Source organism: Psittacula echo, assembly GCF_963264785.1.
Source record: "Psittacula echo genome assembly, chromosome: 3".
In the NCBI taxonomy this organism is placed as follows: Eukaryota; Metazoa; Chordata; class Aves; order Psittaciformes; family Psittacidae; genus Psittacula; species Psittacula echo.
In genome coordinates this window covers 70285728-70346675 of record NC_137736.1, presented here as the reverse complement: position 1 = coordinate 70346675, position 60948 = coordinate 70285728, and the positions used below count along the sequence as shown (strand labels likewise).

At 38.8% G+C, this 60948-nt stretch overlaps 3 protein-coding genes across 5 annotated transcripts; all 3 read left to right on the top strand.

Moving 5' to 3' along the window:
• Window positions 1-310: 310 nt before the first annotated feature.
• Window positions 311-14313, top strand: BIVM (basic, immunoglobulin-like variable motif containing; the record flags this gene model as incomplete). The annotated part of the gene is made up of 10 exons (XM_080612223.1): window positions 311-420; window positions 1270-1875; window positions 3776-3902; window positions 4767-4862; window positions 4969-5073; window positions 6859-6953; window positions 7796-7928; window positions 10920-11003; window positions 13061-13157; window positions 14023-14313. Exons 2-10 carry the CDS (start codon window positions 1386-1388, stop codon window positions 14311-14313), a joined length of 1518 nt encoding a protein of 505 aa, XP_080468349.1. The 5' UTR covers window positions 311-420; window positions 1270-1385.
• A 2077-nt stretch (window positions 14314-16390) lies between these two features.
• On the top strand, window positions 16391-31675 carry LOC308218305 (DNA excision repair protein ERCC-5-like). Of its 3 annotated transcripts, XM_080612220.1 has the most exons (16): window positions 16391-16500; window positions 16835-16950; window positions 17585-17760; window positions 18744-18859; window positions 18953-19045; window positions 19830-19890; window positions 20930-21073; window positions 21424-21631; window positions 21920-22864; window positions 23270-23499; window positions 23881-24000; window positions 25476-25689; window positions 27381-27525; window positions 28412-28612; window positions 29423-29507; window positions 30829-31675. In XM_080612220.1, exons 2-16 carry the CDS (start codon window positions 16863-16865, stop codon window positions 31363-31365), a joined length of 3363 nt encoding a protein of 1120 aa, XP_080468346.1. In that variant the 5' UTR covers window positions 16391-16500; window positions 16835-16862; the 3' UTR covers window positions 31366-31675. The 3 variants fall into 3 exon arrangements, with proteins under 3 accessions (XP_080468346.1, XP_080468348.1, XP_080468347.1); XM_080612222.1 differs by lacking the exon at window positions 16835-16950 and having other exon boundaries at window positions 16402-16500; window positions 18744-18872; XM_080612221.1 differs by having other exon boundaries at window positions 16470-16500; window positions 16835-17760; window positions 18744-18872.
• Window positions 31676-35216: 3541 nt separating this feature from the next.
• On the top strand, window positions 35217-50013 carry LOC308218890 (protein-lysine methyltransferase METTL21E-like; the record flags this gene model as incomplete). Its single annotated transcript, XM_080613393.1, has 4 exons — window positions 35217-35280; window positions 45346-45503; window positions 47888-48005; window positions 48911-50013. The coding sequence occupies 4 exons, from the start codon at window positions 35217-35219 to the stop codon at window positions 49333-49335; spliced, it is 765 nt and encodes a 254-aa protein (XP_080469519.1). The 3' UTR covers window positions 49336-50013.
• Window positions 50014-60948: the final 10935 nt, after the last annotated feature.

The window sequence follows — 60948 nt, the reverse complement described above, 5'->3', positions numbered from 1 at the left end:
GGGGCCGTGCCGCCAGCAGCCTTCCTTCCCCTCCTCTGCCTCGCCACCGGCGCTGAGGAGCGCAGCGGGCCCATCAGCCCTCCTTGCTGGCCCTGCTGCCGCCGATCAGCGGCCTGTTCCCTCGGCCCACGGCTATTCTCTCTGTACCTGACTGGCGGGGGGGCGGGGCCGTAGAGCCGCGCTCAGGCCCCGATTGGCGGCGCCCCAGCCTCGCCGTCCCTCCCCGGTGTTGAGGCCGAGCATACTCCTCCTACCCTGTCCCGTGGGGAGCTGTGTGGGCCTTCCCGGTGCGTGACCCCGCGGGGCTGGTGTGAGTGGGAGCTCCACAGGCGGATCGGGTTTGGACGTAGACCGGCTGCCCTCACCGCTGCTGTGGTGCTGAGTGGTGCTGTGTTCTCGCGTTACCTTGCAGGCTTTCAGGTAGAGCAGGGCTTCTGGAGTCCCACTGGTGGGGCCGGGTCGTGCGCTGCTCTGTCAGCTCAGGGAGCAGAAGTCAGTGCTGCCGGAGTGGGCTCTCGAGTGGGACTCCCCTTTTCTCCGTGCTGGGTTTCCCATCTGCGGCGTGTCTTTGCGCCGCGGGCGTGCGAAGTGCTGCGATGACAGATAACACACGCTGTCAGTTTGCTTTTCTAAAAAAGGTTTCTAAAAGCAAGCCAGGCTCCTAAATTTGGTTTTGGGAATTCTTAGCTGCTGTAAATACACCCGCTTTTCCTACATCTTGAAGAATAGGGGGCGCATAAAAATACAAAGCCTTGACAGCCACGTGAGGAAAGCAGTGAAAAAGAGGGTCGTTTTGTCAATTTGCAGTCAAGAGAGATAATAATTACTGTAATTTTCTGTAAGCTCGAACTTCAGTAGGGGCAAAAGTATGTGGAATTCTTCTTAAGTGACCTTAAGTTGTTTTTGTGATTTGCTAATTTGTATAAATGATTTCATACTCTACCTATGTGTTCTGACTGTAAGGAATTGAAGTGGTCCACCACAACTGCAGAAATGTAGGAAGATTTATTTTATTTTGTTTTATTTAATCATTAATGTGTTCACTTACATGTGTAATTACTCATGATAACTTCATCCTAGTATCATTAGGGCGTATGCTGGGCAACTCAGAAATAAATGCTGTTTGTAGAATCTGGAGATGCTTTGGAAGAGATGTGATGTATGTTGTGACATATCTTGAAGGGTATTTCAGCTTTTATTGGACATGATTATTCAACTATGAGCTTTGTGTTGTGTTGTTGATTGTACTAACTTCTCATTTTCTTTCAGGTACATTGTCAATACCTTGCAGAGGCAATGGAGGTAATGATGCAAACTCTGTTGTAATTAAAGCATAAAGAAAAAAAAGCATTCTTAGCTCTACAGTACTCTGTCACTATCAGTCAATGCCTAACATTTCAGAAGATGAAAAGGAGAATGGTTCTGGAAATAATGGAAACACTGAAAACAAACCTGGGAAAGAATCCCCAGAAGCTTCTGTTCATGATCCCGTTAAGCCGTACTGCATGACAGATGCCTCCACTGCGTCCTTGGTGTCGAGGGGAAATGGGCATTATCCATGGGGATGTCCTGTGACTCATACACGAGAGAAATTTTATACCATCTGCTCAGACTATGCTTTTTTAAACAAAGTGACATCTATTTGTAAGAGCCCAAGTGCTTCAGTTAGTGCCTGCCTGTCAGGCAGTGCTGCCTTAAACATTGGAAATAACACCTCTAGCTTACTCGGAATTCAAACTGGTGCTTCAGATATAATCTACAGTGAAGATGCTAACTTGGAAGGCTTGTCTGGTGACCTTGGAAAGCTTCCCCTGGCATGGGAAATCGACAAATCAGAGTTCAATGGCGTCACCACCAATCTGAAGAACAAAGCAGGTAAGGTGGTGAAGATTCAATGGTATGCTAGGAGACACTTTGTGTTTACAACTTACTTGTGGAGGGGCCTGGTCAGCACACCTATCTCTTGAATAAGTCCTATAGAAGAACCTGTACATCATTTCAAACAACTCGCTCTCAACCAGTCTGCTTGCTGGGAAAGGAACAAGTGAAATGGGAGGAGTGAAAGTCAGGTGTAGCTGCTGTTGGAAATGGCTCTGAAACAGGGCTGGCGGCTGCTTAACTGTGTGGGGGGCTTTTGGGTATTATTTGGGATGGCCTCTGTTTTTTTTTATATTTGTTTGTGTGCTCACCTGCCCCCCACACCCTTGGGTTTTTGGAGTGTTTTTCAGTAGCACCTAGTGCATTGTGCAGTGATTACTTCTACCTGATAAGTACAAGTTTGTCACTTGCAAAATGTTTCAAGTTACTTCAGAGGTCTATTTTGAAATGAAAGACCTGGTTTATTATGACAAGGGGTAAATGAAGTTATTGTAGTTACCTAGGACAGCAGTTTATTTCTGTTAGAGAATTGTATTTATTTGCTATTTATATACATTGTTAGGGAGCCCATTTCTTTGCTGCCTCCTATATTCTTTCTCTGCTTGTTCACAGATTGCGCCTGTGAATCAAGCACTTGCATACACACTTGGTTTTCTTTGTCTTGTAATCCCTCCACCTACTTATAGGGCTATAGATTTTTTTCTTAGTGGCTTGGCTAGCTACTCAAATTGCTGCTTTCTCTACCGTAGTATGAAATTGGTTTAGCAAAACTTAAAAACATCTTTGGCAAGTTGCCTTTAATTTTTCATGTGTACATGTAGTGTCCTTTAGTAATAATAAGAAACAAATGGTAGTATCTTACTGTCATTACAGGATGGTCATTTCTGTTAGAATATATGTGGTATATTTCATTTGGACGTGATGGCTTCAGAATGGGACAGCAATACTACTGCTCTAGCATGTGGCCATATTTTTGATTTCCACTGCCTTAGTGGCTTACAAAAAGGAAAAGACCTTGGGGGTATATTATTCTTACTGGATTTGCATATAATTTTTCATCAGAAAGTGTAGCTGGTTACAGAGTTTGGCTGTGGAAAACATGTGTTTCATTAAATTTTTCTGTGCATTTAATGTTAGGAGATGGGAAGTCCATTGTTGTCTAATGTGGAGGTATGGTTAGCAAGCAAAGGTCATGTTCCCATGTCTGAGCTTAATTAAGCACAGATTCTGTGAAAGTGAGAAAAAACACCAGTTGTGTACAGTTGCCAGCAGTGGAAAAACCCTGGAAGTTAACCAATAGAGATAGAAGACCAGCTGGCCAACCTTGTAGCTAAAAATTGTCTGTGAACTAGGAGCAGAGACCTTGAGAGGAGGATGTGTATATGAGCAGGGAAAATCACTGAAATGCACTGGAATATACCCAATGCTGTGTATATCAACCAATCACTACGGGAAGCTGTGTGTACATGGCAGTTTGACACTATATATACCCATTATTTGAGCACAATAAACGGATCACTTTTATCAATCATATTGATTGTGCATGTGTTCCCTCCGTGCGTGACGACAGTCTAAGTATGTGTTTCTGGGATGGCTGATTTATCACATTAGAATAATCAGATTGACTGCTCTCTGAACAGTCAGGCAGGTCATCATTAATGCTATGCGTGATCTGAACACGATGATGTTTACAGAGCTGATGGCAGCTTTACAAACCTGTTGACAATCTTGATTATGTATTTGAGCTTTTTCCTTCAATTAATGTTTAGACCCAGTTTGCACTTACTAACACAACCAGCATCTCTATTTGAGGTGTATGCTATTACTAAAAACATTTAACAAGAAAGACAGGAAAGGCAAAATAGGCATTCATTTATTTCTGAAATCTGTTTTGCAGGCAACATGAAGAAGCAGGTGACAAAGAAAAAATCTGTAGACAAAAAAAGCAGACACCACAGGGAGTGTCCTCAACGTTCTGCCCTTGAAGATGTGAAGGAGAGGAAAGTGTTGGACCTCCGGAGATGGTAATGTTTATTAATTGTGTTTAAGATTATCCCCATACCGTTTGTTAGTAAACACTGCTGCTGGTTATCCGATTTCAAACTTAATAATGTCTTCATACTACTTTTTAAGAAGTGGGGATATGTTTAGCATACATACCCAAAATCTGTTACTTTCTACAGGAGGAATAAGAGCTTCCCTCCCATCTGTTGAAATTCATAAAATTTTTCTTTGTAAACATTTTTTTTTCTTTCAATAGGGAAAAAAATATGTGGGGATTTGTTGCTGAAAAAACCCAAACCCAATTTCATTAACATGATCAGGCAAAAATTAAACATAGCACTGATATGTTTTACTCCTGATTTTTCTTTTCACTAGGAAATACTTGGCCAGAATCTGTCAGTTCTGTACAACCTGTATCATATGAATATAGTTTAGTAAGTTCATTTGGTTTTTTAATCCATCTGGTTTTTACTGTATGTCTATGGCATCAGTTAGACATCTGTATGCCTATGTTAGATATCTGTATGTTTGTGACATCAGAGTTAGCCTATGGAATCTGCAACTTGGAATGGCATTTGTTAGTAAATTGGTAGAAGTGCAGTTTAGTACAAGTTCATGCATTAGAAGAGACTGGATCAAACCGTATATTACATCAGTATAGAACCATTTTTTTCCTAGTGATTTGTGTGAAATAGGGTAGTAGTATCTCACAGAGAAATTGGTTAACATTTTTTTTTTCCAAGATTTAATTAATTAATTAATTTTAATACAGGTGACATAAAAACATTTAAGGTAACATGGCACACAGAAAAGTAGTTCAGGTTGCTCCTGAACTACTAAATCAAGAACACTTACTAAGGTGTTTGGGTTTTTGTTTGGTTTAGGTATTGTGTTAGCCGACCTCAATACAAGACTTCCTGTGGAATTTCGTCTTTAGTGTCTTGCTGGAATTTCTTATATAGTACACTGGGAGCTGGAAGGTAAGTCACACATAGACTGCTTTGACCCTAGAGACTCTAAAATACATTGCTGATTGCTTAATTAAACAGGTTTTTTTCTTTTTTCTCTTCCTCCGCCACCTACCAGTTTGCCACCTATTACTCAAGAAGAAGCTTTGCATATACTGGGCTTTCAGCCTCCATTTGAAGAGATTCGGTTTGGTCCCTTCACTGGAAATACAACTTTAATGAGGTCTGTTTGGTTTTTTTGATGTTAACATATGCAAAATAACATGAAACTTAGAGATAGAACCTTTAAAAACATGGTAGTAGTTCAGTTATTAAAAAAAAAAAAAAGAAGAAATATGGCTGACAAGTTAACTTGTGACACAAGTTAGTCTTACATTTAGGATAATGAAGCATACCTGGGTACTCTGAAAGAAACTTTGCTAAGAGTTTTTTGCACTAGCCATTTTGCATAGCGCAATGTTGCTGCACAGATCAGGTGGGCATGAAATTCTATTTGATGTTTGGTTCAGTTTATTTAATGGTTGTAGAATGCTCTAATGAATCTGCTGTCCTAGTTAGAAAACTTTTTTCTTTACCTTCATTTTCCTGTTTTTGAAAATGCATGTTAAAGCCACTGGAACAGCCTGAAAAGGCAATTGATATAGACTAGTAGCTTTATGTAAAACATAATTTAAGAACTGAAAATGAAATAGTGTGTGCTGCATCTTTGCTGCAGTGGAGCTGTTCAGGAGATTATATAAAATAAAAAAGAAAAGGTGGGGTTGGAGTCACAGAACACTTGAATTTCAAATTCTGTTTCACTTCTGTCATTTCCTGATCTTGATGAGTTGGGTCTAAAATCTTTGTCCTTTTTATTCTGTTTTATTAAGATCACTAGGAGTTTTAGGATTAAACAGGAGCATATCGTACCTGAGTGTTTAACATCTTGACAGGGCTTTAATCTGTTATCTTCTGTGAGCTTTAAAAGAAATTTGCTGTATTCTTGCTTGTTTCATGAGTTGGATTTGATCTAGCTAGTATTTTCTGAAGCCAGTGTATAGGATTTGGCACAAAATGTGGGTGCTGGATTTGAGAATGTGGCAGCAGTCTGTTCTTTAATGGTAACATATGGGTTAGATCAGTGGAAAGCGTCATGAAAACTTCTGTTAAGAGACTTGCATCCGGATTTTTCTCTAGGAGTATGTCAGCGTACAGCAACCCTTATAGACCAAGCTGATAAATCTTTATGTAAACAGTGTGTACAAATGTTAAACTTGTAATTTGTCTTACTTTTCCCCCTTGAGTGCTCTGTGTGCTGCAGAAATGTTACCTTATTAGGTTTTTTTTCTTTCTGGTTAAATAATTTTTTAAGTACTCGGCAGGTTGGTAAAAAGGGGGGCTGGGAGCCAACCTCATAACCTGACATAGCTTTATGCCTGAGGTATTATCTTCAGAGATGTGAATTTGAATCTTCTAATGTGGAAAAGTTGCAGACCTGTCTTCACTTACTGCTGCTGTGAGGAGTTACAGTATGAGACTTGTGTAACACTTTGGCATTGTGAAGCTTATGTGACAGAAGCCTAGTATGGTCTCACTTGAAGGGTTGTGCCTTCTAGTGTCTTGCAAGATTCCCTTTGTGTAGCTTACAAATCATGGTTGAACACTGACATCTCAGAACTTGAGTATCTTTCTAAAGGCTGAGTAATTGAAAGTTAGAGGTGACTGGACTAAACACAAATAGAACCAACATTTCGCATCCAGCCCTTTTGTTATTATGGATTCACATTGGGTCTGAAAAAGCAAAATGAAGGGAAAGGCTTTGAGTATGTATTATCTCTCTAGGATATGTTAAGTTTTATTTCTATTAGGGTACCCTGGCTATCTACAGTTTATATACTAGTGTGGTAGGTACTTAGTAGCACTCTGAGACTTTTTTTCTAAACTGTCCAGCAGGAGAAAAGTGGGAGGAAAGAAAATTGCATTTAATTACTCTTTTGAGTTACTACAATCTTTAAGCTTATTGTTTCAGATGGTTTAGGCAAATAAACGATCACTTCCACATCAAGGGATGCTCGTATGTTCTGTATAAACCTCACGGGAAGAACAAGACAGCTGGAGAAACTGGTACGTAGCTAATTCTAAAGCATTCATCTTATAGGGTGTAAACTGAAAAATCCTGCAATGTGTAGCATTTGGCAGGACAAAACCAGTAAGTAGTACTTCCAGATTGAGATAAGCTATCAAATAGCTCCAAGTTGCCTGATTTTTCTGGTTTTACTTTTTCTCTTATTTTGCTTAAACTTTCATTTATAGTTTTATTTTGATAAAATATATTCTGTACTATATATTCTGCTGTCACAGAACTGGAATTTTAAGGTATCCAGGAGGGCACTGCACATCCAGTTCTTGGTATCCTATGTGAGAATTCTGTCTTGTTTCAGTGCCTTTTCTAGTCTTTTCCTGAAACTGAGCACTGGAGTCATATTACAAAATATTGTATGCCCAAATGTAGAATATGTTCCTGAGACTAGGAAGCTCCGAGAAGGTCACAATACTAAAATGTTTAAAAGCTTTTAGGGGTTTCAGTAGTATCACTGATGTGTGCTATATCTAACTTGGGCAGTGGGACTGCATTGTGTTGCAGTGTGTATTTTGTTTCTTTCTTTGCACAACAAGTAATTTTTAATGTAACATTGATCTAAATATAATGCATACTTTATATTCCGTTTCCCTAGTACAGATTACATGGCAGATAGTATTTAATTGCCTGCCTGCTACAAAAAAACCCAAAACAAACAAGAAGTTTGAAGTCAAAACTGTATTTTGTCCATGCCTGTCAGGTCATGTCCTCTAGCTTAAAAAGCAGTGTAACTGTTCTATATTATCAAATAGGTCTTTTTTTTTTTGCTGAATATGTTGTGCTGGATCCAAAGCTTCCTGCCCTGTAATCTGATCTTCCTTTGTAGCTGCAGGGGCCCTTGCAAAGCTAACGCGTGGACTGAAAGATGAATCAATGGCCTACATCTACCATTGCCAAAACCATTATTTTTGCCCAATTGGATTTGAAGCAACCCCAGTAAAAGCCAGCAAAGCCTATAGGTAAGATACGGTGTTTATGTTCGTTTTAATGCAGGAAACATACAGAAAATTGCACTAGAAGTTGATACTGTTTTTATCCCTAGATAACATTTCAGTGTATGTTGTAAAAGCATTTATGTCTGAACTAGCAAAACACTGCAGTGTGATTTGAAAGGATTGACTTAAAATGAAACACAACTAAGCAGACTAAATTGAGAGAACTCAAACAGAAAACTATGACTGGTACTAAGAAATTATTTAGGTACATTTTAGCCGGGTATAGAGAGGGCAGTTATTTACCTGAAGGACAAGTGGAGGTAACTAGTCTGAGGAATGAAATCATATGAGCTGAAAAAAGACAGATGTTTTCTAAAGGGAAACAAAAGAAATAAGTGTGTGTTGTGTATGTGTGTGGTAGGATTTTTCTACAGTGATAGTAATCCACTATGAAGCAGGTGTGATAAAATCTGCACTTACAGAAGCGGTGTGTATGGTGAGAACAGGGGATGTGTAGGTACTGCAGGATGGTGGTTACATACTTTTTTTGCAGTGTTGACTAATAATGATGATAAACTGCAACTACTGGAGTGTAAGGCTTAGAAAAATAAAGACACTTGAATAATTGTTACCAAGAATTGGCAGGGGGTAGGGAGAGGAGCTAGAAGAGGTCTCTGGACTATCACAGTATGTTTGGCTTTTTTAAACAACGCTTGGAATGCTGAAGCACTTCTCAAAGACCATGTGAAACTTAAAATGCCAGTTGGTTTAGAATAAAAATACAATTACCTGAATAATTCCAGGTTTGTCAAGGTAACATTACTCAGGATAAAATAATGGAATAGTTTATACAGATTTTGATTAAATAATAGGTTTTAAAAGAGCATTGATGTTCCTGCTGAGTTTAGGGAAAGTCTTCCATTAAACCCACAAATTTTAAATTTGAAAGATTTCGTAATCTTGAGGCAATTTGTCTTTGCTTTTATAAGGCGTTTAACTTGCTGCTGTTTGATATGCTGAGTAGTTTGTTTTACCTCAAAATCAAACTGTTTTTCCTCTCTCAGAGTAGTGACAAACACAGTATGTAGTGGAGGTTTCTGCTGGACTTTATCAAGGTTCAACTGTTGGTTGTTATTTATCAGTAGTTTCATTGAGCATAAGAAGGCAATCCCTGGCAAAATTAGTAGATACCAATAGTGGGGAATGCTAAACAATGACAAGAATAGGTCACCGATGTAAGGTGAGCCTCAGTCTTGCAGTCTGCTTACCAAGCAGTCTACCTTTGGCTATATTGAAGGTGTAGATTCGCATCACAGAGTGGAGAATGCTAGATCTACATTTAGAATTCAAAATGGTATTTTTTTGGGAGGTAATAAAGCATAATCACCTGAATCTAATTTGTTCCCAGTGTGAGTGTGACCATAAGGTTAATGAAAACTTTTAGTATATGAACAAAAGAATACAGAAGCTTATTCCACTGACATGCCACGTGAGTGAGAAGAGTGTGGAAAATATGTCCGAAATAGAAGTCCCACTGCATTAGTTTGCTTAAGTTTACTGAAAGTTTAATGTCTTGCTTGCTTGATCAGTTACGAAGAATCTGCACTGAAAGAGGAAAATAAAAAAAAGTATTTACTGGATAAAAAATGTGGTTTGAGAAATAGTATGGTGCAGTGTGTGGAAACGTAGTATGCCTTATATCTAGTTTGAACTTACATTGTTTAGCAGTGAGCAAGAACAAAAATTTTTATACTTTACCCATGGTTGAAAGGGATTCTTAGTTACTAGTGATGTTATTTTAAAGCAAATATTAGACTTTAATCCTAACAACAGATCTCTTCTAACAACGTAACATGAAGTAATGATTTCAGGGGGCTTTTATAGTCTCATTTTTGCCTGGAGCTCTGACCAGAAGAACATCCTGTTCTTTTTGTATCTTCTAATATCTTATTGGGAAAAAATATGTTTGAGAAGCACTATCAGTAGATTCTGCAGCAGTTCTTGTTTATCTGATTTTGCATTCTAGTTATAAAGGAAACCTTTTATTTAAAAATCAAGCTAAGTAATGTTAAAATCCCAAAAGAAATAGGCTGAGCTTAGGAGTCAGTTCTTAGGTCACCCACAGACTTTCTATATGATCTTAGGTTGCTGGATTTGGACTCGGGAGACCTAGGTTCAGTTCCCAGTTCAACCACAGACTTCCATTGTGACTTTAGGTAAGTCAGTTAATCTGTCCTGCGTCTTGGTTTCCCATCTGTACAATGATGGCATACATTTTTATTTTGCAGAGAGTTTTATAAGTAACAAATTAGTAGAAGAGTAAGGCTATGTGCTGTCTAATACCCTAGGCAGAAAAATCTCAGCTTTTGTCACAATTGAAGCTGAAGTAGTTTTTCATGGGATAGTTAGACACAGGAAGTCACAGAGCAGTCCTCTGTATCTCATCAGTCTGCTCTGATTTTCTCTGGCAAAGTTACTTCAGGCTTTGAGTTTCTTGGAAGTTGCTCACAAACTTGGAACTAGTGTCAGTTGAGGGTTTTGTTTTTTAATATGTGTTACTGTATCTTTAGGAGGAAGCAGTTGAAGTTGCCAGTTGTTTTCTTACTAGTTACTCTACAGCTGTTAGTAACAACTGTCATCTGGGGTATAGTTGAAAAACAGTGGAGGGGCTCTTTCGTGACTCTCTGAGACATCACAGATAGGGAGAAAGATGTTTGTTTGGATCTTACACTAGACTGCCTTTCATCCAAGAAACACTTATTTTATGAAGGTCTGTTTTTTCCCAAAAAATAAGCAATAGCTTCTGTCTTGTTCCTAGCTTTTCCCAGGACTTGTGAAACAAAAAGTTTCCCCGTATGCAATTGCAACACTGTTTATAGCACAGAAGCTGGTTTTTAGTTTGGCTGAGGAAACAATTTTAAACATTCGACAATCCTAAAAAGAACAATAGAATGTTTATCTTTCTTTTTAGTATGCACAATAAATCTCACTAGGATTGTATCTTCTATTGAACAGAGGTCGTGTCTTGCAGCAAGAAGTAGAATATTGGATCTTAATTGGAGAACCGAGCAGAAAACATCCGACAATACACTGTAAAAGGTATGTTACTTGATAAGAATATAAACCAATATGGGTTTTTCCAGAACAATTTGTATTTCTCTACTAAGGGTCACCTAGTGACCTTTTAGTTCTTTTGAGTGAGTATACTATAGTTCTAACGGAAGCAGGCACTTTAGTGGGGAGCTTCATGTTTTGACCTCTAGGCTGGCTCTGCCGTTTTGTATCATGTGGCAGGACATGCGTGAGCTGCTGACAGCCAAATCCTGTTTCTTTTGTTTGAGTGTGATGTAGCTCACATTAGTCAGGAAGATGCCTCAGCTGTCTGTGATCATAAATGTGACTTACAGGCTGTACGGAACTTGGAGGAGTTTATGTGTAGTTGAGGACATATACAGGCTGTGTCTGGGGTGTGCACAGGATATTATGCTGCTACCAAGATCTTCTAGCTCAGGTGCAGGTACAGCCTGTACTCAGTTGTGTTATTAGCTTATAGAATCATAGAATAGTTAGGGTTGGAAAGGACCTTAAAATCATCTAGTTCCAACCCCCCTGCCATGGGCAGGGATTTTAAAAATAAAAATCTTATGAATTAAAACAATATATTTATTTTGCATGAGCTCTGGCTCATACAAAATCGGTGTCTCAACTAAACATACAGACTAGGAGAGCTAGAGGGTGCTACGTAGAAATCACATTGATTAGTTATATTTGTCATGATAAATTAATAGAACAGCTTTGTCAGCTTTACTTGACATGCTAGTTCATAATGTTTAATATTAATTTGTGAAATGAGAGAGCAGCCAAAAGAATACTATTTCTCAAGAAACCAATTCTGTGGTTAAAATGTAAGTTTTAGCAAATAGCTTCTCTGCCACCCCTTAATTATGGAGTGATTTTTCTTGCTGTATTAGGAAAAGAGCTGTGAAAAAATAATAATAGTGATAATAAAGAAATACAGCTTCTGTTTCTTCCACTTCTTTATTCTCTCATTCTTTTGAAAAACTGAAAGTGTTTATCTGACAGCTTCATAGCCAGTCCAATCTAACCCAGTACCTAAAGGCCTGATATTTTTGTTTGCTTGTTTTGTCAGTGATGTGACTATGTCAATAACTGTAAATAACTGGATATTTTGGACAAATGAAATTAAGTGCAACAAAATAAAAATCACAATTATGCATGTGGCTGCTGTGCTGAGAAATGGCATCCTATACATCCCACTGACAGGATTTTGTCCTGTGGTATATAAGCTACAAATGATTAGAGGAAAAGGTTTCTGAAACATACTGCAAACCTTTGTAGTATTATTTCTGATTGTGGAAACAAATTCTTCTTCCTACTACTATCCCAATGAGAGCTAGCAGAAAGTTCAGTGCTTAAGATAAGAGGGCAAGGATTGGGGTAGAAGTGGATTTTGTGAACTTGGAGGGTGGTGTTCGAGAGAAGGTGGTAATTAGACATTTACAGTAATGAAAAAGCAAAGCGTAGGCTTAAGGAGGTCTGGGATATGGGGACATTTGTTTCAGTTGGACAAGAAGAAGCTGTGAAATTCTGAAGAGCTGGATGAATGGGGAATGGTTGAAATGATGGTTTGTTACAGATGGGAATTAGATACAAAGGAGGAGTGAGTTATGGTAAGAGCTGTCTGGTGAAAACAGATTTAGTGGGTGGAAAAAAAAACCCGAACAGATAAGAATTTGAAAAAAATTGTATGAAAGGGGAAGAGAGGATTAAATAAGTAAAAGCTAGTGTTCCTCCTTGCCTAAACCACACTTTGCTTCTCCCTTTCACAAACTGATGAATTGGTAAGGGTGAGCTACGCAACTAATAACTCATGGTGCTCTTTTACTCATTTTGGAATGTGTTTTCCAAGAGCAGGAATAATAACTGTGAGTGCTTTGTTTAAAAGTGACACTTTTATATCTAGCTTGATGTCTCTAATACTGAAGCTTTTACATCTTTACACGTTCGCTTATCTTTAAATCACTGGTAAGATTGTTTAAAGCTGCAGATCTGTATTTGCATGTGTGTGTACCTGAGTCTTAGTAGTGCTGAGGTTTCATAGATGTCAGCCAAGTGGTAATAATCTTATTCTGTAGGTGGGCAGATATTGTCACTGACCTAAACACCCAAAATCCAGAATATCTAGATATTCGTCACCTAGAGAGAGGATTGCAGCATCGAAAAACAAAGAAGGTAAGGTAAACTTACAAAGGTGGGAGGAAGTACCTTACACTGTTGAAGTATGAAGTATGAACTTCACTAAAAGAAATTTGTTACAAAGTGGTGTTGAAGGCCAAAATCAAATGTGGGTACTTGCATACCAGAGTTATTTATATTTACTTGCATGACAAGACACAAAGCAGCAGCAGCCTGGCATTTGCAAGGATGAACCAGGCTATCTGCGTATACAGTATATTTGATCACAATATTTAACCTCATTGGCTTAAAAGGTAGCTACAGCAAATATAGAAATACTCTACAGATAAAATACAGACAGATCCTTTTGGTACATGACCTTCTAGCTACATGTAAGAAGGAAAGAAAGTACACTCAAGGAGGATCAAGCATAAAAGAATGCCTGTGTTAGTCTTGAGCAGACTTTGTGGGTCGGAGATGTATTTTCAATTTGCACATTGAAAGTCTATGGGAAATAATAGGTTGGAAGAGATGATTTCAAATGTGGAGACCCTATGGAAGATCATGTCAGCAAGATGAGAAGGAACCAGAACAGATATATATGTGAGGGTGGCTGGAGATAAAAAAAAGACTAGCAGAAGCTGTTACACTAGCCAGTGAAAGATAAAAGTGATAACTTTAAAATACAAGAAAGAAGGCAGTAATTGAACCTGGGGAATAATCAAAACTGATTGAGCAGAGTTGTTTGTTTGTGGATATGGTTTTGTGGGTTGTTTTGTTTCTTTGTGTGTGTGTTGTTGAGGGTTTTTGTTTTCCTTTTTTAAAGAATTCTGTTACCCACCAAGATGTTAATTTCAAATATCCATGTATGTTATAAATGCGACTGTGTGCATTTAACAGTGAACCTTTTTACTTTGGTTAGGTTGGAGGAAATCTTCATTGCATCATTGCCTTTCAGAGACTTAGCTGGCAAAGATTTGGTCCTTGGAATTTTCCATTTGGAAACGTTAGACAGGATAAACAATCCCAAACACCAGGACAAGGAATTTCCAAATCTGAGAGTGAAGACAATATCTCTAAGAAACAACATGGACGACTGGGTCGATCATTCAGTGCTGGCTTTCATCAAGAATCTACATGGAAGAAGTCTAATCTTCGTGAGAGGAGGAATAGTGGGTATCAGAGTTATAATGAATATGATGGAAATGATTAAAATTAACTTTAGATAATAGAGTTGATATATTAAAGTTAGTTTTAATCAAGACATATTAGGGATCTATTAGTCCTAGAATAAGTATGAATAGAAGTTATGGTACAAGATACATTTCCATAATTATTAAATAAATCTAATTATATGATTGCAATGGATGAGATTTGATGTATAAGCTGACAGATGAGCACAGGTTATTGTACTTTTGCAATCAAAACTAAATATGACTGCAAAATCAATCATTTCTTTTGAAATAATTGTATTATGTCCTCATCTGTGAAAACAAAAGAGCAGATTGAAGTTAACGTTATAAGCAGGCTTCATTGAAAATACTTAGTATTCAAAAGCATGGAAATTTATGATATGACTTTATAAAAAGGATTGTTCTGCAAGTTATGTAAAGGTAAAAGCAAACATTGCCTTCCTTTTGAACACTCCATTTGTTGAGGCTGCCCATATCCAGTGAAAAGGAAAAAAAAAATCACATAGGTTAGAAAACATTGTCAGATTTACACAGTGAATGTACATTCTCCATTTAGTGCCCAGTGGATTTCTGTCAGTCAGATAATCATATTTTGTCAAGCAGGTCTCAGTTTCTTTTCCCTTAGCTGGATACCTGTTTCAGACTGACAGGAGTCGCCTGTAGTGAGGAATGTTTGAGAATGGACCTTCTATACTGCTTTTGCTCTGTGGGTACAGTGACTGAATTCTTACCCTGGAGCCTCTTGAGAGCACAGACTCACTTAACACAAGCTTACAGAATACGGTGTTAAAAAGCTGCATTTGCCATTAACCAAATGAGCTAGCTGAACACTGCATTCTGTTAGCAGTTCTATTCCTTGTTCATTCTTGAAACCTCTGTCATTTTTGCTGCTCTTTTCATTTTTGTGTGAAGGGGATGCAAGTGCTGAAAGCTGCTTGCAGCCCTGATGACATAACTCTTGGCCAGCAAACAGCTCAAGTTTTTTCAGGTGTCCCTGTGCAGTCTCCTTTTTCTTTTTCCCTAATGTGAAATTTATCCAATTGTTTTCTGAAGCACATCTCAGCGGTTGCAACTTTCTGTGTACAGACGTTCATACCTGCTCAAGGATTAATTTTTTGACATAAAAAGATTTGTCATGGAAAGCAGGGGTTTTGTAGGTTGCTGCTTTTGTTAACCAAAAAAAAAAAAAAAAAAGGGAGACTTTTGTTCATTCAATAAAATTTGTTTTCTACTTTGTTGTTTGCTTTTCATTTGTCTTGGGAATGGAGACCTAACATTTAGTGGAGGTTTTCAGGAAAGTAGGTAAGTGAAAGATCAGGACTGCAACTTCTGCTTAGCAAAAAGTAGTCCTGGAGGTAAGATGTCTTTGCTCATAAGCCTGTGCCAGCCACTGTGACTTCTGATACTTAATGTCCTAAAGTCTGCAGGCTGATGACTGAGCAAAACTCATGGCTTTTGAAAATTTATTTTCCGGATGAACTATTTTCAGACTTTATTTTTGCAAGGTGAATTTGGGCTGAGGCCTCAGATTTCTTTAGAATACTGTAGCTGTGTTCTTTAGGGGCCTTCAGGCTTACCAGTTACACAAACGTCTCAAGTTTTGCTTAATAATCAGTTGTGCTGAGGAACAGGAACTCCCCTCTGACAGTAGCCTGTTACTTTATTTTGCTTTTGGGTACACTTCAATGAAGTGCATAGGATATTCCATCCTTCCGCCATTGGCAGTATGCATGGCCCTGGGGACCGGCAGCAGGGAGCTTTCCTAGGGATTCCCGGTGGGAATGTGTAGGAGCGGGGAGAGCACAGGCCGGGGGAAAACCATGTTCAGAGGCACAAAAATACTACGTTTATTTGCATGTGCGAGGTGGTGTATGGCACTTCACCCTTCCCGCGGGCAGGCACGGAGCCCACCCCAACAGGCGCTGGCGAGCGGCTCGGTCTCTCCGCCTGGGCTTCCCCACGGGAGGCTGCAGCCGTGAGGCCCATCTGCAAGGGCCACGGGATGGGATCCGACCCGAGTCATCCCCTCCCGTTCCGGAAGCAGCTCCTCCACGCCCCCACACGGCCGTCCGCCATAGCGCATGCTCCAGAGGGGCGGGGCGAGGTGGTGCATGCGCAGGCCGGGGGCGAGTCTGCGAGAGGCTTTAAGGTCCGAGGAAGTTCCTGACGCGTTTGGCTTTGAGCTTGGTGTTTGACGCCCACCGCAGGTGAGTGTCGCCGTGTTCCGACTGATGCCCCTCCGCCTTCCCCAGCCCTTTTTGGGGCCGGGCCCCTCTCCCTCCCCTGGTGGCCGCCGCCCCGCGGTGTGTCCCTGGGGCCATGGCGGTCTGACGGCCGGCCCGCCGCAGCTGTAACGCCGCGCTCGAGCGCAGTTCTAAAGGCTTTTCCCGTACCGCAAGCTGAGGGAGTCTTCCGGAACCGGCTGGAGAGGCTCCCGGGCCTCCTTCACCTCCACAGCCTGTCGCCTTGCCTGTGCTTGTGGTAGTAATAAGGTGTTAATGGAGCGTATAACCTTTGGGTTATTACTTTCGTTCTTCCTAGAGTCTCTCAGAGTAGCTAAGAGAGGGCAATGGGAGTTCAAGGACTTTGGAAGCTGCTTGAATGCGCTGGGAGACCGATAAACCCAGAAGTGCTAGAAGGAAAAATTCTTGCCGTTGGTATCCTTTGAAAGTAAAGCTGAGGAACCGGATTTGCGAGGGAGAGTGTTTTAACTATTGCTCTTATTTCTGCCTCATTACCATATTTATGTGCTTATTTCTATTTTAAAACATGACCATATTTTGATAAATACATCTTATACCCTATAATATGTGGAACACTAATATTTGTTTTTCTTTTTTTTTTTTTTTTAAAAAGGAGTCTTTTACTAGGTTTCTTACACAAGCATTGGGCTGTAGGATTTTGTGCTTTATCAATTAATGTGCTGCTCTCGGTAGGACTATAAGATGAAAAAATGTAAATGCTTATTGTATCACCTTTCCCATCATATATGCTTGGTTCAATACTGGAAAGGTATGGAAAGAAGTTACCCTTTGTTTATTTGTAAGAATAACTGGGGAGGTACTACTTGCTGCACAGTTATTTCAGCTCTCATTTTTGTCCAGGGCAATAGGGGCAAGAATTTTTTCTTCTCCAAAGTTTGCAAGTATTTGGGTAGTCTTGGTTTCAATAAGTCAAGTCTGAAACAGTAGGAAAAACCCAATTAGTCAAATACGTGCACATTATAGAAACTATTAATATGGTATATGCATAAGATATCACATTTTTTTTCTTCTTAACGGTTCTTTCAAGATATCAGTATTTGGTTAAACCAAGCAATAAAGGGAGCCAGAGATCGCAGTGGTTATTCTGTACAAAATGCCCACCTCCTCACTCTGTTTCGTCGACTTTGCAAGCTACTGTTTTTCCGGATTCGACCTGTCTTTGTTTTTGATGGAGGGGCCCCGCTTCTGAAGAGGCAAACCTTGGTAAGTGCTTTTCCTGAGTCATTGTAGTGCAACATAAAAAGGACATGGAACTGTTGGAACAAGTCCAGAGGAGGGCCACGAGGATGATCAGGGGACTGGAGCACCTCCCATATGGAGACAGGCTGAGAAAGTTTGGGCTGTTCAGCCTGGAGAAGAGAAGGCTGCGTGGAGACCTCACAGCAGCCTTCCAGTATCTGAAGGGGGCCTACAAGGATGCTGGGAACGGACTGTTCCTCAGGGACTGTAGTGAGAGGACAAGGGGTAATGGGTTCAAACTTAAACAGGGGATGTTTAGATTGGATATAAGGAAGAAATTCTTTACTGTGAGGGTGGTGAGGCACTGGAATGGGTTGCCCAGGGAGGTTGTGAATGCTCCATCCTTGGCGGTGTTCAAGGCCAGGTTGGATGAGGCCTTGGGTGGCATGGTTTAGTGTGAGGTGTCCCTGCCCATGGCAGGGGGGTTGGAACTAGATGATCTTAAGGTCCTTTCCAACCCTAACTATTCTATGATTCTATAAAATAGGGTGTATGTTTGCTAATACTAAGTAGCCATTTTCAATTTCCTTGTTATTCTGCTTATGTACTGTGAGGATGGGGGGCTTGAAGTGCACTGCTGTGCGGGTGTTCTTTGCAGTCTTACTCTTGGGTACCTGTTGGAGCATGCAGCACCTCCCTTTTGATATGTTCAAGTTTGATTTGTGTAGAAACTGGGTTGTAGAGATGTAGATGATGATCTAGCTTCAGAATGAACCTGAACACTCTACTTACAAGCGTTGGTACCCAAAAGCTGAAAACGTTTCCTGGGTCCCAACAGAGGAAATCAACATAGAGAGATCTGGAGAACCTGAAGGCTATGCCCCACTGATGTAGGATGAATTAGAGGTTGCTCATAGGCTCAGCACACAGAATTATAACAGTAATTTACCAGATTTGTATCTTCAGCATCCAACAAAATCTTGTTGGTGTTTATCATATTTTTACAGGCTCAGCGAAGACGAAGAAAGGAAATTGCCACCCATGATTCCAGGAAAACTGCAGAGAAACTCTTGAAAACATTTCTGAAGAGACAAGTTATCAAAAATGCTCTTAAGGGCAAGAGGCAAGAATAAAAAGTATTTTACTCTTGTTTATAAGTGGCAGGGAAGTTTTTAGGTAGCTGTTAATCACTGGAGTTTTTTTTTCTTTTCCTAAGCCATGAGGCATTTCCCAGTATTACAGAAGTTCGAAGAGAAGAAGTTGATGACATATACATTTTGCCGCCTTTACAAGAAGAAGAGAAGAACAGGTAGGTAGAATTAAGAAATATTAGCTTAAATGGCAATAATAAACTCAGATAAAAATACAAACCACATTTTTTGGTGCTGCTGAAAGACCTTTGGCTCATGAGGCTCCATAATCTATAAGGTATATCTCTTTGTTTTATTTCAGTTTCTTTTGGAGTTTAGTTTATAGGTGCGGGTACAGAAGCCTTCTAGTTATTTATGCAAAAATAACAGAAGCACCTTAGATTCCACAGATTAAATTTTAAATTGGATTAATGTTTAAGGATGAAAGTGCTGCCTCAATCTCTGTGGCCATGTCTATGTGACTAAATGGAATTGACTGTTCAAGCTTGAGTAGCTGGTGTGTGGCAGCTTGATTCCCTTCATTTAGTAGTGCAGACGTGTTCAGCAGAAGTAGGCTTTGTATGAACTTGTCAAACTTATGACATCATCTTAAGTGATACTAAGTGGGAATGTGAAATTACCTGTTGGATTACTCTTTGCATATCTTTCAATTGCTTTAAGCTCTGACCAAATAAGAATCAGGTAATGACTTAAACAGCAACAGTTATCTCAATCTAGTTTTATCTGACATAAGTCTTGCTTTCTGTTCAGATCTTTTTGGCTTGTGTATGTATTTATATGTATGCACGAGTATTTGTATGTATATGCGTACATATACTTGAATGCGAATTTTTGTATTTGATGAAGTGATGACTGAGGTCCTTTTACTTAAAATAGGAACTTTATTTTCCTAGGTAAATATCTATAAATTTTTTTTTTCTTTTTTCTCATGGTGATTTTTAGCTCAGAAGAGGAAGATGAAAAAGAATGGGAAATAAGAATGAACCAAAGAAAGATGTTGCATGTAAGTGCATCCTAATTGAGCTATTACTGTGAATAATCCTCTCATTCATGTGCTATGCCTAAAAGGCAAACAAAAAGGTTAGGGGGGAAAAAAAAAAAAAGGAAGTGTTTGGGGAGGTATAGGTCCTACTATTGCTTTTGTTATCTAGCAAAGAAGTCAGTTTTCAGTATTCTGTGAATTCCTACTAATAAGGAAGTACAAATGTATTTATGTATTTTTTTTCTCCACAGCAGAAGTACAGCAGAATAGGAATTTTGTATGGTATCTTTCTTTTCTGACTACTTTCTCTGGACATGTGGAGAAGAGATTGTTTCTTGTAATGATATAAGTGAAATGTATGCATTTGTGCACATGTTTTTGCACACATCAAACAGCATATTTAACAAAATTCCCGTGCTTCTTCAAATAAGAGCTGATACTGAAGCACCCCAGTCCTTGCGTTTTCACAGATAAATTCTGTATTTCCCTCTGATGTGCTGATCTCATGAGAAAAGAAGAGAAATATGTAATCTAAGAAGATGGCACAATAGATACTAAAATTATCTCTGTTTTCATCAAAGAAAACAAACAAGAAAATCCCCAACCAAAACTCTTGAAACTTGGAAATGCTGTTTATCTTTGAAGCAGTTCACATTCAGGAGAACCTCCTTGGAAGGATAAAATCAGATTACCTGAGGCTCTAGGACCTTCTTCTATGATTTAGACTTATCTTTTTGTAAAAAGAATAAACCCAAGTTTCTCTGTATAGAGTACATCAGCAATTATATATTTTTAGTAGGTAGTTATCTCATTTGTTTATTTTTCTGGGGTTTTTTTTGGCTTTTTTGTTTTTGTGTGGGTGTTTTTTGTTTGTTTGGGTTTTTTTTTTGTATTTTTTGTTTGGTTGTTTTTTCGTTTTTTCCTTAACTGTTTTCTTCACAGTAGCAAGAAAGGTTTTGGGTGTGGGTTGTTGTTGTTTGAATTGATGCTCTAAATATTTTATTGTTCTTGCTGTGCTGTAATATAAAATAGGTGTTTATGTTGTTTTCCATTTTTATAGGAAGCATTATGTGAAAATCCTCAGTCTGTAGATATTGAATCAGAAGATTTCAAGAAGCTGCCTCCTGAAGTAAAATATGAGATCTTGACTGAGATGAAGGAATTTACAAAACGAAAAAGAACATTTTTTGAGGCAATGCCAGAGGTAATATTTAAAATGGCTTTTAAGCCATCAGAATGGAGCTATTGCCATTAATGCAGATGAATATTACGTAAGAGTATCCCATCTGGACAGTTTTACCCCCAGGCCTGTTTAATAAGATATGTTATATTGAGAGGAAAAAACCCCAATGAGATAATGACTCTTAACAGAGGCTTCACGTTTGTGTATTCAGGACCCTATCCTAAAGTATCCAGGAGTGCAGCAGTCACCAAAAGACAAACGTTACCTGCTTAAACCTGTTACCTCTCCAGAGCATGGGAGATGAACTTTCTTAAAAGGTGCAGCTACATGGAATTTTATTTAAATTGACTTCTTTATTTGTTTGTTTTAAGGAGTCCAATGCCTTTTCCCAGTACCAGCTTAGAGGTTTGCTTAAGAAAAGCAGCCTCAGTCGGTGCATAGAAAATGTACAGAAAGAACTGAGTCAACAGCACACTGGTGAAATCCAAACACAATATGAAAATGAAGGTGGTTTTGTGAGAGAAGTGGAATGTAGAAAGGTAGTCTCGGAGGATACTTCTCACTATATCCTAATAAAGGGTATGTTGGCTCTTAATTTTTTTAAAACCTCTTGTTTGGTATGTGCAGTCTACAACTCTGTTTTAAAAAACAAAAAAGCAAACCCTGATTATTGTTTCCAGGTGCATGTAGCCAACAGTTTATATGAAATCAGTACATTACTGTTAGACATAATTAACTATGATCTGTAAGTGTGTAGGAAACTGGTTTATTAATCTTTATGCAATGATGTTCATTCTATAAAATGTAATATTAGTATAAAGCATATTTTTTTCTAAAAAAATATTCAACAAAACCCCTTTCTTTTAGGCATTAAAGCAAAAGAAGCTACAAGTCAAGACTTGGAAGCTATTGCAGGGCCCTCATCAAAAATGCCTGAACTTACTGAATTGAAAGAAATCACTGAATCTCCTGCTAATGCAAAGCTAGTTGAAAGTGAGAAACTGCAGACAGAGAAAGGTAACAGTGTGGTGACAGCACCACCCTCTCCTCGGACTTTGCTTGCCATCCAGGCAGCTATGCTAGAAAGCAGCTCAGAAGAAGAACTGGGAGATGAAGATACAGGACGACTGAACATGGATCTGTCTATAGCAGAGGAAGGCAGTGTGTCTCCAAGAACACTGCATGCAATTCAGCAAGCTCTGAGTGATGATGATGATGCGAGAGAAGTTGTTACTGTTAGAACTGGTAGAGAGCTACCAGAAAGATCAGAAGTGAAGGATTTGCTGCTTAGTAGCTCAGATGAGGAAGACCAGATTCCTGAAGTTAAGGAGAGAATACCTACATCTGCAATTAATTTGTCAAACCAGGTGGTTGTGCAAGATGCTGAATTTGAACCAAAGAGTCAGGAGTTGGACAAAAATCATATTACAACCAAGGACACTATCATATCCAGACTTGAAAATTATTCTTGTATTGACAATACTAGAAAAGGCAAAGAAGATGTAGACAAAGAAGGAAATAGTTCCAAAATAGAATTAAATTGTTTGGGAGATAAGGATGTAAACTTGTGCACACAGAAGCCGAACTGTTTTCCTGTACAAACTAGTGTAGGGGCTTTGATTCATGCTGAAACAGCAGGCCTTTCTGAAAATGAGGAAAACTTGAAAATTTCTCTAAATGTAGAGGAAGAAGTGTTGCAAACAGAAGAGAATGTATCTGGGGTACAAAAGGATATTATATTTTTCCCAGAAGCAAAAAGTCCTGAGGAGGAAAAAGAAGAGATACCACAGTCTGAAGACAGTGATTCTGATGGTATGTGCTTTTTAATTGTGTAAAAACAAAGAAAATGGGACCTTGCTGTGTTAGTAGTCAGTTGAAGTTAACCTTTTCTCCTAGTAAGAAATGCTTTAAAATACTTCTATTAGCAGGTGTGTAGGAGGTGGGAAGAAAATCTGAGCTGGTTTTTCCCCTTGGTATTGTGTTTTGCCATTGAAACCTGAATATACAATACAGAGAGTCAGGAAAGCATGTTGTTATGTGCATTGAACTTAACTGGTGTGGAAATGATCAACCACTAGGTTTCTGTAATCTCACAATCCTTATATATATTTACTGCATATAGAAGAAAAATCACTCATGCTTATGAATGCTTTTTTTTTTTTTTTTTTTTTTTTTGACAAGCAGTGGGAAATTGAATTCTTTATTTTCCTTTAATAGGAAGTTTTATTGAAGTGGAAACTGAAATCAGTAATGAGGCTGAATTTCCTGCTAAACGTGATGAAAAACTGGGTGATGAAACAGCACTTCCAGAAGTGGAGACAGACAGACATGATACTGTCACACAGGACTTGCTGAAGGAGTCTGAAGTGCAGCTGACAAACAATCAGAGTGTTGAAAGAGAAGATGATGATAAAGATGCAGAGGATAAGTGGCAAGACATTAGTATGGTAACTCCTTGTTACTTGTTTTGAGCTAGTAATGGAGTGCTGTGTCCCCATGTAGTTCTTAAGGAAGACTGTTGGACAGCTTCTTACTGTTTTGGTGCTTTCTCATATGTGCCTGTAATTCTATGGGAACTTATTCTTCTTTAAAGATGATGGTTAATCATAATCTCCCTGAATTCAGAGGGAAACTTTAAGGTTTTAGCAGTCTGAATAGACCTATCTCTGATTTTATAATTTACTGTGTTAGAGAGGCTATGTCAGCTTTCAAGTATGAATTAATGGGAGCACATGCTACTAGAAAAACTGTAGTTGGAGACTTAGTGATTTACTTAATTAAACATACGTGAATTGTTGAGATAATGGAAATCTTGTTCTGTTTTTCAGGAAGAACTAGAAGAATTAGAAAATGACCTTTCTGCTGAGCAGAATAAGCTTCAGGCTCAGAAACAGCAGCAGGAACGTGTTGCTGCTTCTGTGACAGGACAGATGTGCTTGGAAAGCCAGGTAGTATTTGTTGAATCATTTTGGTTTGATACAGTATGATGTCAACTCCAGTCAAATGTTTTCTCAAAAGCTATTAGTAATTTTGCTTAATTATAGGTCACCTTTTTTCCTCTTAGGAGCTTGTTTTCTTCAGTCTGCTTGATTTAAAACATTACATGTATTGAGGTAATATTGAATTCTAACCTATAACATTATAAAATAATGATATTCTAGTATGGAATTGGTGTAATCTGAATGTTAGCTAAATTGTGATTTCCCCTGTGGATTAAAAGATAAAATGTTGCAAGAAATCCATGTGGTAACCCAGGTTTATGCCGTGGTAACTGATCTTAACGAATCTCACCAGCAATGCCTGCATAAACCTGTAACCTCTGTTTTAGTATTCGCATTTAAAGGTTGATGCAGTCTAATGCAAGGACTACTTACAACATTGTGTTAGGGTTAATCCATAATACAGTAGACTAGTCATAGTATCTATCGCGTAATTATGAGAAACATAGAAATGCTTTTATTTTAGTTTAAAATGCTTTAAAGTTTTGTTCCTTTGTTAAATACTTGCTCATACTTGTTTCTTCAGATGATTTGTTTTTTTAAAGGCCAGTGCTTTTGTAATACTATGTGCCCTATAATGATAGATACACCATTATAGTTGTAAGTCCCTTGACCTTGTGCTTTTGCTCTTTATTTCAGTAGAAGTTTTAAGTCTTGAGATGAGCTTTGTCAGGGCATAAAAGCCAGCTGCAGTGAGGAGAGAAGAAAAAGTGTGTTTATGCACAGATATATGCATACATATCAAATACTTCATTAATTTTATAGCTTAGGTTTTGCAGTGATTGTTATGTCCAACTTTGGAGCAAGAGAGTAAATGGAATTTCTGGAGATGACTTAATCCAGAATTGTGTCTCTGACCCAAGCCTGTAAAACTAGTGTGTGTGTGATAGCTAACTGAAGTTAAATAATATATTCCATAAAACCAAATTGTCTAAAATGCATTAAATACATGTATATCAAAATGCCATCCAAAGGATGATTGGTCTGCCCCCTGTTTCCTGCTTGATATGAATGTTTCTCATAGGCTTTCATACTATTCTCTGAAGTGATGACTCTTTTTTTTTTTTATTTAACCTGCATCTTTTTTTTTTAAGGAGCCCACACAATTGTAACACACGGTCTTTTCTCCATGATCTGCAAAGCACAATACTTAAGTATGCTTGTGCAAATAAGGTAGCAGGTTCTCAGACTGTGTAGTAATAGTGTGATCAAGTAATGCTTGACTCACACGTCACTATCTGCCTGAGATGTGTGTGATTTTCCCTTGACTTAACTGTGCTTGGCACTTCTCAGCAGAAATTAAGATTTATTGTGAAATATTAAATACACCTCAAGTGTGAATCTAGCAGTTCTGAGTAAAGCAGAAGTATAACAGAAGTTCATTCTTCAGATGCAATATTAACTGTTTTCTTTCCATCCTACAGGAGCTTCTCCGTTTGTTTGGCATTCCTTATATTGAAGCTCCAATGGAGGCAGAGGCACAGTGTGCTGTATTGGACCTTACTGATCAGACCTCTGGGACAATTACAGATGATAGTGATGTTTGGTTATTTGGTGCACGTCATGTTTATAAAAATTTCTTCAGCCAAAACCAATATGTGGAGTATTATCAGTATGTTGATTTTCAAAACCAGCTAGGTAAGCCTCAGGTATTGATTTGTTAAATACAGTCTTTAATAAGACAGCACTGCCATCTATCTTTTTGAAGTTGTAATTTCTACAGAATTTTGTGTGTCTATTACCACAATGCCTGTTCTTTGGAGAGTCTGTAAAGACATTCGGTTGGTTTTATTGCCGTATGACCCCCTTGAATTTTCATGCACCTGTATTTAATACACTGAGTTAGTGTGATGAACATCAAGACTGGAGATACGACCCTGGTACCTGTTTCTGGGTAAATGTCAGCATGACTTTTCTTACATGGTGAGAAAATGATATTCTGGTGTCATCAGGTTTGTAGTTTTCTGGAAATGGAAGTTAATTTTGAACATACTGACACATAATGTTTTAGAAGAGGGTCTGGCATATGTATATGCTCTGTAAAAGGTTTTTCATTTAGTTATGCTGACAGCTTTTTTTTTTCTTTAGATTACTCTTATACTAGTCTAATCAAATTGTTGCTAATTATGAACTACAAAACTTTAGTGTCATGTAGTGTATTAAAGAAAATATGAGCCAATTTTAACTTCTTATGCCTTGTTTAAGCAGAACTCTTAAAATCAATTTTGATGTTTTCAAAGTTGAGAGGGGCTATAGACTTTGAAATAATATTTTAATGCCTTCAGCATGTAAAATTCCACAACATTTTTATGTGGTGAAAAATGTCTTTGGCTTCTTCTCCCAGCAAACTGCATGAAAATTTTTTTTTACCCTACTTATACCTACCTAAGTATGCTACCATAGCTTACTTGGAAAATTTGCTGTGGAAGCATGTGTGTGATTCTTTGTTGTGTTTTTTTGTTTGTGGTTTTTTTTGTTTTTTGGGTTTTTTTAGCTGTTATTAATGTAATAAACCAGAGCTTTTATTTATTTATTGGGGAAAAATAGTCACCATTAGTCTTCATGTAACATTCTTCTGTGGTCTTGTACCTTTTACTCCTTTTCCATGCATTGTACAATTCTTTCACCACAGTTGATGGATATCCTGGATAGCATGCCAATAGTCTTGCTGTGTGTGCTTAGACACACATCCCTCCTTTTATCCACTGATTTTATTTATTTATTTATTTATTTATTTATGTTGTTCTTTAATCTAAACTCCTGAAGCTAGTCACTGAAAATCAGCCTAGTTGCCTCAGATCTTGCAGCATACCAAGTACAAGTGGTCAGCTGAGTTCTTCCTCTTTTTTGGCTGTTTCACAGGCTCTTTTTGTCCACTTAATAACTGCACTGGCGAAGGCTTCCAATTTGGGAACACTTTTAAGAAGTAGAGGCGTTGATATTACGGACTAGAATTCAAATTGAATGTTTTTTTTATTTCTGATGCAGGTGCTTTCAGGTCAGTGTTAGATGAGAACAGGAGAGTAACTGGAGATACATATGTAAAATAGTATCTCTTAGCTCTTAGAGTTTCCCGATGGTCTCTACTTTGTAACGGTTAATTTCGGCAAAGATGTAATTGTCAAGTTAGCATCACTACCTGTGCTTGAGCTAACATGCTCCAGAACATAATTTAGCGAATTCTGACGTTGAATTAAGTGTACTTTTACAGAGTTAATGCCTTTGAGTTCCTTTTGAGTTTTGTCTTTCAGATAATATATTTTTTAATTTGTAAGGGAATGTGTGCTGGATCCACTGGTTTAAATTGATTTATGCACTTTCTTTCACAGGGTTGGATCGAAGCAAGCTAATTAATTTGGCATACTTGCTTGGAAGTGACTACACTGAGGGCATCCCAAATGTTGGCTTTGTAACAGCGATGGAGATTTTAAATGAATTTCCTGGGCATGGCTTGGAACCTCTCTTGAAATTTGCGTACGCTTCATCATATTTTGCTTTTTTGTCTTTCCATAATATGAGTATTAGTGAATATATTTTTCTGCTGCTTAAGCATACAACCATCGTTAAGGAGACTAAGTTAACTGTAAAATATGTGACTCCATTATGTCAGTATTTGAAATAGCAGGTAAATAAGGTGACATACTGATACAGCTATTACAGTGAGACTAAAGAAGACAATAGAACAGCTGTAGAACTGTGCGACTGCCTCTGAATTCATTGCGGAGTTGGATCCATAGTGGAGTGGAGGTTTATTCTCCCTGAGTTTGTGAGAAGGTGCTATAGATTGCTCGTAGAGAAAAGAGACTTGATGAGTGAGGAATGGATGACCTGGAAAGAGACAGACAGGTAGGCTGTGGGGAAGAACAAGATCTGTAGAGGGCCAAGCCAGTTGTGTTTGCAATGACGAGAATGATTAGAAATACTTCTGTGGTTTGGCGTTTTTGGTGTGTTGTGTTTTTTTTTTTTTTTTTTTTTTTTTTGTTTGTTTGTTTGGGTTTTTTTGTGTGTGTTTTTTTTTTGTTTGTTTGGTTGGTTGGTTTTTTTCTTTATACCAAAAAAACTTTCAAAATTATCATTGTATGTGGAACATCCTCCCTACGTGTGGCTAAATTTAGGGCCTTCTGTTTAGCAGTTTATGGGGAATCCAGATGATGTTTGCTACTGTGGCTTACAACAGCTGCATTTACTGTGTATATTTTGCCTTTTCTGCTTTCAGGTTATATGTCCTTTTGGCCATTTGGGAATTTTCTACCCACTTTATGTAGTAACTGAAGTAGGGAGACTAGGGCTATTGAAATTAGCATGGTGGCTCTTGATATTCCAAATTATACCTTATGGAATACTTTCCTCTGTTTTTCAGTGAGTGGTGGAATGAGGCTCAAAAGAATAAGAAATTGAGACCTAATCCACGTGACACCAAAGTCAAGAAGAAGTTGCGGGATCTGCAGCTTTCCTCAGGTTTCCCAAATCCAGCAGTGGCAGAAGCATACCTAAATCCTATGGTGGATGAGACAAAGGGTTCGTTCATCTGGGGAAAGCCTGATGTAGAACAAATCAGAGAATATCCTCTTACTGTATGGCAGGACTTGTCAGTGAAAAGTGCTTGGTTTAAAGTTCATAAGGCTTGTGCATCAGTAACGGAATGTCCAGTTTTTAACATCTCATTGGTGTGAGGGGCCCTCAGCCCCATCAGCATGTGATATCCTACAATGGTACCTGCTCTGGAACTGAAGGGCATGTAGCCATGTATGTGTGGCATGTGGGGTGGCTCTGCCCTCCTAAGAGAGTAGGCTGTTTCACATTGCATGTAAAGAGAACCTCATAGCTGTCAGGAGTGTGCTACTCTGCCATCTTTCACAAATATGTTTCAAAGTGTAGTCAGCAGAAATGGTGACTTAGGCTGCATTACTTACTGCATTTCTTGCAATGTCTATTTCTTGCATCCATTGCAGCTTGAGCTGCAGCAAATTGTTAAAAAGTACATGACAATGCATGCAGAGCTAATGGTATTTTGAACAGTAAATGAAACTTTCAGTGTGTGCAAGTGTAAAAATAAGATTTGCTTTGTTGTATGGCAATACTGTATAGCCAAAATGAGTTCTGTCCTCATTGAGACACACTCTTGGAAATGTTGATATTAGAGAACAAAAATCTGTAACTAATAGAGACGTAGCAGCATGGTTAGGATACATAATGTAATACTGGAATCATCTACATAAGTCAGCTGTAATAAGAATATTTTCTCTGGTTTCATAGTAGAAAAAGCTTTGAAGTAGAGTAGCTTTCTTCTAGACATTTTTCATTTGAGAAATCTTTATGTTTGCAGAATACTAGTAATAGCCATTGTGCAAAGTTCCTTAACTTTTTGCACCTTCTGTCAGAATCGCTTTGGCTGGACTACGATGAAGACAGATGAAATCCTTTTGCCTGTGATGAAACAGCTGAACTTGCAGCAGGTAAAATATAGAACTGTGTGTAGTTTAAGGGTAACTAGAAAAGTGTAAGAGCTGTTTTAAAATGAACAGCAAGGTTTTAATCTAAAATAAATTTCTCAAACTGAGGTTTGGCCATTTTTTTAAAATATTCATATATATTATATTTAAAATTTATTAAACTTACTTCTCTGAACTTCATTTCCATATGATTTGGGTGCCCTTTGAGGAACTCTACATAATTTCAATTGCTGTTTTCAAATTTTGTTACTTATCAAGCACCTATTCAGCTCCACGTTGCTGTTTATTCTGGATGTAGCTGAAATCACAACTACTTCAAGCACTTCTGGTACTTTTAAAAGACAATATGCTGTCTCTAAAAATGATTTATAAAAATGCCTCTAAGATTTTGGTGAATGGAGAACTGACCCTTTGGTATCATCCATATTCTTTGAGGAGGAGTGCAGACTGAACTGCTGAGCAACATTAATAATATTACTCTGATTTCCATATAAATGTTCTGTCAACTTTAATAAAACTTAAAAGTGAATAGTGGTGCATGCTGCTGTACTGTGAAAGTCAGTTCTAAAATTCATCACTGAAGGTCAGATTCTTTTCTCCTTTTGCCATTAACAAGATAAATCCTTAATCTAAACCAGGATTCTAGGTTTTCTTTGTTGCTCAAAGGAGTGAAAGGTACCAAGCCCCATAGTTAAAGCCATTTACTTTCCAGTTGACTGGAACATCCTTTGGAAGCATTGGTTCTTTTATACAATTTTAGGGAGACTATAAAGAGCTATCTTAGTTTATACAGCAAGCCTAGCTGTGGTTGAGTCACACAGACCCTTTGTGTATGACAACTTCTAGTTCTGCTCTTAAATCTTTACACTGTAGCAACATATGTTACAATGAACTTAAGTCAAGTGCTTTTTGTTGCACTAGCATATGGAATGTAAAGTGCACTTGTAACCTTTGCTTAATATGCATTCTGTAGTTCTAACAGCTTGAAGCTAACAATGTGTTGGTAAGGACATACTTAAGAGCACTACAGAGATTCTCTGTATTAAGGTTGAAAACAGCAACATATGTCTAATCATCAAGCACAATGTTTATGAAATTTCACCAGAGTTTGCTGTTTATTTAGTTTCTGTAAAGGTTCTTGTTGCAGAACTTATAATAAAGTATAGGTATGTCTGTAATATTGTCTTACTGTTCACATCTATTTGTATTATATTAATCTTGCTAGTCCTTTGTCTTAGTTTAATTTGGGATGCTTTATAGTATAGTTAACTGAATTCCTATCACAAAAACCTCCAAAGATGTTTCTCTGTTTTATTTTTGATAGACTCAGCTTCGAATTGATTCATTCTTCAGGCTCGAACAGCATGAAAAAATAGCTATTAAAAGTCAGAGACTGCGCAGAGCTGTGACTTGCCTGAAGAGGAAGGAAAAAGAAGCAGCTGATGATATTCAGGAAATTGAACTTAAAGAGCATGAAGAAAGGAAAAGGGAAGATACTGCAGGCTGCACAGATCATCAAGCTGCAGCAACCAAAGTCCAAAATGGAAAGAGAAGAAAACATTCAGATTCTGGAAAACAACTTGTCTATGGAGGTGGTTTTATAGGGAATTTGCATCTTTCAGAAACTTCTAGTGACTCTTCAGTAGAGGAATCAGAAAGCAGAGATTTAGGCAGGAGCAAAATGAGAAAAAAGGTCTCTGCAATGAAGGCAGCAGACTCTAAAGAGAAAAAGAGGTGCAGTAGTTCAAGTGGTGAGGATGAAGAATTGGGAAAAATAATCTTGGTGACTGCCAAACCTGTGTTTGAGGGCAAAAAAAAGAAATCACAGAGTAAGAGAAGAATAAAAAAGAAAACGTCTTAAAGTCTTGAGAAAGAGAGGCTTATGTGTGGGTTTTGTGACTACAGCTTTGTAAATATTGTGATGAATTTTTGATAAAATAATAAATTATCTCTATTTGTCATGTATTTGTCCTTCTGTAATCTGATGTACAGTGATTATTTATGTTCTGAAGTAAATGTCAAGTTTCTAGATTTGGAGTTACGTGACCATGTCCAAAGACACGATCTATTTGCAAAAGTGACATTAAGAGGTTGCAGAACTCATGTCAGATTAATTTGTGAGAGAAACAATGTGTGTTAGGCTCAGACTTCCCCGCCTACCCACCTCTCTTCCTCAGTGATTGTAGAAATTATTTATAGCTCCTGTAGGTTAAGGTGAAAAAGCACAGAAGTTGCCAGTCATACCTGTGTTCTTACATTACCTTTTAGTCCTTGCTGGTTTTCATTCTTCTTGTTTGACATTCTGACTTAATTTCTCATTGTTTCATTGTTTGAAAGTCCAAGTCCATACAATTAAGTTTCATAGGAAACTTAAGGATGAAGAGCCAAACTGAGCTGACTAGGACTTGGCCTTTATAGTTGTGAAGAGTCTAATACTTAATGTACAGTGCTTACTGGGCAAAAATTTTGATATTACTTTTGGAAACTATTACCATATTTTAAGCAAATTCTGAGTCTGAACAGTTTACAGTGGTGGTATAAATCACTCATATAACTGAATTTTGCTTTAACAGTGTAGATTAAGTCTTGGTGATTTGTTTGATGGTTTCTAAGTGGAGAGGAGATGCTACTAATTTCTTCTGCCAGGTATGGTGAAGTATAGAGACCTTCAGTCCTCTGAAGTAGTTTTGTACAACCCTTTATTATTTTTCTGCGTGTCGTGGTTTAATCCCAGGCCATAAATCAGAACCACGCAGTCTACTTCCCCCCTTCGCTCCTGGAGGGATGGGGAGGAGAACCAAGAGAATGCAACTCCCACGGGTTGAGATAAGAACAGTTTAATAACTAAGGTATAACACAAATCACTACTGCTACCACTGATAGTAATAATGATAAAGGAAATAATAAGGAAGAGAATACAACCGCTCACCAACCGGTACCTCACCCCCACCCTGCAGTCATCCAGCCCTTCCGGGGACTCTCTGTTACACATCCTGGGCATGACGTGCTATGGTATGGAATACCTCTTTGGCTAGTTTGGGTCAGGTGTCCTGTCTCTGCTTCCTCCTGGCTTCCCCTCCTCCCTGTCAGAGCATGAGACTCACAAAGTCCTTGGTCAGGGTAAACATTCTGACCAGCAACTGAAAACATCGGCTTTATCAGTATTATTCCCAGGCCGAAAGTCAAAACCACAGCGCTGCACCAGCTACTAAGGAGAAAAAATGACTGGTACTGCTGAACCCAGGACACTGCGACACCTAGAAACCCAAATTGAGGTTGAAGTCTAACTTTGCTAACAGCTCTGTCCTGAATTTATTACAGCCCAGTTACGAGAAGTCTTAAAGATACCAGTATTTTCCTATGGCAGGTATGGGTTGTGACCTGTTGAGTGAATGTACATCTTGTCTGTGCTAAAGAAGAGTGTTATGTGTATATTTATGCACATTAGCAGCTGTTTTAGGAGGTGAAGTGTGCTAGGACTTTTGGGGGGGAGGGGGTTGTACCTTGTTACAGTTCTGTGTTCCAGTGCGAGCACAGATTTATATATCCTGCCCCAAATGCACCCTTGCCCCTTTGCAAATTGCCCTCTGTGCTTGGAATCACAGAATGGTTTGGGCTGGAAGGGACCTTAAAGATCATCCAGTTCCAGCCTTCCTGCCATGGGGCCTTTGAATCTGAAGAATGAATTTTTTGCTCTTTGGTTACTTTTGTATTGACAGTGAGTGGTTTCTAGCACCATGCTGCTACCTTACATTTGTAAAAACTACTCTGGAGTTGGTTTGTTTGTTGGTAGGTGCTCCCTTGACCGAGTGCCTGCTGCTGTTACAAAATCTCCCTTACGTAAGGGGACACGGTGTGTGATGCCCACTTTGTGATCGTGCCGCAGCTGTCGGGTTTTATTATTGCTTCTGCTGTGGGGATGACAACGCGTGACACGCGCTTCAGAGCACACTCCTGCCTGTGGCTGCGGAGAAAGCAGCCCAGTAGATAAGGACTTCTCTGTTGTCCTCCTGTCTTTGTAAAGCTGCGAGAGAAACAGGTAATGGTGACTGAAACCCAGTGTATGCCTGTGGTTATTTCATCTGTTTCTTTGACTCAAAATGACTTTGTATCCTTAACTTTAAACAGTGTTAGTCAGCAACTGCTTAGTTGCTTGTAGTACTGCTGAATTTGTATGTTAAAGTCAGACAGGTTTTTGTGTAGTTCAGTGTACCTTAAAGGATATTTTTAGAAGGAAAAAAAATAAGAGGACCACAAAATGTAATATTTTAAGGTGGCTTTATACTGCAGTGTTGCTTGTCCTTCAGAATGCAAAGGGACATATATAAATATATATATTATACAAATATATATAAATAACTGACTGTTATTTTTATCCCCAGTGGAGGGAAAATGCGTCTTCTTATATTTCTGAGGTAGATGACAAGCTGATGGATGTGTGTAACATTTACTGCTTAATGTTCCAGTAGTTCCTAATGCTGCATGTTGTTCTGAACATGCATCCGAAAACATTGAATCCCTTTTCTGTTTCCTATGTAATGATGTTACGATTGCGAAGTTCATAGATAGACATAAATATAACAGTATTTTTCTGTTGCAGTAGTGTGTAGAAGCCCCCTAAGTTATTTTTCACCTTCAAATAGGTTAATGGCTACTGACACTGTGGTAGTAAAGTTTAAATGTTAAGCCTGTGTGTCTCTTGTAGGGTGAAATCAAGAGAATACAGTGTGTCCTCCTGACAAGGCAGGGCTGTTCTATACTGTCCTCTTGTCTGAAGTTTTGCGAGGAAAACCTGTCTGAGACTGCGCTGTGGGTAAGTTTTCTCCATATTCGGCATATGTTTTTACTTTGGTTGTATTCAGTCACTCATTGACTTATCTAGTGACCATTCCTGCAAAAATCAGTCAAATTTCCATGTAAACACTGCAAGAGCTTTAAGAATTATCAAATATTGATTTCTTGATTTATTTTCCTTTTTAGTTTTTCTTCCCTTCTCCTCCCCTCCCTCCCTTCTCCTCTCCTCCAATGAACTCAGTGTTTTCCTAATTGTAAAATATCAAGATATCAAGAACTGGAGGCTGCTGGTTGTCTGTCTGCCTTTCTGCGGGCAGCTGAAAATCGTATTCTCCTCTGTCATACTTTTCCTATTGCTTTTTTCCCTTCTGAGTCTGCTTATTCTGTGTTTATTTTATAGGCACATACACATTCTGTTCTTCATGTTGTCTATAGATCCTGGTTTCTACTTGCCACTTTACTAACAGGTTGTTTCTTTCCCTTCCAAGCCATTTTTTTTCAAACAGGATGAGATCTTTTTGGTGCAATTTTTCTTCTCTTTCACAGATTTGTTACTACCTTTCCTTTTAAATGTTCATAAAACTACTGACCCTGATTTTAATTTTTTCTAATTTTAAGATTTCATAAAAGTTTTTAAAGTTTATCAAAGCTCTTTTATTTATTTATTTTAAATCTACTTGCTTTCCTCCCTCTTTCAGAGTACAGGAGTTCAACTAATTTGCTGCTTCTGGTTCTTTCATGCTTTGAATATTTATCTGTCTACATGTCAATATTGCCAATAGTAAATTATAGCACAATATGTGTAAAACATATATATACACACACATATATATTTGTGAAATGTTATGTGGGAAAAAAGAAATAGTCATTTTGTTCAGTCAGGCTTGTGTTTCTCTGTCCCAGGTTTTGTGGCGTAGCATGGATTTGACATCATCACAACATAATCATCTACAGAATGAACTGATAAAAGAAAGACAAGAAGGTAAACATTTCTTATTTCACTATGTTTTATCTCTGCACTTATGATTTTTTTTTTAAGTATAATGAACAAGGTGTCTTGCTAGCAATGAGCTATCTTCTAATTAGGTTTGTTGTTTTGTTGGGTTTTTTTTCCTTAAGAATTGTGCTTATGGCACTTGTACAGAAAATACAACAGATAGCGCTGTTGTAGTATTCTAGCTATGCCATAAATACTTGCTTTATGTGTATACTTTGGTCCCAGCAATTTCCTTCCAGTGCCTGGCATCTGTCCTCTAGCTATTTGCCTGTGACTGGTTCCAGGGAATGAAGCCATGTCTATGATCAAGCTATTCAGAAGAGGTTTGTTTGCAGCTTGTCAGTTAGGGAGAACTGGTTATTACAAGCCTGATTTCTGTACAGATAGCCTTAAACCTAACCTTCAAATACCTTTAGGGGCTGTTGGCAGCTTTTTCTCATAAGCAAGTTCATGGCTGCATGTCTTTCAATATCCTAAAGCATCATGAGTAATCCACTTTCTAGGGGTCACCAGAAGTAGACAAGCTTTTAGGGCAAGTGTATGTGTTGTTTCAGGATGGAGTCTAGTTATGTTCTACAGATGAGTGTGGAAAAAGTAAGAGGTTTCTATTATTTTTCATAATGTTTTTGTTTAAAAATCTCAGCTGAGTCATAGTCCATATAAAGCCAGACTTTTGGGTTCAGTGTCCAGTTTTGGTTTGTTACCTGTTCAGTGTGGCAAGGTGGTACCCCAAATTGATGGCCCTCTCCTGAAAGCTGGTATTGCACAAGAAGATGGCTGGTGGGGATTGGCAGAGACTGCTGTTCCACAAAGCACTGCTCCAAAAAGCACTGTTCAAGTGCCAAAATCTGGAGATTTTCTTTGATGCAATTCCCTTTACTATTCTGTAATTCTCACTTCGACGAAGAGCTATGCAATGAAGTATGATTGTTGAGGGAAGAAATATCTAGAAGAATAAATATTAAAGATAGAATTACTAAAACTAAAGTATTGATGACTGTTGTTAGGTATTCTGTAGTACATGAGGGCTGGGATAAAGTTGCACGGGCATTTCTATGTTTCTGCAAGCTTGGTTATCTAATATTGATACTCCCCTTCATGCAGGATTCAGGGCAGGGAGGAGCGAGTCTGCATGTAATTTCTTTAGCTTTTGAATTATGAAAATAAATTGAATTTTGTGACATTAGGTCAATGTATGAAAAATAAGTTGGTAGGTGTCGTGGTTTAAGCTTTTACTTGCTGCTTGTCCTCTAGCATGATTCTTGCAATCCTGCTTTCCTGATAGCCTACTTCACACAGTAATGGAGGAAAGGGGAAGCGCCTGGTTCTGTAGGGTGGCTGAAACATGCTCCTCAGGTGAGTGAGTTGTGAATCTGAATCCTTCTGAGGAATGTCCAGCACCCAGTTCCTCCACTTTCTGAGTGCAGAATCTTCAGAGCAGTTGCAGAAATATGTTTCCACTTGGCTAACACTGTAACTGTGTTGATAGATGTAGCAGGTGGTTCTCTTCTAGAAAGTGTCTAGAAACAGTAGTTTAAGAGGATGAGGAGACATGGAGAATGAGATCACTTTACAGTTTCATCTGATACCAGACTTTGGCATATTAACTTCTATACTAGGTTCTGGAGGTGAAGGGTGCTGAACCTGCTGCAGAGACTTACCTGATGATCACCCTAGGCCTGTTCCTTCCTTATTCTTATCCTTTCCCTCAACCACCTTCCTATTTCATTATCTTCACCTACGCGGTCTCAATCTCTGTTTCTAGGGGTTCTTATTCTGGTTTGGTTTGTCTGCTAGTTCCAGTCTGAGTTCTTTCTATTCCTTTTATATGCCTTCCCCTTTCCTTCTCAATTGGCTTGTCACAAGTTCTCCAGGTTAAAACTCCTTATTCTTGTTGATGATTCCCATTACTACCGCTTCTCAGCTTACAGGTAGATCCTCAGACTGTCTGATCTTTCCTCTGGTGTCTTTATCCTACCAGTTCTCTACCGCATCTGCATAGTTAGATGTCTCTTTTCTTTCCTGTCATGATTTCTCTTGATCATTAGCTTTAACCGTCCTTGTCTAAATTTTTCTGAGATCACATTTTGTCACTCCGATTTTCATTTCTTGGAATACTAAATTACCACAGTTGTATCATATAGATTCACCCTAGACTAATTTTATCTGAGACAAAAGGAGAAGAGCAAGTTTGCAAGATGTACTTGTCCTTGACGCTTCATTGTCTCCCTTCACTTGGCCAGAGCTCAGTTTTTAATCCCTAAATATCTGAGAAATTGCTGACCTGGTAACCTTCGCATATCTCCTGGCATTCTAGAAGGGACACACTCCTTCTACTTGCCCTGCTTGACAGGTGTCTTAACCGATGGCGACTAGTGCCATCATTTCAAGTGTCTGGGTGGAGTCCAGAAAGGTGCCTTAAGTAGGATGTAGTTGGAATGGAAGCAAGTGAGAAGCAGTGTAAGTCTGTGACTTAGAAGTTAAGATGAGATGAGGGAGTAACTTAGTGTCTCCTATTTCCTGGGTTACTTTTAAAAATACTTCATTCTCACTCCCTTTCTTGCTTACACTGTTCCATTTACTTCAAAGACTTTGTTGTAAAATGTGAAAAACATCCTAGGATCAGAGTGTGGAGCCCAAATCTGCCTCTTCTCAGTGCGCAACTCATAGCTGGGCTTTTGCTTGCTGCTTGCCCTCTAGCATGATTCTTGCAATCCTGCTTTCCTGATAGCCTGCTTCAGACAGTAATGGAGGAAAGGGGAAGCACCTGGTTCTGTGGGGTGGCTGGAGCCTGCTCCTCAGGTGAGTGAGTTGTGAATTTGAATCCTTTGGAGGAATGTGCAGCACCCAGTTCCTCCATTTTCTGAGTGCTTAAATTGCTGAACCATTCTTTACATAGTGGGCTCTGCTGGTTAAAAAATGAGCCTATTTATACTATTATATAAATAACACTTTTGCTCTCTTCCCACCACCTGCCTTCTTTCATCTTCCTCTTCTTTTGTATCTTAGCTTTGAATTAGGCCTCTCTCTTAAACAAACAAAAACCCTTACAAACAAAAACCAAAAGAGCCAGACAACCTCTTCCATTAATTCTCATCTCAAAAGCATTAACTCCCTGCCCTAAGCTTGTGGAAATTGCACCATTAGCTATTATTATTAGCTACCTACATTTTTTTTTTTTCACTGCAAGATTGACCTGCAATATCAGAACTCAAATGCTATTCCTCTTGGGCAACAAACTGTCTCCAAACAAAACAAACCAAAAAAGAGTAAAAGAGGTAGTGTGGTATAAGACTTTAGTGTAACCCAATTAAGGAGTGACTAGAGCTAAACTGCACCTTCACAGCAAATCAGAATAGTCTAAAAATACCTCTTCTCTGAATTTGCTTCTTGGCTATCTCATAGTAACTTACCTTTCAGCTCTTTTGTTTGAAAGTGGCAGCATTCAAGTACTATAGTAAACATCAGGTATACTAATTTGAATTAACATGTCTCAGTTCCTTTTCTTTCCCCCCAACAAGTAAACCTGCTTTCACTGAAGACATTACTAAACTCAAATGGAAAATTCTTGTGTATAGATAAAACAGAAGTTAGAATCACCACTCAAATAATCAAAACATGTTAACTCTGTAGAAAAGTCTGTAACATTCTTCCCTCTCAGCCGTGTGCCTGTCTTCCCTGTTTTCATGTTTCTCTTTGCAGTAGCTGCATTTCAACAATAAATCAAATGCTTCTCAACTACCACACAAGAAAGTCGGCATGATCGGTGTTTCAAGGTTACTTTCAGGTCCTTTCCTCAAAGAAATATCTTAGATAGTAGTAGTAGCAGGGGAAAATTGGCAGGCATTTTGTTGAGTCCCTTCTGTTCTGCTGGCTATGGTGTCTGGCACGTTCTGGCATGTTGGTATGAGGAAGTAAGAGCTTTGAATGGCACAAAGCTCTCTTGACAGGGCAAGGTAAGAGATGTGAAAGATTGGACTAGACAATGGCTTACAGTGTCTGAATTACTCACCCAGGGCCTTCCTATCCATCAAGAAATTGGCTGTCGGCCTTTTATAATGTACATTAGACCATCTAATTTAAGAACACAGTCTGCTTTTGTAGTCAAAGGGAAATCATTCAGTTGTTGTCTTTAGAGATTAAATAGCTGCTCAGCCAAGACCTGAAGATGTTTTCAGTGACAGATAAACTTGATGAAGTAACAAGGAAAGTGCTTGTCACATCTGACTTCATTATGTGTTCATGACATGATCTGACTATGGTACTTCTATTTTCAGCCTTCTAGTGGTTTTGGATGACCTGTGACTTGGATGGGGCTGGGATATCAGTGGTGTGAATTTCAAATTGAAAATGTGCCTCTCGAGCCTGAGTAAATACATAGACTGGCTATTGTGAGCATATCCCTCTCCTGTTCCTGTCTCCTTGTGCTCTGACCTAAGTGCATCTTGTCTCGTGGCTGAGAAGGGGCTGCTTGTGGGTGGCAGTTTTGTACTTCTGCATTTCAAAGTATAAAGTTTCAGGTGTTATATACCCTGATGTAGTATCTTAGATCAATCAATGTAATATACCTTGTCATTGCAATCACTTCAGCAGTTTGAGCTTGTAATGGACGTACTAGAATGCCTATACTCGGTTATGTGATTATTTCCCTCTTTTTTCCGTACTTCATCCCTCCCTACAATTAACTGTGTAGCTTAGATAAAGCAGAGTAATGGAACAGTATTTATATTCTCAGAATGTGGTGTAGGTTACATCTGACTTCTGGAAAGTCAAGGACATGATTAGATTTCCTTCCTAACTCCTTTCTTTAAGGGTGCTTAAGCTGTAATGGAATGTAACAAAATAGAAATAAGTGGAATGAAATGAAGACAATAAAGTGATACCACCTGGAATCTGGGGAATATTCTTTGATTTAGGATTGTGTATGTTTCCATGGAGCCATCTGTAATGGCTCCTGAGATGTCAGTAGCTCAGAACAAATTAGGAGTCTCCAGAGTCCCTTAGAACAGGACCTAATGTAGACTTGGGGCAAACTTCTTCTGAACCAGTGGAAATACCCAGATGGATTCACAGGGCTACCTGTTGAATAGTCCTATCAGTGTAGTAATGTAACTCTTCTCCAGTCATCTCTTATGGTTACAGAACTGGTTGCAGGTCTATTCCCTTTATAACCTTTCTGCAGGTATCTTCTTGATGCTGGGATATAAAGATATCGATTGCACAGATCTATATAAAAATATATAGAATATACATAGTGCATATTATACATATTTTTATGTGTGTGTATATATATATGTATATATATATATAAAAATCTTAAATCTTTACTTGGATGATTCTAGTTCCATGTGTCCAAAGTGGGGAGATCTGAAGAGTCCTAGCTATCACGATTCTTGGAACTTTCTTTCATGCATTACTCAATCAGTAATGTCAGCACAGGTTGTCCTCCTGTGTTCATTAAATTCAGAAGCAATTGCTGAGAAGTCTTAGAAGAATCATGTATGTCTTCACAGCTGTTGATACATGGTTCTTAAAATACTTGTGAGTGCAAGTCTAAATGATAAATTTAAAATCTAAACTGTACAGGTGAGAGCATACTGTTTCTGAAGAAGGGAGAATGTTGCTGTCTTTTGGCTGAACTTTGTCAGGTCAAGCTCATGCTGAAGGCTTCGATTTCATTTCTTTTGCCAGTTGGAGAAGATCCATTAAAGCAGGTGAGAAGCAGAAGACAGCTGGGTCTTGTTTCTGTATTATGTCGGGCTGAGACACCATTTGACCTCGAGAGATTAAGTAGAGTCAGGCCAGGACTTGAAAGAGACTAATCTGTATTTTTTCCTGTGTAGGTTGTTTTGATGAATTATTGGTTGAAACTATTGTTTCTGTATTAATGCTGTTTAATCCATTAGCAAAGTACTTGGAGGATGTTTTGTTACTGTGTGCTGTTCGTGATTGAGTCTGAAAATGGAGATATTGACTGCTAGTATATTCTTCACAGCTTTCACATGGAAAGGTAATTTTGCTTCAGTTTTTAACCATGTTTTAATTTAGGTGTCTAGACAATCGTATCTATTTTATTTTTTTAATGTCATTTTAATTCAGCTCCCTTATCTTTGCTGCTTTTCCTGCATTTAAATTGGTGCTTAAGAGTGCCTGTTTTTGTTCCCTTTTTATTCAGCGGAGCATGTATTAATGTAGGAAGTATCATTAGTTATGCAGTGGGAGAATTAACATATGCTATTAAATGATGGAAGATACACAACCGAATGTTAAGTTTGCTGCTTCCTGATGGAGCTGTGCACTCCCAAGCATAATTTTATGTGTAAAGGGAACAGTTGATCATGTGACAAACAGGAACTATTTCTAGTCATTCTAAGCAGAAAGTGTGCAGATAAAGATAACCTAAGGCCCATTCCTGTTATTTGCTTCATTAAAGAAAAAGATGCTGCAGTTTGCAACTTATTCTATTCTGGCCTGGTCTATCTCTTGCTATTTTCCTTCTGCCTTCTCCACTTGAAGGATTTCTCCAACTCTGTCTCAGCAGAATTCACGTCTTTTTCTTTCTTTATGTTTTTTTCTAATATAAACCACTTCATTTGACATTTGAATGTGTCAGCAAAATCCTCTGTTTCCCTACAGGAGATTTTGCAGCTTGACACATATTGCTCTAACTAACCTGCCACTGACTTCGTAACTCAAGTCTTCCACATGATTTAGTTTGTCTCTTTGAAAAGCTGTGTTCGCGTTTCAGTTGTAATAACGATTTCTTTGCCTTTGAGAATGATTACACTCTTTTCTTAATGATGTGGTTGATATAGTGCAAGATGTGTGAACAGTATATGACTTTTCTCCCTCAGCTGTGATATTAACTTAAAATCAAGGGAGTTCCACAAACATGCTCCAAACTTTACCTTTAAAAATGCTGTAAGAGATTAACCTATTAGGCAGAAAATCTTCAGAAACTTAGACTTTCAAATTCTATGTTTCAAATTTCAATATTTCAAGAAGAATTTGGGGCATCTTAGATAGGAACTTCTTTGTGAACATGAGTTCAAGACCAAAGGAGCACTCTCTATTTCAGTAATAAAAATAATTTCAAGTTCTGTGTGTTATCTGAACAGGATCAGACTTGTCTCATCTTGATGTAAATAAGGTTCTAGCACCTGAAGTTCCAGTGGTTAGTATGTACACATGCTCATGCAAAGAGATGAATAGGCTGAAGAAAATAATTCTAAATCCACGCGTCTTCAAATGTGACCTGCTTGGTCAAACCCAGGCAAATGAAAAAGGGAGGAACCAGCCCTAGCAGACCTTTAAGTCTGACATTTTAGTATGGGTGTTCAAGTAGTATTGCTGGAAATGCCCATCATGCATTTCCTTTCTTACAAGAATTGAGAGCCAGGTCAGTCAAGCCTCCTCTTTCTTGTTGACCCTATTCTACTGATGAGTGAGCTCTTCTTGTCTTAAAATGCCATTAAAATCCCTTCGCTGAGTCATAATTCTAAGACTTTTTCTTCCTGAACAACAGAATATGGACTAACACGGATAAATGCTACTTCTGGAAGAATAGCTTCCTATCAGATTTTTACATCTGTTACCAAGAAACTAGTTTGATCAAAGTACCAGCAGAACTTTCTCAATGTTTTCAGCTACTAAAAGACTTAATCTTGCTTGGATTTTGCTTACTATGCTAACAATTTTCTTGTTGCTTGACAGATTCCCCACTAGTTTGTTATTTTTCTGCTCTGACTGCTCTGAAGGCAGTTACAGGAAAAAAAATAACTCCTCTTCTGCAGTCTCACAAGTAGTTTAGCTATTCTGAAAGATACAAAGCAGAAAATAGAGGAGTGCCTTTTGCAGTATGAAGGGAAACTTGTGTGTAAGTAAGCAAATCTGAGTAGAAGTCTGAGCTTCTTAGGTCAGAAGCATTAGCATCCTGATCATGATATAATTTCTCATTAGGGTTTTGAAGCCTACCTATCATATAATGCCTGTGATGAATCACAGACTATTTTGATTCTCTACAATAAGATCTTCTTAAGCGGAAGATAAAAATATAAAAATCAACATAAAGTTCTCCAGATAACCCACCTGGGGGATTACCAAAGGTATAAGATGGCCAAAGATTTAAGTGGTATTACTAATCAGCAGATTTGGGATTCTTAGTTCATGGATGTGAACAGTTTAGCTCAGGTAGGGAGCAGTGGCCTCCAAACTTGGTTAGTGTGAGTGCTATGCAAGCTGTAAGTAGAAAGATTGCTGGTAAGATAAGGAATAGGTGGGAAATGTTTATTGAACACTAGAGAGGTAGCTGTAATACTGCTGAAGTTTTATAGATCTGTTGGCAGAAGCTTTGTAAGTTAAGGCTTTGTTAAGTTATGGTTTCTCAACAAAATTGGATTCAAAACAGATATCAAGGGAGGAAGAATCAAGAAAAATGGTTGCAATTGGGAGGTAATAGAAGGAATAGCTTTTTATTTCCACAGCTAGTACTGATCATAGAACAAGATCAGACTGCTCTAAGCAATCAGAGAAGATTAAAAGCAGGCTATATCTGGTATGCCTGGAAACAGGATGATATATTAAATACACGTACAATATGTGTAATAAGAAAGCTTCATATTAATTCTTCCATCTGAAAAGATTAATTTTGCCCTGGAGCAGCATTTCTCTGGCACTTAACTCATGTTTGTGCAGAGTTCCCTGATTGCAGGCACAATGATGCATGTGTTTTCTCTCAACACTGGAGGCTTGCAGAATATGTGATGGGCTGCCACATGCTACTTATTTCCTAACATCTTAATGTCGTGGTTTCAGTGTTGGCTAATTTAGTTGTTGTCTTTATAAAGTTATACTGTTGTGGTTTGTGCTTCGTTTCTTTCTCCTTCTAAAACAAGGAAGGGAGAGAAACTTTGTGAATAGGTTATGGCTATTAAAGTATTGAGGCATATGGCAGAGCAAATAACAACACTTGAGGCCATCATGTCCTGTGACTGCAGTGGTTTGAAGGGAAAGAAAATGTGAAGAATCTTCAGTAGGCCAATGTGGTTTATGTTGATGAGAACACAAATGTTTTGATTTTTAATAGACATTGGACCTGCAGTTTCTTTGCAGATCCTGATCTATGATTTTGATGGTAACTTACAGGTTTGGTACAGAAATTCTGCTTTGGATGTGGTGGTAACCCAGTTACCTGTATCTCTAGCATGCTTTCTAGGAGGTGTAGCTTGAAAACATGTTTTGCTCTAGCTAATTTGCAGAAGTGTCACAGGTGGCTGTGAAAACGAATTTCCTGTGAAAACTTGGAATGATTTTAGACTTTGCTTAAGAAAATACTCTGGACAGCTTCACTTTTTTGTTTTCAATTTACTTTTTAACGTTGTGTTGCAGCTTTGTGTTATCCAGGGTTATGTTAGCTCTCATAAATATCCTTTGCTTAGCAACAGGGATGGCATTTGGGATATCAAGCCAACTGGAAAGAATTCCTCTGACAGGGCTCTGTTGGGGTGGGTGGATAAGCTTTCCTGACAACACTAGTTCTTTCGCTGCTATCTGTCATAACTTGTGTTGCTAGGATCTGTTTCACAAGTTTTGTGACAGACTTATAAATTATACTGTGGCTCCTTTTGTTTACTGTCAGAAAGAAACACTATGTGGAGAAAGTGAACAGTAAAAGAATATGTAAATAATTAAAAATCTGGGCACATAAGACCATGAGTGTCTGTACTAGGGCAGCTGTTCTTGAAGGAAAAAGAAGTTAAATTTCCTTTGGATTGCTGAAATGGAAAGCAATATGTGGTAACGTTTCATTTCTCTATTTTTTAATGAACTTGGTTTCTTCAGCAAAACAGGAAAGAAACTATTTAGTCATAAACTGAAAACATAAATTAGAATTCAGGAGATTTCCCATGTTTGATGTTCACCATTAACTAATGTATTTTTATTCACAGACGTAATTCACATTCCTGCTTCTAAATCAGGTTTTCATTATAAATTGGTATTTTCATTACCACTCCATTCAACCTGCTTGACCTTTCATGCTTTTGCTTCCAGGAGAAAAAGAAGATGAACAGACAGTTGCAGAAATCATGAGAAGGCGTTTTTTTCCTGCTGTTATAACTCATAAGGCCTGGGAAGGCTTTCACTTTGCTGGCCATGAGATAAGAATTACAGAAGCCATTGATTTTTATGGGGCAGTCGTCTGGCCATCGGTACAATATTTATGCAGTATTGCTATTTCATAATTTTGGAGTCTTCTAGCATTTTTAATTTGTTTTGCTTGACAAATACGTTTTGTTGTATGTTGTAAACCTAAGGAATAACTTCTGTGCTTCTCTGCCTTCATTCTGCAAGTACCAAACCTGAATTTAGCTTGGTTTCCTATGGATTCCTAGTTCTCAGAGTTTAAATGGTATTTCTTGTTTGTGCCTCTCTCGTACAAGCTGTATGATCTTGTGTCCCCTCCTCACCTCCCAGTAACTTTTGATCTTATTTGATCCAAATTAGAAGCACATTTTGAAGGAAATAGGGCAGTCTTATGATGATTACATTTCTATGCATTCTATAAATAGCTGTACAGCAGGCAGAACCAGGTTGGGGAAACAGCTGTGATACGAGTTCATAAGGTATTAGGACTCATAGAAGCTACTCAACATACTCATGTGGAAAACAAACTTACCTTGTAAATATGTAGACATGGGAAAAGGTTCAGTTGGAGCTTTCAGTTTCTTAAACAGCCAGAAATCTAGTGGGAGAGAACCATTGTCCTTGGCTATTGATATAAGAACCATCAACATGCCCACCATAGAGTCCTCTTTGGAGTTTTGATCTGTGCAATGCAGCTGCCTGTTTCAAAATAATTAAAAATGAAAGAAACTGCTATGTTCAGGGAGGTGCCAGGATGCACCACTGACACTTGTGGCATCCAGAGAACATTCCTGAAACAAAATCATCTCCAGCACCCCCCAATAAGAAGAAAAGAACTAAAACCCAGGGGGCTCCATTTCTGACCCAGTGGTATCAGCCTCCTAGGATCTTTAAGGAATTTGGCCATAGTACAGCTGAGGACATTTAGCGTTCTCTGCTGTTTCGAACTTCAAACAATTTTCATTGTCTTAGCAGACCTGGACTAACAATTTATACTATATCTTTTAGCAGCCTCAGTGCAAGTCTTTCCTATAAGGGTTCAGCCAGTTTAGCTGTGGAAGGAAGGCGACCATTCTTTCTGTGTCTTTTCATGTTCTGCCTTCTAGTTCCATCCAGCAGTATTTGAACCCTTCTGAAAAATGTCAGTCAAATTTATTGAGAGAACAGAAACTTTAAGGAAAATAAAGTTTCCGCATGTTTCATGGGAAGGAGGGCAGATTTCAAAGTTTCCATAATTTAGCCCACAGAAATACTGATCCTCTGCCCGCAGTTTCTACAACAGAATATGGCAAAACTCCAAGGCAAGAAATTGTAGGAATATATGGAGCTAACAGGAAATCTTAATATAATGCGGTTTTACATGTCAGTCAAACATCAGGCACAATCTTTAGGTACCTGGCTTTAATTAGTCCTGGTTCTCACAGACTTATTTCTATATCAAAGCTTTGTTGAATGTGAGACATATGGAAGTTCACATAAAAAACCCTACTCTTTTTTGCTCTGAATTAAGAGATAGAAAGCAAAAAACTTGTTTGCATTTCTAGCATGTTAACATTGGATCAATAGTACTTCTGTTCCTTTCCTTCTACGTCTTAATTGGTTAAAAACAAAACTGTGTCATTTTGTTGTGCCAGACCAAGCCACTAGTAATTGCCTTTCCAAATGGTCATCTGTATTGCAAGAAGATGTGGCAGCCATCATATGTATTTGTCAATAGAGACTATATAATTATCGAAGTCTGTGAAAAACTGTGGGAGACAAGCTGGAATCTATCTTTGCAAGAGCAATAAAGTTAGAAACTTCTATTTGAGCAGTGAACTAAACCTCACTGGTCAGTATGAGGCAGGGCAGAAAAGGTAAAGAAGCTTCTTAATGACAGTTTATAAATGCATATATGAGAAGTCTGTTGTAGAGAGTTCTTCGGCTTTGCTCTGAAAGTTTGCTAAGCTTAACAAGGAAAGCACATATAAACTGAAAATAAACTGAACTGGAAGAAAACGGGTAAATCTATTGGTCCTTCTTGGATCATTAGGTATTTAATTATTGTTAGAAATAATTAACTGTTGGGAGAGTTTAACAAGGGTTGTGGATTTTCTCTCACAAACAGTCCTTATATCAAGATGTCTTTGGGAAGGGCATGTTTTAGCTTGACCAAAAGTGCAGTTATAAGCAGGATTTGGTGCCTGAAATTTTATAGCTCATATTATGCAGGATAACAGACTATTTAATTGCAATTGTTCCTTCTGGCTGTAATGCTTTGTAAGCCTATACTGAGGCATGTTGTGGCACTTATTTTGTGAGCCTAAAGAGCTCGACAGTGTTTGAATGATTATTGCTCATTTGAACAGACGAGAATTTTTTTGCATGCTTTTAAATGACAACGCGTATTTAGTGAAGGGATTTATTTCATTTATTTGTTCAGTGTGTTCATGGATTCCCTCCCCTACAGGCTCTTGTTCTATGTTATTTTTTGGAAACTAATTCTAAACAATACAATTTGGTTGACAAAAATGTGATTGAAATTGGAGCTGGAACTGGGTTGGTCTCCATAGTAGCCAGTTTACTGGGTGAGTACATGCCATTGCTCTTATGCTCTTGGAAACATCTCTCAGGTGAATACTGGATGGCAAAGGAAGTGGGTCATTTCTTCTAAAAGACTTGTTTGAAAGCTTTCAAGAGTAAGAAAAAGTAAGTTCCAAAAGGCTTGTTTGGAAACCAGTCTGTAAAGCTGTGAGTGACTCTATTGATGCAATAAAGGAGGTCCCAGTAGATGATGATGTCATTAACAGTGTTAAACAAGGGACCAAAATAAGAACTTGTGGCCTCTCAAGATGTGAGTGGCAACCAGATGAAGCCAGATGTAGGCTTGAGCAATGCACCACCTTCCATTGTCCAAACAATTATTTGGTTGCCAGGTTGTTTTCTTTCTGTTTGTGTTGAGCATTTTCTTTCAGCAGCTGATCAGCAACTTAATTTTTCTGCTACAGACACTGCTGTGTGTTCTCTCATGGTAGCCTATTTTTCCTCAAGAGTGATCCAGTTCAGTGACTTCTGCATTTTAACAGACTTTTAGCTTTCTGAAGTCTGAGAAAGCTGATTTGTATGTGAAAAAGAAAGAACCCAAGGCAGTGCTTAAATCTCATGCTGACTTTTTGGAGTGGGTAACTGGCATTTTTCAACCACTAGTTGCTCACTGTACTTTTAACCAATATGATATCAAGATCTAGTATCTGATTTCTCCCCACTCATCCCCAATTGCATTCAGCTGGCAATCTGTAAAATAGGACTAATGGGAACCAAATCTTTATTTTAAGCACAATGGCTAAGAGCTCTTTGGATCATTTGCATTGTTCTGTGCCCCTTGGAGAGCTACATGCTAAAGGCAGTTCCTTGTGCAGGTAGCTTTCATTTATACTGTATCTTTTACTCAAGCCTTGAAGTATATTCAAAGTTTGTTTTCTCCCTGTCACAGGTGCACTTGTGACTGCCACTGATTTGCCAGATCTGCTTGGAAACCTCCAGCACAATGTTCTCCGAAATACAAAGATGAAATGCAAGCACCAGCCTCATGTTAAGGAATTGTCTTGGGGAGTTGATCTGGAAAAGAATTTTCCTAGGTCTTCCTGTCACTTTGACTACATTATGGCTGCTGATGTAGTTTACCACCATCCCTTCCTGGATGAACTCCTCCTAACTTTTGATCACTTGTGCAAGAATGACACTGTTATTCTGTGGGCTATGAGATTTAGGCTGGAAAAGGAGAACCAATTTGTTGGCAGATTTCAGACATTGTTTGATTTAGAGGTGCTTTCTGATTTCCCTAGTTTGAACATAACCCTGTATAAGGCAATAAGGAAAAGCAGGATGACAACCAAACCTTCCAAACTCATGATCTAAAAGAGAGGAAGAGAGAGGTGACAACTTCAGCTGTTCTGCAGCTCGCTCTCTTTCAGTAATTTCCACATTAGTAGGTGGTAACACCTGCATGAATGACATTTTTAGAGTTAGCTAAAACAAAACATCAGATTCTTAGTGCATCCCTAACAAATTCCTAAATTCAATTTGCTGATACATTTGTTCTGCATATGAAGCTATCTTTGACGTTTTCTTGACTTCTATGTGCTAAGCTGACAATACTAATAACTTTTGCAAGTCTTACCTTTATTGTTATGGGTTATGTAATGAATATTTTCAATAGCTTTCAATTGCAGCTTTGCATGGTGTCTTATAAGATCAACTGATCATTTAAAACTAAAGACTATGATAAATCTTTATATTTAAAAATTGTGGTGTTAAATATGATCTTTCCCTCTTCTCACTATTGTGTAAATCCTTCATTTGAATAGCCTTTATTGCACATTAGCTGAAAACAACCCACCACCTGGGAAATATACTGTCATAACAAAGGGACAGAATGTGTTAGTTACCCTTTGTTTTAATGATTATGCTTTCTTCCCCTTCCATTTTTTATTTAGATTCGGGGATTCTTCAACAGACAGCTGCACACACGAGGCAAGAGGGATTTAAATGTTTTGTTGCTTGAACAAAGGTCTTGGATAAGAGAAGTACAGTATATCACCAGCTGCCCTTTGCAAAGACCTTAAATTCTTGGAGGTCTGCTCCTCCAAAAATAGATGGTTACTTGGACCTCAGGGAACAAAAATGGAAAAAGGACGGTGGCCGTCCAAAGAAGTTTTGCACTGCTGGCTGGTGATGTCTGGAGGTAGGAAGATAAACCAGCCTGACACAGTGTGGCTGAAGCATGGGCAGGCTTGTATGATAATTTGTTTTTGTAGTGTAAGAAAACAAAATACTTTTCTCCTAGCTGATCAATACTGTGTGTTCCTGTTCTCAGTGCTCAGATTAATGTCCTTAGAAGTCTATCAGAGAACTTTCTTTTGGGAAGATTAATAAAATTATTCTTTGCACACCACATATTTTCTGATTCTGTTTGTAATTGAGTGTAAGACACCTTCAAATCCCTTGCAGACTAGAGAAGAAAACCTATCTCATGTGCTAATGTCTGGGTGCTAATGTAACCACCTCTGCTGCACACAATTGCTCTAGTAACATAAGGACTCTGCGCCTTGTCAGTCTTCATTGGTTTAGTTCCTATTCACAGTCCCTCCAGGAATTTTTTATTTATTGTCAGATTTGAGTATATGAATTTTTTTTTCCGTGCTGTGTAATAAAAATAATTCAGTTTAAGTGAATAAAGGAAACACGGATTTCTGCCATTTCAAGATTTTCTCTTCCTGCTTTCTTCCTCCTAACTCACTTGCAACCATCAAATCCATTGCAATTGAAATTCTAATCTTTTCATCCCAAAGGACCTCTCTGTTTACAAATGTTTCATGGATAAATGGATTGGCGCTGTAATTAATGAGAAACAGCAGAAATATCCTGTGAACTCCCAAGTGATGAGGGCTAAAGAGGAAGACTACAGCCAAGTAGTTAAGTATGATCACTTTTAAATAGCTGTTCTGCTGATTAGCTCTCCTATTTGGACTACAGGCTGTCCTGCTGCTGAGCTCCTGCTGAAGTCAACAGGAGATGTTTGTTGACTGGATTCGGGTTTGGGCCCTTTAGGCCCAAGAACTTGTTAATATTTACTGTAACAGTAAACATTTGTCCTCTTTCTCACAAGTCTGTCTAGCACTGCTGTGTGAAACTTTCTCAGAAAGCTCTAGTGACTGGCTGCTCCATTGTACAGCCACCTTTTGTCCTCTGGTATGATGGGCAGGTTATTAGCCATGACCAATGGAGAGTGAGGGTGTATGTGGCATTTGTCTATGGAGCATATTTCTGCTCTTTGAGAACAAGTCTCACATGAATGTTGAGTATTATTGACTTCTAAAGTCAGTCATAATTTCAATAATCACTTTTTGTTCTAATATTTCAAGTGGAAAATCCAGTTGTCATTCAGTGCATTATATTGCTAATACACAGAGCATTTGTACTCATAGTTTGTGAAAGGAGGAGTGAAAAAAGGTCAGTTAAATCTGTGGGTGAAAGAGCTCTATTTGTGAGGAATGCAAGAGAGGCTGCCTGAGCTGGTAGACTTTGACAGTGTCTTATAGGGTGTTATGGTAATCATATTAATTGAAGAGATAAATTAGGATGTATGGTATGGGTTCAATCAATTCCTTTGATTTTCCATATTCCAACCTAAGAATAATTTATTGAGCAACAATATATTTAACTCAACTGTATTTTGTTAAATTTTCCAGGAATGATATATTTTTCAAATGCTAATGTTTTCAGGAAGATTTCTTTTTGTATAAAGCATATATAAGATCAGTAAGGTGTTTTGGGATAATGGCTTTAAACTAGAAGAGGGTAGATTTAGATTAGACATTAGGAGGAAGTTCTTTATTGTGAGGGTGGTGAGGTACTGGCACAGGTTGCCCAGAGCAGTTGTGGCTGACCTCTCCCTGGAGGTGCTCAAGGCCAGGTTGGATGGAGCAACTGGTCTAGTGAAAGGTATCCCTGCCCAAGGCAGGGGGGTTAGAACTAGATGATATTTAAGGTCCCTACTGACTCAAATAATTCTATAATTTACTTTGCTGCTTATTTTATAAGATCTCCATCAAGATCTTTTACAAATCATTGCCTTTTCTTCCTTGGGATTAAAGTAACAAACACTGAGAAGACTTTATGGTTTCTGAATGGTCATATTGAGTGTTTGGCTTTGTCTCGATGAATCTTGATGTTGCAGCTCTCAATTATGTGATTTCATTTGCATTATTAAACCCAACAATTTGGGCTTTTGCTTCTTGTAACAGCTATAAGAAAAAGCTGTAGCTGCTGAATATTTAGAAAAAGCATTCAAATGACAGTACAGATCTACTATGCAAACCTTGTTTTCATTTAGAAGCAGTAATGGAGGCCCAGCCTAAGAAATGCAACTGCCAAAACAATACTCAAATAAATACCCATGGCACAAATGGCAATTGAATGATGAACAACTTAGGTTAGCTGTTACACAAGCACTAGTAAGTGTTAGGTGAGCAAAGAATACTAGCTGCCACATATGTTCTCCTTAATGGTGATTGGCATTAAAGATCATTTGAGTGTGTCAGCACAGATAACACAATCTTCTGAAGAAATACTACATTTACCAAACAATAGAAGAACCTGAAACCTGAATAGCTTTAGAAGACCCAGATTCAGCTAATGCCCTTTGAATGCTGGAGACCTGAAATGTACCGGATTTTTGGTGCCTCATAGCCATTAATACTACACTGGTAAACATGAGATGATCTCAAATAAGTTCAGTGAGAAAGATAAAGGTTTTCAAGATGTTATTGCTCCATGGGTATACTTCAGAAACTGATATGCTCCTTCTTATAATAGCTCTGTGACTCCAGGGGTATATTGTTACACAGGTGTAAAGCAAAGAGGGAACTGAGCTAAATGTTGGGTGATTTAACTTCAGTCACAGTGGAAAGTCCAGTACCAAAGTTCTTTCACAGTAAAAATAACATTTCTTATGTTCTATTGCATTTGAATTTTCTCACACTGAAGAAAATTTTAGATTAATTTTATTATTTTATTAAAAAAATATTTTTTACGTTATAAAACTTCAGAGAGTATAAGAGCTCAGCAACAGGCAATAATAAAATATCAAATTTCTCTTTCACATAGTTATGCCAACCAAACAATATACAGACTGTATTGGCTACTGTGAAATTTCAGAATCATTCAGGTTGGAGGCACCTCTGAAGGTTACCTAGTCCTACATCCTGCTTGTCTGGGCCAGACTCAAAGTCTGAACAGCTTACTCAGGTTCTGCAGTTGGTATATGAATATCTCCAGGAAAGGAGATTCTACAACGTAACTGAGCAGCATCTTGATTTCTGTTAATTCCCTGCCCTTTCCCCCATCCAACTGGAATTTCTCTTGCTGTACCTGAGCATCTATCTTTTGTACTTTTGCAGCACACCTAGGGCTTCATCTTCTCAATAACACTCTTGTTTGGTAGTAGAAGACAGCCATTAGATATTAGATACCCCTAATCTTCACTTCAGGTTGAGCAACTCAGAACTCCCACCCTCGGCTTCTTCCAGCTGCCTTAACCATTTTAGTCATCCTCCTTTCTGGATTCTCTCTAGTTTAAGATCTCTTTCACTAGTGGCTCCACAACTGGACACAGTACTACAGGTGGGGTGTCATGATGCCATGTAGAGAGCTAATAATCACTCTGAATGATCTGTTGGCTACACAATTGCCAGTGTAGTTAGGTTGCATCGATTGCAAGGCTACACCACTGTCTTTGCTCCTGTTTCATTAGGACCTCCTGTCCTCTTCTGCAGAGGTGCTCTCTAGCTACCCCGCTCATGGCTGGTGCCATTGCATGGTGGTGGTCTGTTTGGACTTCATGTGGGTTTTGCCAGCCTGTTTATTCAGCCTGTCAAAGGCCCACTGAGCAGCTCTGCCCTTACCCCAGTTTGGAGTCTGAACAGCATTTAATTTCAACGTATTTAATCCATTGTTCAGGTCACTGATGGAAATGCTTAATGACATTGGACCCTGTCCTGACCTCACCTGCATCACTCCTACTGGCTGCTAGCTGGGCTTTGAACTTTTGCTCACTACCTTTTGAAGTCTAATGTTCCACTTAGGTTTTTTAACCATTTTGTAGTCCATTCATCCAGTCTGCTTCTTTACAATTGAGCTACAAAGCCTCCATAGCTAGAAATGTGACAAACTTTACCAAAGAAAAAACAAATAACATCCATTGTGCTCTACTTATCCAAAAGAACAGTTATAACACTTAGTTTGTTCAGGTTCCTAAAAAATTTGTATTGGTTGTTTGCAAACATCTTACAGGAGGCTTTGTTGCATAGTCTTCCTGGGGACTGGGATGAAACAAACTGGGCTGTAGCGCTCTTGAGTCTCTCTAGTTCTTTTTGAATATGGGCTAATATTAGCCTTTTTCCAGCCATTGGGAGCTGTCTCTGACTGCTACCTTTCAGAGTTTATACATATCAGTCTTACAGTAGCACCAGCCAACTCACTTGGCATCTTTCTTGGCAGAAATGTTCTGCCCTGCCCCATGTGTGCTCAGTTTATTTAAGTGGGCCCCAACTTGATTGTCCTACTCTACCACTATATCTTTTACTAAACTCTGCCACTGAATGAGAGATGGAAATCCTGAGAGCTGACCTTTGCCAGTAAAGACCAAGGCAAAGAAGGGATTATCTCAGCCTTTTTCATGCCCTTTGTCATTCAATTCCCTGCCCCATTCAGCACTAGAGTAACATTTTCAATAGTCTTCCTTTTGCTGCTGATGTACTTATAAGCCCATTCAACTCCATATCTTCTAATTTAGCTTAGCCTTGGCTTTTCTAACTCCATTACTGTATGTTTGAGTAATGTCTTTGTGTTCCTCCTGAGTAGCCCATCCCTGCTTTTACTTTCCATTGGGTACTTCCTTTTTTTCCCTATTTATTGAGTCAGGACAGATCCCTTCTCATACATGCTAGTTTTCTGCAGACCTTACTTGATTTTCTACATGATCACCACTTTTCACCAAGCCTTGCAAGGCCATTACCATACATCTGACAAGCTCCTAAATTAAGCTACTGGTTCGGTTATCTGGTTCTTTTAACATTGATGACACTTCAGCTCTCTGGTGCCACTTTTAACAAGCTCACGTAAGGAAGTGCCCATTTAACAAGCTGCCAGCCAATTTGACATTATGGAGACCCCAGAAAACAATGGTTTGGTTGCTTCAACATCTCTTGAGCACACCATGTTCAGCCACTGCCATCAAGATTTCATCATATGAATGACTGCAGGGGAAGTCACACAGGCTTGAGAGGAGCTTCAGCCAGAAGTCAGATGTCTGAAGCAGGAAGGGCTGCCGGGTGTCTGACTCCAGGATTTCAGACAGCTTTGTCTACCACCTACGTAGCTGTTAACTGCGTAAGCTGTCTGAGTACCAGGGTACCATAATGTACCGCAAGGAAAAAAAACAACAAAACAAACAACTAAGAGCAGATGTTTAAGATGACTTACCTGAAATCCCTTATGTGGGGTAATTCTAGAGCAACTTCCCTGCTCAGCTGTGAACCTGGGCTTGGACCAGAGGAATTTGGGTCTAAATTTATCCCATATAGATGGAGAACATTGGAGCTAATGCGTCCTCATCTTTTCCATTAGAGATCCAAAGGACAGTGCAGGGGCCATGTTGGGGTCGTCAGTTGGAGAGAGAAGGAGAGGTAAAATGAGAGAAAGAGAAGGGCGACCATGAGGAGTGAGCAGCAGTCATGAGGGGAGAGAAGGGGCATCCATGAAGGGAGATCCTGAAGGGAGAGGAGGGACAGCCATGAGGGAAGATCGTGAGGGAAGAAGAGGTGTGGCCATGAAGGAAGATCATGAGAGGCGATCAGGAAGAAGAGGAGGGGTGGCCATGAGGGAAGAGCATGAGGGGAGAGAAGATTGGTAATGAGGGGAGATTGTGAGGGGAGAGAAAGGGTGGTCATGAGGGGAGATCATGAGGGGAGAGGAAGGGCAGCCATAACGGAAGATCATGAGGTGAGATGACGGGTAGCCATGAGAAGTGAAAGTTTGCTCTTGAGCAGAATGATATCTCTTCTCCTAAAATCTAATGCCTGTAATCTGCTATTTGCCTTTTTCACTTTTCCTAGAACCTTCAACCACCATCTCAAGGTTGCTGCAGCCAATGCAGCCACATGCTCTCATAGCCATGACTTTATTTACGAGATGCAGATTCAGGAAAGCATTTTGCCTATCTGGGCAGACTAGCATCTGCATCAAAAAAAGTGACCCCAAAGCACTCCAGAAACCTTGTGAATTGTTTGCAGTGTTGCGAGTTGCTTTTCCAGCATACGGCAGGGTTGCTTAAGGTTTTTTGTGAGAACCAGTGGCTGTCTCTAAAGAAGGCTTGCCCACTGTCTTGTCTCTACGAGGTGTTCTGTGGTAGATGTCCCTGCTGGTCTCCTCTCTGATCTTCCCTGTAAACTCTTGTCTAGATTGTTGCTTCATCTACAGCAGGGTGCCATGCATTTGAACATAGAGTGCAATTCCCCCCTCCGACTTTGTCCTCTCTTCCTGTCCTTCTTAAAGACCTGTAGATCAAAGCACTGCAGTGGTGCTAGTTATCTGAAAGACAAGGCTCTAAACTATACAAGTGTGACTCTATTACTATCTCTGAGGAAGAATGGTAATTGGAAATCAAGAGACAAGTAAATCAAGATTACTTAAGAGATGCTGCAGACCTTTAGGAGCTATTCAGACATAAAGTCCAAATGCACTGAAATGCTGAGTGCTCATGGTCTAAGAGGTCCATAATTGAGTTTTCTGCAGAACATTATTCATCAATTATTAGAGATAATTAATCTGTAGTATCAGATTTTTGCATTATTGTGTTGCCCAGATTATTATTATTACTACAACAGATTAGCTATAAGTTATCTGTGTTATTGATTCTACTAACATCCCTTTCAGGCTTGAAGTCAGCTCATGAAAGCAGAAAGAGTTGTCGCTCTCATGATGCTTGCAATTATTACACCCATGTGTTTAGCAATGACTGTTGCACTCTGAGGTGCTCAGCCTTGGCAGTAGAGTAAAAGGGTCAGTAGATATTGGCTGTTTTCCTGCCAGGAGTCAATCAGCTTATGGCAGCATTAGCACTACTCTATTAATTGGTAGAAGTGTATGGGCCCTCTGGATAAATGAACCGATTTCTTGATGGTGGAGATCACCTTTGGAAGGCACGATTTCTCATTATTTCTTGTACTGATCTCTCAAAAGAAAATTGTTAGCAATGCTCCCCCAGTGGCCTGAGCAATCAGAAAACATGGGCCTGATGACCTCATAGCAAAACCCTGGAAGGCTCTGCTGTCATGCTGCTGTAAAAGGTAAGCAAGAAATATGGCTCCATTCCACTTTATTGAATCATGGACAGCATTGCTTTGATTTTCAATGAGAATACACAGACAGGGATAGATGGCAAGTCTGACTTAGAGAATCAGAGACTACAAGCATAAAGAATACTTTATTGCCTGTTTCTGCCTGATACGGATGACTGTTAAGACATTTTAAAGTGCACTCCATAGTCTGCCTCTTTCCAGAGACTGGATTCCTTTATCAAAGAAAGGAAGCTTTTGGGAAGAATTTTAATCTGAATTAAGATGAAAAGCCTCACAGTTTCAGAGAGTCATCTGGGATTTAGGTGGTGACAGTGAATGCCTGAGGAGCTCTGTTTAGTGCCCTGTCACCCAAAAATGAGTGGTACCCAATGCTATAGCACAGGTGCCTGAAAGACTGGCTCAGACTAAATGGTGGATAGAGACTCTTCAGCTTTTGAAATCTGTTTTTCCTAGCAGCATGGTAGGCAAATAATTTCAGTCAAAGCAAGTTCATTGGAACTGATACGTTCTGTAATACCAGTGTTTTATACTGTAAGCCAACTTTATCAGAAAAGTCCCAGCAAATTCTAATTAAGAAAATGCAGTGGGAAAAAATGTGTTGAACAAGCTGTGCAGACGGTTGCAGAGACAAGAAATCATACGGAAATTTTCACTGAGCTATGTAAAATATCCCAGCTTTATTCAATACTTGTTGAATTGGATTCTAGTGCCCATTTTTCAGTGAACTCCTAGCAGATAGCCCGTATAGTAGCCATAAGCAGCTGGATACTAGAGGCAAGAAAAAGTTCATATAAAAAAAATTGTCTGACACAGCCTGTGAAGAGGAATCTGCCTTTTACAAAGCTTATGAGGATGCTCACTTGTAATCCCATCACTATCTATATGGAATGTTTAGAGGCTATCTGGGGTGTCACTGCAATTTAGTAAGGTCTAGTCAAGGAGAACAAAGTCTCTCTTTTCAAGTCTCTCATTGTTGGTCTCACATCAACATCAAATAGAGAAATTCTGTACTTACCCTTTCTCTGTTATCATGGTTTAACCCCAGCCAGCAACTAAGCCCCACACAGCTGCTCACTCACTCCCCTGTGGGATGAGGGAGAGAATGGGAAGGATAGAATTAAGAAAAGTCACGGGTTGTGATAAGAACAGTTTAAAAATTGAAATAATATGCAATAATCATAATAACAAATATTTGTATTGAAAAGGAAAATAGCAAAAATGGTGATAAATAAACTCCAAGAAAAACAAGTGATGCAAATGAAAAATAACTGTTCACTACCAATCAACCAATGCTCAGCTTGTTGCCAAGCAGCAGCCCACCAACCAGCTTTTCCTCTTTTTTTGTTGCTGAGCATGGCACCATACGGTATATGAGTATCCCTTTGGTCATCTGGGATCATCATCCTTTTAAGTTGTGTTGGTTCCAAGTAGATAGAGACACCAACAATTCTGTTGTTACAGCATCTTTGAAGCCTCATGTACATTGGGGAGTTGGTGTTTCTGATATCAACATAGTTCTGCTTATTTTCCTAGTGTACAGACAAGTGATTTGACGTTTGTGAGATTTTCACTGCATTACATATAGACTTTGCATGTATGGCAACTTCCGATTAACTAGTGTTCCATACAGTGGAGTACTGCCCCATTGGATGCAGCCAACAACTTCAGTACACATATTCGCTACTACTGTGATACTTAAAGTTTCTTGTCTTGATCCTTCCAGTCTTTCAAAAAGTGTGGCGCTAACCACTCAGCAACTAATTTTCATATGATGCAATAGGCTTGTCCTCCACCGAAAACTTCCACTCAGTATTCGCATCTCCAGACATCCTTATTTTACTTCAGCTAACGTGATGCCTAAACTATCTCAGGTCATTCATGTTTCCTTATCTTTGTCTTCTGAAAACCGTGAAGTTCCCACAGAGACACATATTGCTGTGTTGCCTGAGCAACAGGTAGTCTGGGTCAAAGCATTTTAATACATCGAGTTGTGAACCTTCTTCCCTCTCTCTCTCTTCTTTTTTCTTCTTTCTGACACCAAAATCTTATGTGTTACATGTTTTCAAAATGCAAGCATCTAGGTTTTCCTATGCTTGAGAATTATCACAGAGGAATGCTACACCTGGTGTAGTATCCCAAGTTTGAACAATGTTATTTGTACCTCTGCTGAAACCAAACCCTATTCTCCAGCCGCTTTTTACAGGGCTTGCTGCAACAGGAAGGCAAGAAATGCAAGAAGTCTCAGTTGATCTTGTGTCGGTATTTGGAGTTCATGCTGTTTCTTGCCATCCAGGTTGACAGTGGCAGGTGTCTCTTCCTTTAGCCAGAAAGTTCTTTCCAACTGTCTAAAGACCCTGTTCTCTCATGTGAAATGCAATCCCCATGTAAATGAAGCTCTGGAAAGTAAGAAAGGGGAATTGTTACATCTTTTATTGCATATTCAGGGTCACCTAATAGAGTTGCATAGCACTGCCGTAGTCTGAGCCTTTTCTCCCAGGTATTCATCCTTACAGAGGACTAATGCGTTGAGCAGTGGGTATGTCTGTTTCCAGCGTATTTTCCCAAAGCCAAGAGCACAGTAGTGACTGGGCTGAATGATGTATAGAAAGACTGTGATAATATCCTGCAAGCGTTGACTGTTTTATGCGATTTTAATAATGAGAGAACAAGACTCTTCAGGAAGACCCTGGTTGTACCTGTCCACAGCTGAAAGTTCTAGAGGGCTTGCCATTTTGATGCAATGGTATAACAAGATCCTGTGAGAATTAGAAGAAGACTTCATTGCATTTAAGCAAATTTACTGCTTCCCTTTTGGGTATTTATGGGCTGATACTTGGAACTTTATGTTATTACTGGAATGTTTTAGTCGGTTGCATTTGTTCTCTAGTCGTTTGTTAAGCCAAGAACCCCTTCATCTCTCAGGTTTTTGTGCTGCTATGAGTCACCTGCACGGTGAACGAACAACTAGGCAAGCTCTTTCTTGAAGCAGAAAGAAGTAATATCTACCCCTTTTAAAGATGTAATGTCTTTAGAAACTTTGATACTTGTCCTACCAAGGTCTAGAAGGATTTCCTGGAAATCTCAATTTGGTATTGAGATGGAGGGACATGAAACAACTGCAGGTACTTCTGTGAGTGGGAGCCCATGTATGACCCTATAGATATTGCAAAAGAGAAATTGTGCTGCCACTGCTTGTGTCTGTATACATGAACTCAGTACCACCACATTGAAAGGACAAGTTAGATTTGCTTTTCCATGACTCGATTTAATCTTAAAATCACAATTTTTTCATTTATGACTATCAACAATCACAGTACTGACTGTATCAGTATATGTCCTTGAAAACTATTAGCCTGGTAGTATTTTAGTAGCTTGGAAACAATAATGAAGAGTGCCACCCACAATAATTAGTACTGGGTAGTGAGTAATGTGGTAGCTCCCATCTCAAGCAAAGTCTGAGGAGGTAGAACCTGCTGGCTTGGGTGTACGTACGTGGCAGCACATGGCAGGGGCTGCTAATAGAATGAGATTTGCCATGCTATGGGCTATATAAGGCACTACATAATTACATCTCTTCTCCCATGAATGTTCATTTGTCCAGCATGAGAAA

Bases quoted from the DNA above. Each gene is read 5' to 3' on its own strand.
- LOC308218305 (XM_080612220.1), top strand. From the start codon at position 16,863: ATGGGAGTTCAAGGACTTTGGAAGCTGCTTGAATGCGCTGGGAGACCG. The intron at 18,860-18,952 runs GCAAGAATAAAA...TCTTTTCCTAAG, and splicing joins AATGCTCTTAAGGGCAAGAG to CCATGAGGCATTTCCCAGTA. The intron at 27,526-28,411 runs GTACGCTTCATC...TCTGTTTTTCAG, and splicing joins GAACCTCTCTTGAAATTTGC to TGAGTGGTGGAATGAGGCTC.